General features: G+C 49.3%; 1 protein-coding gene across 4 annotated transcripts; it reads right to left on the reverse strand.

Annotated features, from left to right (window-relative positions):
• Nucleotides 1-1,601: 1,601 nt before the first annotated feature.
• Nucleotides 1,602-60,636, reverse strand: NSD2 (nuclear receptor binding SET domain protein 2). Of its 4 annotated transcripts, none has more exons than XM_044448274.1 (23): nucleotides 60,439-60,636; nucleotides 54,783-55,406; nucleotides 40,129-40,294; nucleotides 38,994-39,160; nucleotides 38,209-38,691; nucleotides 33,210-33,354; nucleotides 32,238-32,315; nucleotides 30,806-30,924; nucleotides 26,730-26,811; nucleotides 25,318-25,433; nucleotides 16,221-16,352; nucleotides 15,545-15,668; nucleotides 13,797-13,997; nucleotides 10,850-11,029; nucleotides 10,089-10,245; nucleotides 9,658-9,863; nucleotides 8,477-8,580; nucleotides 6,655-6,924; nucleotides 5,941-6,057; nucleotides 5,089-5,230; nucleotides 4,217-4,323; nucleotides 3,397-3,601; nucleotides 1,602-2,548 (listed from the first exon to the last, which is right to left on the reverse strand). In XM_044448274.1, exons 2-23 carry the CDS (start codon nucleotides 55,374-55,376, stop codon nucleotides 2,286-2,288), a joined length of 4,158 nt encoding a protein of 1,385 aa, XP_044304209.1. In that variant the 5' UTR covers nucleotides 55,377-55,406; nucleotides 60,439-60,636; the 3' UTR covers nucleotides 1,602-2,285. The 4 variants fall into 4 exon arrangements, with proteins under 4 accessions (XP_044304209.1, XP_044304210.1, XP_044304211.1 ...); XM_044448275.1 differs by lacking the exon at nucleotides 60,439-60,636 and adding an exon at nucleotides 59,239-59,307; XM_044448276.1 differs by lacking the exons at nucleotides 25,318-25,433; nucleotides 26,730-26,811; nucleotides 60,439-60,636 and having other exon boundaries at nucleotides 54,783-55,997.
• Nucleotides 60,637-67,079: the final 6,443 nt, after the last annotated feature.

The following is a 67,079-nucleotide window of genomic DNA, read 5'->3' on the forward strand; positions in this document are numbered from 1 at the left end:
GGAACTCTTGCAAGTCTAAGGGTGGGCGAGACGCAGAAGCAAAAAGTTAGGGCTAAAATGTTGAAAGCAACTTTTCAGTAACTGCCACAGAGAGACAAAAACAGTATTGCAATAACCAGCACAAAGAAATGAGAGAGACCTCTTCCAGAGGAACCAAAAATCCAAGGGAAATCCACACCCAGATTAGGAATACTGAAGGACAAACAGCAGGGCACCCTATCTGAGCTGGAGGACAAGGGGAAGGTGGAATCGGCATACGCAAGAACAGTACAGAGGAGATGAAAGGGTGACAGAACAGGAATCCTGTGAGGAGAAGCCTGCAAGACTGGGGACTGAACGCTGCCCTGAAGCACTCGGAGTGAAAAAGCACCTGGAGTGGCCACGACACAAATGGAACTGCTTGAAGCTGCAGGACGGAATTAGTCCAAATTCTTACAAGAACGTCCCACAGACATTCCAATCTGCGAGAAAGGAGGACAGCACGAGACCTTTGCCCTCATTTCCCATGCAAGCAAAATGATGCTCAAGGTGTTGCAACAAAGAACTTGCCCATTCTGAAGTGGGAAATGCTCAATGTCCAAGCTGGACTCTGAAAGAGACACTGGAGATCTTATCACAAACACGTGTTGGCCACTGAAGCCACCAACGCATGTCAGAAGAGCGGCCTTCGCTTTAGTGGACCACAGCAAACCCTTTAAAGGTGTGGATTATGAGGAACTACGGATGGTCCTGAGAGAAATTAGTGTGGCTTGATCAGAACTGACTTGATTGTCCACCCGCACTGTGGACAAGAAACTACTGTTATGGGACTGAAGCTAAATATGAAGAAAACGAAAATCATTAGCACAGATGAATTCCAGAAGTTGACAGACAACAGTGGAGAAACTGCAATTATGAATGTCTCTGGACGCCTTGGCTAGGTCATCAGTTCAAATGGAGGCTGCAGCCAAGAAATCTGAAGAGTGAGACCTGGGAGGGCAGCATGGAAGGGACCAGAAAAGATTGTCAAGTATGAAGGCATCTCGCTGAAGACCAAGGCCAAGACCACCTGCAAGTGCTGTGCGTTGGCCAATGAAGAAAGCCAAGAGGAAGGACACGCGAGCATTCAAAACACAGCCGTGCAGGAGAGCTCTGCAAAACTCACAGAAAGAAAGTCCTGGGTCAAACCAAGCCGGAACTTTCCCTGGAGACAAAAGAGGAGGAAAACTGAGGCTGTCATGCTCTTGGCACAGCTTGAGAAGGCAAGACTCACAGACCCATGGGCTGGCCGGGTACGCAGCCTCTCTGGAGGGCAGCTTAGTGATGTATCCAAAAGGCTGCCAAGGCTCGTTAAGCCCACTGACATACACCTTTTCCTTTCATTTTGTATTTGGCAGCTTTATGTCCCGCCCTTTTTCTAACCTAAGGAGGTTCCCTTCCTGCAAAAGAACTGCCGCTGACGGGCACACGTGCCGACTCAGCCGCTCAGTGGGGCTTGTTCCCCAGCCAGTGGGCCGTGTTTGCAGACTGCTGGTTCACTGCTTGTTTTCCTGCATCCAGATGCCACAGAGAGAGGTTTCCCTGTGGAAGACATCCATCTTTTTAAAGGACTATCCACGAAATTTTAATTTGTTTTTGAAAGACTTTTATTATGCAAATACAATCTAAAAATTGGGCACAGATTTAGTCATCAATTTAAATGTGGCCTTACAGGAGGCGGGGCTCTTCCGGGGCTCGTGATGGGGCAGCGCGGGGAGTTCTCCTCCTCTCCCGCTCACAGTCCTTGGCAGCAGGAGGGCGCAAGAGAGCAGAGCAGCCCCAAAGCACCCCCAGCCCGGAGGTGCCAGGATCCGTGCCTCGGCAGGGCAGGATGCCCGCCCACCTGGCCCCAGGCCAGCAAGCTCTTCCCACAACGTTCTGCTGTAAAACCTAAGTACTATTTAAACAATGGCTGAGTGGTGACTACTATTTCAAAAGCTATGCATATATACCTTAATTACTGGGCTGGAAATCCAGGATATCTCCAACTAGAAAATACTGCAAAGAACTGTTTCAACCGCAACAGTTCCAGTGTTGCTGTTACTGCCAACGAGTCGAGCGGGTTGTCCGGAAGCGTCTGAACTTGGCACGCCAGCTCATGATCAGTGCAGGTGCGGCAGGGATGCCCTGCCGCATTTGGCTCAGTGGATTAAAAATGATTTTCCCTAAACCCCGTTCTTGCGCAAGGTACGTCGAAGGCGTCCTTCCCTGACCCTATTCACAGCGTATGTACAGGGCAGCACCGGGACGTGAGCCGCAGTCCGCTGCTATTTATGTGCCAGCCGCTTCCATTTGTTCCTTTGCCGCCTCTTGCATGCCAGTGCGGAAAGCTTCCCAGGGGGCCTCCGTGCTCTCCTCCCCGTGAAGTTCGCCCCAACATGGTCCGAGCAGGAGAGCTGCCCACGCCGGTTGGAGCTGAGCGCCGTGTCGCTTCGGTGGTCCTTGCAGAACGAGTTTGGGCAGAAGTGGCAGAAGGAGGCCGAGGGCTTGCCGCAGACGTCGCAGTGGTGCCACGGGCACTCCCACCTCCCTGCCGCGACAAAGAGATACAAGCGGTTTGTTGGAGAAGCACCTGGATGGCGCCAGGTATTACAAAGACATGCCAGGGTTGCCCGTTTAAAGGCAGGCATTTTGCCTTAACGACGGTTTGGGCAATAAGCCAAAGAGACCCTTTCGGGAAGGTGCTCCCCTGCCAGGTAGGACACGAGTTGGTGGACAGGCAGTGCATGGAGAAAAGCCATGACATGCACCGGGTCTGATCCCACAGCAAACGGCAGCTGGAAAGCACATACCAGGGTGGAGCTGGAAAGACGCACGGGTGTCCCGGAGCCTGAGCCCCCCCCCGAGCCTCCACCACAGGCCACCTCCTCCATGGGGACAGGCTGCCTGCAGCTCTGCGTGCATTCACCCCCAGGTCCATTCACGGGTGCTGGCTGTGCACCCGGCTCCCTTCCCGTCGGCAGCCCCGGGAATCGGCCTGCTCCCCGCAGGTGCCCTCGGACGGAGGCAGCCTGCTTGCGCACGCCTGGTGCTGAGCTGGGCCAGCTGGCGGGCTCCTGGGGGAGCTGGTCTGCCGCCACGTGTCCCGAGGGCTGGACTGCGTGGGCCTCTGGTCGGATCCAGCAGGGCTGTTCGTGTGCACTAGTAACAATGCTCTCCCTGGGCGGCTGGAGACTGGATCTTCAAAAACCCTGACGTTCCCCACTCCTCGCCCCCATGAATTCTGGCCTTACAAATTCTTTGCTATGTTCTTCTTTCTTTAAGCCCACGTCCCTGCTAAACTCGGAATCGTTTTAGCAACTGGGTACACCATTACAGACCCTGATTTTCAGTGAAGACTTCTGCAGGCGTAAGAGGCATTGCGGCATGTTTACTCACCAAACGGGCGCTTTACCAAATCCAGGCAAGAGAGATGGTATGCCTTTGTACAAGATTTTCTGTCACATAAAACAAGTTGGCCTCCATCGCCACAACGGAAACAGTAATCCTCCGATTTTTTCCTTCCTTCAGTCTTTGTTTTACGCCTCCTTGCTCTTCTTTTAGTCTTTTTTCCTTTCTCCTCTGAAGCATTAGAAGATGAGTTCTGAAAATACCCCATGATGCAAAATCAGCATTTCTAAAATCACAAGAAATTGCAATCCGCGTAAACCTGCAGCCAGACCTGCGAACAGTGGCAGTTCGATGGCAGCCATGAAGGTGGCTTCCAAGAGAGCCACTACGAGACACTCTCAGCGGCCCTGCGCCATCAGTTATGAGACCCTTCAGAAGCCCAGCCATTTCTCTCACGCATTTTCTATTTCGAGTCAATAGAAAGCGAGCAGAGAGAAAGTTGCCGCAGAGCGCAAGAGGCTGAGGGTGGCTCCGCACGAGGCCAGTGGCCATGGCCGGCGGCCCCTCCAAAGAAGCTTCCCGGGGCCACCAAACTCCCTGCCCAGGCTCAGCGGATGAGTTGTGTGTGAAACAAGACCCTTCTTCTGCGGACACAGACTTCTGATGCTGGCTGGCATGGTTTTTCTCTAATGCAGCTAAAGCACTAGATTTGCTGGGTTGAAACATAAAAGTTATGGGCATGTTGCTAAATGTATTCTGAGCTAATGCTCTGAAGTCGTCTGGTACCCTGAAATACTGGGATGGGTGGGGCAGGACTGCCGCAAGTGAGAGCTGGGGTGGGGTGCTGTTCCTTACGTCCTCTGCTTACCTTTGGTCTGTCTCCAAGAAAACCACTACAGTTTGCAGCACCACACTTACAGGCAGTTTTTTCATTGCCCAGGCAGTCCAGATTGTAATTAAAAGTCAGCTCTGTCCCTAGGAAAGAGAGGCACTGTTGTTGTTATGAGAGGGCAGAAGACCGGCACTTGCTCGCTCTGGACATTCTTGGTTATTTGACGAAGTTAAAACAAGCCCCTCCTCCCTTCCCGTGCCCCTTTGTCTCTCCTTCTGGGCTCACTTGTTGCATAGTTTTAATATTTAAATTGTAAGGTTTTGTGATTTAAATTCATATGCTGATAACAGTTCTGAACTGCTTTGGAGATTGGTCTGAACATTTGTGCAATTTTTAGTTTTGCCTCCTAAATTTAAGAAGATTGCTCTCTTTATTTGTCAGGAAAATCAACCAAGTTTCCTTGAATTTTTACTTGGAAACCTGGAATGCCGAAGCAGTTTAGGGAAGAGCTGTCAAAGACGTGGGCAAAGTGGAGACGCTGCTGGCCCCCTGGGGCAAACGCCAGCTCCGCACAGGCGTCGCTGGCACAGGCGTGAGTGAACGGGGGCCTGCGGTGCACAGCAGTGGCTGCGAACAGGGCAGCCAGTCTTCGCAGGACAAGTCCAAGTACACCGGACATTTGTGGAGAGGCGCGCTGGTCTGGCTAGGTGCAGCAGCTGCCTATAAAAACCTCCTTGGGAGGCCCAAAATTCCCCCCCGAGGGAACAGAAGGCTGTTTGCAGACTTCCTCGCCTTGGCTTGCTCGCCAGAACAGGCCAAGCATGAGGCGAGGTCTGGAAGCTGAACAGCGGCAGACCCCGTGGAGCTTTGCCGCCAGGCAAGCGGCAGTTTTAGGCGTTCATCTGTACCTGCTGGAATGTCGCACACCGCAAACAGCCCGACGCGCGTGTCGCCGTGGACGGTCCACTTCAGAGTCTCGCAATTTGGTTGGCAGCTGTGATTCATAAAGCGGGAGTAGTTTCCTTTGGGCCCGGCATCGATGATGCGGTCCTGCGAGGGAGAAAGGTGACGCGTCTGATTGCCAATCAAAGAAACCTGACGACAGTGCTGCGTTCACCAAAGCAATGGCCACGGAGCCGACCAGGCCGCGCACCCTTCGTGTGGCTTGCGGCTCCACACCTCAGCACAAAGTGGCCCCGTGCGGAAACCTGCTTGCTAGCTCAGCATTCTAGTTGCCCAAGGAGACCCCACAGAGACTCTTGTTTTGATCAGAAAAACTGTGCGGACAGATCCATTTTTCAGGGGCCTGTATTGAAAGGGGAACTTTATCTGGGAAAAATACAGGATTCATCACGGTAATCACGGAATTCACTCCCCAAAGAGGTCCGCCTGGCACCGTCGTTACTGGTTTTTCGGCGCCAGGTAAAGACCTTTTTATTTAAACATCATTTTAATTGTTAAAATATATGATCTGGCCAGGGCAACTTCTTCTTCCTTTTCTTTTCTCCTCCTATATTATTTATTTACTTATTTTATACTGATAATTTTAATTTTATATTATTATGTTTGTAACTCAATGTATTTTTTGTATTTTTGTATTTAATGGTAATTTATTATGTGCTATTGTATTTCAATGTATTTTATTGTGTTGTAAGCCGCCCCGAGGCTTCGGCAAGGGGCGGCATAGAAATGTTATAATAATAATAATAATAATAATAATAATAATAATAATAATAATAATAATAATAATAATACCACACCTTATCAATGGTAAGCATGTAAAAGTGTGTGATGTCATTTTCATGCGCGTATTTGATTCTTGCCATACATTCCTCTTCATCAATTAACTCGCCGACATATTCATTCACAAATTCACCCTGAAAAACAGAGACGCATTGCTGCCAAAAGGACACAAAGCACTCGGCTGTTGGCTCTGTGTGCCTTTTTCACTCAACCAGCCAATCTTCCCGGCACGTTTACTGTGACTGCTACATCCCCCCCCCCCCCCCCCCCCCGCTCCTGGGATAGGGAACCTGAAGTGGCTTAGATGGCCTCGTTTTATCCCCACAACAAGACTGGGCTGAGGATCTGCGACTGGCCCGAAGCCACGTGGTGCTCAGGTGGGACACACGGGTGATGCCAAGACCCTGCAGAGGACCCCAGCTCTCCCAGCCCTTGGTCCAGCGCCGGGACCATCGTGCCGGACGCTTCTCTTCAGCGGAACTGAACTGACGCCAGATGCACGTCCACACATTCCCACTGAAGAACGCTGCACCGTGCACGGGTCTGGCAAACTCCCACAGACAGGATGAGCCACAGGGTGCTGCTTGCTCAGGCCACCCAGCACAAGTGCATCCTTCCCAAAGCGGTGCCAGGCTTGAGCAGAGCATCCCAGACACTCTGCGCACAGCAGGCGCGTGAGGAGCGGGGCACAGCGCCCGGGAGGTGGCCGCCTCTCGCCTGGCGTGGCGTACCTTTCTGATGTCCCTCTTGGCCACCAGGCCCCACCCCTTGCCGTCGGTCTTGATGATCTTGGTCTCGGGGTACTGGCGCTTGGTGAAGCACTGGTTCTGGCAGCGCTCCCCGGCTGGACACACTTGCGGGTGGCACTCGTACATCAGCATCCGGTTTAGACACTCGGAATCGGACCCACACGGGTTTTCATCAGATGGCTTGCAGTTACACTTGGGGATTTCAGAAATGTCAGCGGTATAAATCTGAACCCTTCCAAAGGGCTTGTTCACCTGAACGGAACAAGAAATGGGGTAAGCATCCAAATGCCCTGGATTGCAAGATTCCTTGCCCTTCCCCCACCACGCACGCTCATTTTGCTGGAGACAAGCCTCCCCCCGCCCACCCGCCGGTTGCCAAAAACGCTCCTTCCCCAGCATCTAAACCCTGCAACCTTCCAGGCTGCCTCCCACCTATGGAACCAGCCAGAAAGCGCTCTGCTCTGCAGGTCTGAGCCTGGCGATGGCCAATGCGGCCGTTGGCTTGCAGGCCAGGCCGCCGTGCGCTTCCAGCACAGGCGAACAGGAAGCGCTTCTCCCCACACCTGGCCCAGCCGCCGCGACAGCAAGGGGACCGACTCGCCATCCACGCAGAACCACTGAGCTTACCCCCCACCATCTCTCCCTAGAACCCGGATCTCGCAGTCCCCAGGCCAGCCCTGTGGCCCCACACCCCACCAGCTCTGGTTACAGCTCTGAGTGCGCAGAAATGTTTCCGGGGTAATTTATCGCACAAGCCTCCTGTTAAACTCAAACAGGTTAACTCTTGGAACGCTGAAGGAATGGCAGGATACAAATATAATGCAGTAATAGCAACAATCATTTAAAGATTTCATTACACCAACTATCACACCCACTACAGACTTAAAAGGCATTCCTGGTTCTCCAGAAGGTTTAATAGGCTAGAAAACATGTCCTTATAGAATCATCATTATGTACATACAGGTACGTATGTTTTCAAACGCCACTCCTCTGCCCTGTCAGGTTAGACCAATGCACAGTGCAGCACACGCTCCCGAGATCCTTCTCACACCTGCAGTTGCCTCACAGGGTGATTTCAACCACTTTTGTGTGGTTTCTAGCTATATAAATTGTGCGGTTATGCTGCAGATGAAAACATCCAAAAGCCACCCTTAATGATAAGGATTTTAAGGAAGCAGACCCACATAAACCAGTATCTTGTTCTCTTTGACACATACCAAAAGGAAAAATCAAACAGTTCTTTTTAGAGACTAATGGCATGCAATATTGCATCTATACAGCTATTTTTACTCTGAACACAATTTATTCACCCATAAATTTGCTTTCTTCATGGTGGTTAGTTTTTAATCTGTCACATAAAATCCTCTGGGAGTTTTTTGTGCCTTAGTCATGTTAGGGTTGGGTTAATTCACGTTAACATTCCGACATATTTTTGCCATCAAATGAATGCAGATACATTCCCTATAAAGACCTGGAGCGAGATTTGGTAAATCAGGATGCAGAGGTAACGAAAGCTGTTTCTCTCTGAGGCCACGATCCTATGCATGCTCAGAGAGAGAGGCGAGTCCTGTGACTCCCGGTAGGTGCTTAACCCCACGCCTGGCTCCTGCCTCCAGGTGCGTCCTGGGCAGCTGCCGTTCCTTCAGGTTCAGGATCCGCGCAAGGCCCCTCAAAGTCCCGCCCGTGGGCCAGCAGTGACGGGGGCCTTGGCAGTTCCTTCCCCAGTGGCACCAGGGGGCCTTTCTGGCTGCCCCCCTGGGGAGACCCTCCCTGCGCAGCAGACTGACACGATGGACCCTCTTACCTTGATGTGCTTGTAAGGAGGCGGTTTGCGCTCGTTCTCTTGCGTTTCTTTGGCTTCCCGCAGACACTTTATTTCTCGAAAGCGTGCTTCAGCATCTTGCAAAGCTTTGAAAAGAAGCTTTTGGTATAAACTGCATGAACTGTTTTTTCACCCATGCGAGCCCACCGCACCTCTACCCATAACCCGCCATGCTCCGACTCTGCCCTGACGCGTGTGCACGCACGCCAATCGTGCGGGGAAGGGGACGCGGTGGGCAGCGCTTGCAGAGCTGTGCCTTTACTTTGCAACCCTGCAGTGCAATATTCCTGGACTGCCTGGCCCAAGGTGGACTCAGAGTTTTGTTCTCAGTACGTGTCCAACTTCAAATTACAGACAATTTAGTTTGTGCATTTTAGGAAGTGGATACAAGTGAACTCTGAGCACTCTGACGTATGTTTCTTACATGGTGAATAAAATACAGAGGGTAGACTCTGGTTCACCGAAACGCAGCAAAAAGAAGCAAATTTATTTTTATGTATTGTATAAATATATTTGCTTGCTTTCCTGCTTCCTTTCTCAGGTCACCTGTCTTCAGGGCCTGTCACCATGGGCTGCACTCTTCAGTTCTGGCCCTCCACGCCTGGCTTCCCTACTTGTCCCTTGCCTGGGGCAGGGCAGTGGGGCCCCCTTGACCTGACCCGTTCCAGAAACGTGCTCTTCCGCTAGGTTTCCATCACCCCATTACTGCAAAACCCTTGACCTACAACTGGTGGGCGAGGTCCTGGCAGGGCAAAGAACCCCATCAGCAGAAGCTCAGGGGCCCCAGGGACTCTGGCCCCCAGCCTGTGCCGGGGCAGCCCAGATCAAAATTGTCAGCACCAGGCGATGCCATTCAGTAAATGAGCCCTGCACAACGAGCAGCTGAAAGCAAGACTGTTCAGGGGTCCAAAATCAACCCCTTTCTGGTTGGAAGTGGAATGAAACTGGAAGGGGGGAAATTTCCGACCTCTTTGGGCAAAATGCAAATTAAAAAGTGGAGGAATAAATAAGCATGTCTTAAAAGCAATAAAGCATTCTGAAAATATTCAAATTCAAGCTCACTGAAACTATCTCAGTGCATGTGGAAACCTGAAGTTCTACTGCTCGTCCCATATATTACAGTCAAAGTTTTTGTTTTAAGCACAGTCATTAAATATGTGTACCGTTCTTAAAAACTTTCCCGATTCCTTTAATTCCCTGGTATCTGCTTCCCCGGTCTCCTTCCATATAGGGAAACACACGGGCTTGATGCGTCCAATAATAGTCTTTAGAGCCGAAGAAAAACACAGGAAACTCTCCGACTTCGTGCTTCATTTTCTGAATGTTTGGGGGAACATGCTTTGGATGACAGACTTCTGCAGGCCACCACCTACCAGGGAAGAATTCACAAGGAGGAGGAAGGGTCAGAGGACCCCGTGTCTCCCGCACGGGTCAGCAACAGTGGCTGAGTTGGGCAGCTAAGTCTGCCTGCCTGCGCATGCGTGCCCACCCATGGGAGCCCCCACGCCCTGGGTACCACAAGGGCAGGGCAGGGCAGGAAACAGACAAATAATAATATCCTCTTCAAATATCCATTTTATTTTTAAGTCCAAACCTGTAATTTCCCAGTTTGACCCAAATAATATCCTGAAAATGAATTTTCTTTCCTGCTTTACAGTCGTTGCAGTACCAGCTTCCATCTGGCATTTCAATGTTTAAACAATCTGGGTGAAATGCCGCTGGACATGACTCGCAACATAAAAGACTTCCACCTGCAAAGAGAGAAGCAAAACGGACCACATCTAAATGAAGAGAAAAAAGATGAAACTTGCCAAACCGTTAAGCCCGCCCAGGAAGGTGTTGGCTCGGTGTCGCTGGTGCCAGCAGCACGGACTGCTGTCAGGGGGAGCCAGGGGACCGAGTCCGGCCCTGGCGTGCAGGGCGATGGCCCTGGCACCACCTTCCTCGTCCGTGCGAGAGACGGCAGCTGTGTTGTCAGAAACACTCTGGACTGGGCAGGTTTCTTGTGGCTGTCGGTCTTGGCCGGTCCAAGCCTGGGTACAAACCGATACCTACTGTTTTACTTTGCATGAAGCAAGATCATTTCAGCAGCAAAAAGGCTTCTCAGATGCCTGAGACAGCAGCTTGCTTCTCTTCGTTTCAGGTGCCGCGCACAACCACGCTGCCAAGTATGCAAGCGCGCTCATTCCAAACACACTGCTTGCTACCTGCCCTGCTAGCAACACACACTTGTTGGCGTAACCGGCCAGGATTTTAGGGTAAGAAGAGACACTGCTACAGCAACAGCCTCAACACAGAAAGTTAAACCGAATGCCCGCCACTGTCACAGCCAGCGAGCGAACGATCTTCACTCACCCTTTGAGCACACAAAGCACCAGCTGACGTTGACATGCGCATGGTGGCTCTTCCCCTTCGTGGCTGTGAAGTGGCTGGTGCACACGATGCTGCTGGACGTGAGCACCGCGCACCCGGCGGCCACACAGCCGTCCCCGGCATGATACGCGACGGGGCAGCGGACGCAGCGCACCATCTTGCCTGGCACAAAGAAAGAGACTTGCATGGAGAGGCGCGCATTTCAAGGACGGCCATCGAAAGGGCTGGGGGCCTCGGCGAGGCTGCCGTTCTTTGGGACACTCTGAAGGCACGCCGCATCTTTGCCCTAAACATTAACGATTCCACCTCACTCACTCGGATGTTTACTGACACCGCCTGCTGCTCCTGCCCCGAGTCCCAGCCACACCGTCGCAAGTGTCAGGAATACGTGCATAAGCTGAGCGGCACCGCGACGAGGGCGCTGCTCCTCCACTCGGAGGTGCGCGTGCCATTTGCTGCAGTGCCCAAAGACGTGGTGCAGCTGAGCCACGGCTGATGCACAACCGTTCCTCAACAGAAGCACACTGGCCACAGGCAGCAGTGTGCTGCACGCCACTGGCCGCAAGTTAAAACCAGACTTTTGTATCGCACAGCAAGCTGATCTGCAAAGAAAAACCCCGCCTCCAAGTGCAGTGCTAATTTTACAATCCCTCCATTAATCAAGTGAACGCAAACAGCCAGGAGCCTTCAAACAATGAGAAAGGAAGGCATAACGGAGCATGTCTGAAGAAGCAGGCAACGCTTGCTCTGAGTGCTCCTCGTTACGTTCGTCAGTAAATTAAATGAGCATCCATCTAAAGTGGAGAAGGGACCTAGCGGCCCCGAGAAGCAGGTAGCTTCAACATCCAGACAGCAGAGAAGCAGAAATCCGCCTTCTGCCGTCCCTTCTGAAGGATGGCGAGGAAGACCTGGAGCGCAGCAAGAAGGCTTAAACCCACAGAAGCTCATTGGCAGCAGAGCACGGGAGGCTCCGGGAACCCTAGGCACAGCCGGACCCTCGGCAGGCGCTTCCCCATGGGATGGCCGTGCGTGAAACCCGCACGGAGCCACCACTGGTGGCTGCAGTGCCCCCCATGCCGGCTCGCGGGTAAGGTGTGGGGCAGCCAGGCAGGTCCTGCTGCATCATCGCAGAAGGGAAAGGAGCCCTCAGTCCTTAATATTGGCATGGTTTGAGTAGAATGATGATTAGATTAACCTAATAGATCAGAACATTGCAGGACTCCAGAACTGGCAAGCAGAGCTTGGTGCTGGGGGCTGCCGCTGCGGCCGACAGGGTGGCCACATGTGCTGGCTTTCCGGGGGTGGGTGGCCTGCATGTGGCCTTGTTCCGAGGACTACGCAGAGCCAGGCAGGTGGGCCAGCCCCTTCCCTGAGGAGGCCGATTCTGCAGCACAGCCAGCCACCTTCCCCGGAAGGCCTCTTGTGAGGAAAGGCCCCCCAGGCAGGACCCAGGGAGGCCTGCGGAAGCCGCTCTCTGCTGCCGGGGACAAGGCAGGCGAGGAGGAGGGTGCTGGCAGCTGGCAGGGGGAGGGGAGGAGGGGGCACGCCTGCCTGTGAGGTGCCGGAATGCCCCCTTGCCTAGAGCAGCAAAAGAGCTCCGGGGCGAGGCGGAAGCACGTGTGTGTGGAGGGCTCCGAAGCCTCACGCGGCTGCTTCCACGGGGCCACAGCACCTCACATGGTGCCTCCGGGTGTCCCCACACTCGCCTGCAGAGTTGACGTTCCCATAACAGGGAGGGACAGGCATGCGCTCTGTCTCAGAACTGAAGTTTTCCTGTAGGAAGTGGCAAATTACTTTTCTTTCAGCTGGCCTTGTGCTGTCAGTCTGCAGAAGACTGAAGGAAAGCACACCCTTCCAATTCACACGCTAAACGCTCCCTCTGGGCCCAGTGTGGCCGGCGAGCACCGTGCGCTTAACAACGCAAGACAAACACGGCCCTAAAGGCCCCAAATTATGATCTACGCTGCTTCAGCATTTTCAGTGTCCACCAGAAGAGGAAAGAGAAAAGGGCAGCGGGTAATTCTTCTGACTCAGTACCTTTTGCCAATGTTTCACTCTGCCTGAGCACTGTTTACTGGCGCTTTAGGCTGGACTCTGTTAAAAAAAAGATAATATGCAATCTTTCAATTTGTCCAGCTGATTTGACACTTTGCTAGTCCAGTTATCTTAAGGAAAGGTTGGGTGGGGAAAGCGCTGATGAACTTGGGGCATTTTCCACTGTTCTGCACTGCCCTGGCAAACTCCAGGCACACAGGCCCAACACCACCTGATGCCGGCGCAGCGCTGCCAGTCAGCGTAGGCACAGGCCCCACCAGCGCTCGACCTGTTCCCTCAGGAAGGAAGGGGGCCTCGGAGAACCTTCCGGCCTTGGGAAGGTGCTTCTGGCTCCAGGGCTCCTCAGAAGTTGTTCCCACTGGGTTCCACACATGGTGCCTAGGATTGCAGCTGCACTTGGGCCTTTGCTGAGCTTCTGTGGGGTTAAGCAAGTGGTGCCCCCCCCCCCGCCCGCTTGCACACAAGCTCCTTGCGGCTTCTGACCTGCCAGGCCCCCACGACAGCCCTTTGTGACCCACCACGTTCTCCCGGGGAGACGCGTTTGGCTGTGCCCACAGCTGTCCCCAGAATCCTCAAAGCACTCACAGATCTGAAACAGCTGGGGAGCTCGGCCACTTCTCTGCCAGAAACAGCAGGGGGCCCTCACCTCCTCTCGTGCCAAGCCACCGAAGAGGCACCCGGGACCCTCCACTGCGCGGGATTTACTGAGCGGGCCCCATCCATGAGAAGAATGGAAACGGACGAGGAGAGCCTCGCCTTCCCTCTCCTCGCAGAGAAGAGAAGAGATAGTCAGCACCCCGGAGGGTCTGCACAACCCACCTCCGAGCTCGGCTGCCGCTCACAGCAGGTAAGAGAAAACACACTGAAAAGGTACCTTTGGACACTTTGGGGTTTGAAGGGTTAGAGACGTGGCAGCTCACACAGCTGTGGAGAGGACACCGGAAGCCCCTGTTCTCAAACACCGTCATGCGGAACTTCTTCACGCAAGCTTCGTGGTAGAATTTCCCACAGTGGGATACTATACAGCGCTTGACTTCTGACTTGCTCTCTTTGCACACAAAACATGAATGAACACCTAACAAAGAAAATGAAAAACGGCACTGAGTATTTTTCAAGATTAGGGCAAACCAAGATTCATCTCTGGCTACAGGTAATTTTCAAACATCAGAAATTCATTGTGTTGCTGAGCTGGAAACAACTCCACTGCCTGTACCGACACAACCCGATTCTTCACACGGGTTCTCTCTTTTCACCCTTAAATGCATCTGCTGGCAGAGTTTGTGCCTTTCAATAGTGGTAAATCGCAAGGAGCCATCAGCTACCCGATACCAAAAGGGCTTCCAGCATTTCCCCTTACTCCCCGTGCATGAATGCAAAGCTGCATTCTTGTGCCCCTCAGGTGCGTGAGCCACCTCCCGGAGGATCCACACCATCCATGACCACCACATCCGGGCCGGACCCCTCTCCGGCTCTCAGGGAACAACCCAAGCAGCAAAGCAAGGGGTGCCTCAGCTGTCCAGCAAAGCAGAGGGACTGTGTCCGGGGTCCGGGGGGAGGGCTTACTGCACAATTCAGTCTTAGGAGCCGTGCTAAAGGGTGTCTTTGACGCCACCACAGTCGATGGGGAAGGCAGAGAGTGGAGAAGAGCCTCCTAGGAGGAAGCGAAAGATCAGAGAATGCAGGTAGGAAAATCATGTATACGCACATGCGGATTTTACAGGGAAAGAGTGAAAATAGAGTTCATGGAGAGAAGGGTTAAAGAAAAAGCTGAGTAGGGAGCTGAGGAGGACGAGTGGTAGAGAGAAGAATACAGAGCGCTGAAAAAATACTCACACTGAGCACAGCAGCTCCTCCTGATCGAGGCAGCGAGGCAGTCAAAAAGGAAATGAGGGGTGGGCAGGGCTGGGGGTGGGAGGGGGGCTGCCCAGGCTGATGCTTAGGTGTGGAGACTCCCCAACAGTGGGAGAAAAATGTGTGTGATGTGCAGAGGCCGCGAAGAACCGCCTCTGGGTTACCGGGAGATGAGCAGCCCGGCATTTCAGCCCAAATACCAACAGAGCTACAAGAGGGAGCAGCAACCATGAAGGGGACAGCCACAGCCTCCGGGTTACCTGTGAATGAGGCCTGTGAATGCTGCGCACTTCTTATGATTAGTGCAACAGCAAAGACTGATCCCACCTAAAACAAATTTTGGTCTTTGCCGGGTTTGAAACGTGCTGATCACGTACAGCAGCTACCCAGTAAAGGCTTTCTAATACTGGAGGTAGAGATTAAAACACCCAGCGAGGCCCACACTCAGGGTACAGCTCTTCCAGGTAACTGCAGGGACCAGACGTGATCATCTGAATGCATAAGATGTTCAAGGAGTTTCAACTCCCCCCCCCCCCCCACCCCATCGGAAAAGACAGAGGAAAAGAAAGGTCACAGACAGACAGGAGGGAACACAGCTCTGACCCCCTTCCTCAATCCTCCTGCACCTTTATCTGTATCTTAGTTCTCCATTTCAAGTTCTAATTCACCTCTAATTCTGTGTTAACTCTGAACTTGATTAGAGGCACTGTATTCTCCAGCTGAGCGTGTTCTCAAGATAGCAACATTCCTGGCATGCACAAGGGGACTTGCCTGAAGAACATTCACTACACACAAAGTGTCCGGAGGGATTTCGAGCGATTCCAGTGCAGCTTGCATGAAAAGCACCAAAACACCGTCCTTCACAAAGAAGCAAGTCCCCGGGCTTTTCACAGAGCTTTGAAAAGAGGAAAATTTGAAAAATAATAATGCTAGCACATGTTTCCTTTCCTTTTCAGCTGCATTTCCTCTCTTACTTTTATCACTGATCGAAGACCACCCTCCTATTTCAAATTAGCTGCCAGAGTCTGGTGAGCCTCGCTTTCAACCCCTTCGGTTTACAGAAAGAGGTGGGAAAGCTCCCTTCTGCACTTACGAACTATTCTCTGGATCACAGGATGTGGACACTTTTTATGCGACCCTAACCATAACTGTACTGCAAGTGACGCGATACTGGAGGCAGCCACGGGGTCCAACGGGGAAGAACTGCAGCAAAGACTCCCTCTACCTCCAGCCATTCCACGCGCGGAAGAAAGGGAGTTCCGCGCCCACCTGTGGCTGGCCGAGTGCCCAACAGCCCAACTAGCCTGCCAGCAGCGTGTGGCAGGGAAGGAACTGATTCAGATGACAACTTCAAAAAGCCCCTCTCATGCGCCGGATGCCTTTCAACGGCTCGTATTTCCCCGTAACTCTCTGGGTGAAGAGGGACCTGCTTCAACTTCTCTCTCACCTGACACACACATTCCTTCTTTGCAGCCGCTCCTCGCTCAGACTTTTTAGATGAACGCAATGCTTCTGTCAGAGCTTCATCTGCGCTTTCATAGGGAGACTCGGACCGCTCATCTCCCGGACCGTCTGAAATCTAGAGAGAAGAAGAATGGATCAAAACAAAGGCACTGGGGCTTAATGTGATCAGATTGCTATTACCTGACAGGCCCTGTGGCAGGTCTTCTCCGACAAACAGTGACCCTCCAGAATGTGTGTCCTTCGCAGTCCCGCTCAACTCTTGTAAATGCAAGACTGCGATTTCCTGCACTTTTGGCTCCACTGCAGTCTAACAGAAACCTGCCTCCACAAGGGTTCTAATGTGCATTTTCTGTTTCTGTCAGACGCACAATCCGTGATGTGCTGCTTATTCAGACCTGCGTGCCTCCTAGCAGAGAGGCAGTTGAAAATTCAGGAACCCTCTTGGATTCAGCTCAGTGTAAACTGACAGCCAGCTCCCAGTTTCTGGTCTGCTCAAGCACAGGGCTGCACGCTCCGCGTTCCTGCAGAGGAGGTGACCCTTGCGGACTTTGTAACCCCCCAGTCTAAGCGAAGCAAGTCAACAGCACCCACTGAAATGTCAGGACTAGCTGCCTTGGCAGAATCCCAGTGAGAAGTGCGTGTCTGTACACGGTTAAAGAGGCACAGCACCATTCATGGGGGAAACGGCTGGATAGTTAAGACTTGGATCCATCAGTGAGTCATGCCCAAACCAGGACTGCCTTATTCTGGAACATACCCGAAGTAGGACACTGAGGAGGCAATCTTCCAATTAGCTCTACGCACATGGAAATTAGCTCTGTGCGTGTTAGTTCACATGTCTGTCGTATGTGTTCTGCAACTGTGATAAGCAGTTATAAACACGGATGCTGAGTGTGGAATTCAGCATCCAGAAAACATCCCCTTTCACTGGATAATTTTTCTTAAACCAAGTTATTGGAAGGCTCACAGTCTCACAGCAAAGGAGAAGCAGCAGTCCAGAGGCCCTCCCGTCACACAAAGGGTTTTTAAAGACTTGCTCTTTGCTTCGCCACCAGGAGCAGCCCAGATACAGACTGGCACGCGAACAAAGTGTGCACAGCCGGCCTGTGAGAGCCCCTGTGGCGCAGGGGCAAAGAGCACAGCTCTGGGACTCAGGCAATCTGGGTTCGAATCCCCACTCAGCCATGCATGGAGCCGCTGAAGGATTCTGGGCCACTCACCAACTCTCAGGTGGTTCTTGTGGGGGTGGAACCGAGAGGAGGAGGAGGAGGAGAACTGTGTAGCCACCTTCAGTTCTTAGGAAGGAAGGAAGGAAGGAAGGACGCAAGGAAGGAAGGATATAAACATAATACATAAATAAAACGAACTCACACCCCTGCATAAAAGGCACATCCCAGCAATTCAATATGGATTGGAGAAGTATTGATCGGTATGCAAACGTGCACTGAGGAGGGGGTGCAAAAGCATAAACCTGCCTCCACGTATGGATTCTCCTTGTTGGATGCGGACTGAGAGGAGAGGTGCGGGACGAGGGGAAGTGCCGAGTGCCCGGGCTCCCCCACCCCCCGAAGCAGTGGCACACGGGGGCAGGAGGGGGTGGCATCACCCTGGCATAAACGGTGGAACTGAAGAGGCTTCGCCAAGCAACGGGGTCCTTTCTGCCAGGACACTAGACAATACCGACATTTGCGGTGTGGGAATTAGAGAACGGAAAGCGAAGAACGCGGCCCTGGCCTTCCTTGAGAAAGGGAGGAATAAATATGTAATAAACAACAGAAATGATGCAGGAAAAAATCAGTAGACCCGACGGCCAAGTTGGTCGGCTGCTTCATTTCACGATATAGGAGAATACAACAGAAAAGGCTGTTGAAGTCTACAGCCTTTAATTGCATGCATTATTAAAATGTACCTGGCATAAATATAAATTTTGTTGCCAACGGAAGAATACCGGCCAAGTGGCTTGAAGAGCATTTCTGAACACGCTGCAGAGATGAATTGCCAAAGCCTCGTATGTGGATCAGCTACTCAGGAAAGGATGTATGAAAAACAAAAATGTTCTAAGTCAGGCTGAATTAAGCAGAATGCAGGGAGAGCGCGTGAGGGCGGCTGCTGGAGCCACTCTGCTCGAGGAAGGGGGTCGAGGCAGGAGAGGAGGCGGCAGTCGGACGTCTGCACCGCTCTGCCGTGCCGGCCCCGCGAGGCAGAACATCCAGACGGCCCTCCCGGAGCGTGACGCCCGCGACAGCCCGGCTGCAGCCCTACGCAGGGGCCGTGCTGCACAGGACTTCGACAGGCGAGCGGCTCGCTTGCGGCGGGCTCAGGCTGTGCAGGGAGGGGGCAGGCGGCTCAGACATGCCCCCGCCCGGGCCAACCTTCGGAGGAAAGTGCGCCCGAAAAGCAGCCACGGCTACTGCCGGCTCTGTGTATGGAAGCCCAGCCCAGAAGCCCTTTCCTCGTCATCACAGGCCTTTCCATTTCCACAAAATCCATCTTGCTGATAACCGTCTTCCACCGCTGCAATCTCTCTGCCAGGCACACGGCCTCTGATTCATGGGCTGCAGCATCTGAGTCACTGTGCCGCCACGGCCTTCGGCAAGACGGCGGCAGCACTCCTGTCTGCTCTTGCTGCACTCCCCCCCACCCCAGGCAGGAGAAACTCTGCAGGAAGAGGGAGCAGGTGGCATGCGTGGCCCGGCAGGTTCTGCCTGGAAGGCCCCCGACGTCCTGCCCTGCTCCCGTCTCAGCAGCTCATCGCTCGGGCGCAAAACTAGCAGCTCCGGAATCGCTGGGACCCCATCACCCAGCAGGGAAGGAGCAAAAGAAGGCAGGGCTCCAGGGGAAAAGTGGCCGCACCCGCACTTCTGCTTGTGGTGGGGAAAGCAAGCAACAGACGAGCGGAGCGGCTTCACCGCATGCAGAGTGCAAACCACATGCAAGAGCCACAGATTCACCAGCGGCGCTCCCTTGCAATGCCTCCTCCTTGCACCTACCCAGCGCTGAGTCAAAATTGGGCTGGCGCTTTGCATTTTCACGATTTTTTTTTTAGCCCTGACAGCTGATCTCCCTGATCGCAAGCTGCAGAATTCAGTCTTCTGTGCACTGAACCAAATAAAAAGCAAGCAAGCTACTCGGGCTTCTTAGATTGCATTTCCACATAACTGTCAAGGTTTTCTTTCTTTTAAGCAGAGGCACCCCCCCTAAAAAGGCAGGTCCCGGCACACCGGCCACAGACCAAGTATTACTTTCCTTGTGCTCCTGCAGCCCTGCATGGGACCTCAGGGGAGTCCGGCCACCCACCCCAGCTGCCCCCTCCCTACCCCATCGACCGACGGCTCCCACCAGCACCGGTCAGCCCAGGCAGCCACTGCTAAGGAGTGAAGGGCTTCCCGACCGAGGCGCGGGGGCAGTCAGGGGTGGGGGCCTCCAGCCAGAGGACTGCTCAGCTGGGGGCCTTCCCAGGGCAGGCCGCGTGCAGGTGCGCGGGCGCAGAGCGCACGAAGGAGCAGGCAGCGCTGCGCATCCCACACAGCAAGGGGGCTGGCGGGAAGGCTGGGGGCAAGTCCCGGGCAACCGAAATGAGGCTGCCAAATGGGCTGCCAACGCGGCGCAGAAGGCGGGCGCCTTCGCCGACACCCCCCTTTGTGCACAAGCAAAACCACACGCGCCTTTCTTTTTGTCTTACACTAAACGTTCTTTCTAATCCTTAAAGTATGTTTCCTTCTGAAAAGGAAAATTGCTGAATTACGGGAGCTCCCCCAGGGCAAAATTCAAGTTCACAACGGCGTGACAATTTTTAGCATGTACACAGCACTTTTGACGCATCATCAGCCCTGCTGGGAGCCGCCTGGAGACCATCTGTGGTGTGTTCAGCAACACGAGCCGTGTGCGTGGCGCTCCCACCTGCTCTGGGGGCAGGGGCAGGGCTGGCCCACCGCCGGCCTGGAAGGCGACCACTGCCAGTCGAGTCCGCGAGCCAAGCGAGGCAGGGAGGTGGGCTCAGAAAGGCGTTCCCGCTTCCTCCAGGGCCAAGAGGGCAGAATTCGCCTGTTCTCTGTCCATTTCTCTGCGAGGCTGCGGCTCCAGGTGACACCCGAGGGGCTCTGGCCCGGCTACCAGGTACCCGTCTGTCCATCTGTCTGTCTGTGTGATAACCCATGGTCCCTCCTTTTGCCTTAGAAGTCAATGAGTGCCAGCCATTTGCTTCAGGAAGCTGCTGCCCTTGGGCTTTTCTGCCGCTCCCCTTTTGAAGTTAGTTCCTGAGCTGCTGCGCCAGGAATCTGTGGTCATCGCAAATGCAGGTAAGATCCCACTACTGGAGGCAGCTTGAAACAGACCAGAATACTAAAACCCCAGGGCTCAGGTAGTCAAGATATCTGAAAGCTCAAGCAAAGGGGTCTCTGCAGGAATCTTGATTTTCCACCCCCCCCCCCCAGAACGGGCCCACCACAGTGGATGCCGCATACCAGGAACACCCAGTTCCATGGCAGCCAACTCTGCATCAGCTGGGAAGCAGTTCCACGCTGTGCAGGGCATCCTTTTTCTCTAAACGGCTCGACTCACACTCTCATTAATACCAGTGAAGGCAACTCGAAGGAGGAGGATCGCAATGGCCAGGCCAAGCCCCGTGCCCCGTGCGTGAGATGGCTGCGGGATGCTGAAGTGTGGTGCCCGGGACACGACGCTGGGCGCCCTCGGTGAGCAGGGGCCCTGCTGGAAAGAGCACTTCCGCAACTGCACGTGGTTTTGGGCATCCACTGCTGCTCCCCAGCACAAAGTTCAGGTGAGGGAGAGAAGAACGGAGCGCTGAAAGGGAAACGGAAGGCACAACCGGGGCGCTCAACGCAGAGGTGAGGACGGGGCCTCGCCATTCGTCCCCGCCTGGCTCCAAGTCCAAGATGGCCAAGGGTTGGCTAGAGGTCCAGGGAAAAGGTGCTGAGAAGAAGGACGGCCTCGGACAAGGTTCTCTGTGGCTCTTCATTCCAGTGAAGTGTTCTGTTTTACACTCCAGAGGCGCTCTGGGAATACCAGGGGATTGGAAGGCTGCCCTGTATTCTCAAAATACGGGGGAAGAGTTCCAATTCTAATTTCATAGCAACAGCCTAGAAAATCCGTCAGTGTGAACAGAGTTCCTGAGGTCCGAAGAACTGCTGCGGACAAGGGAAGGCTGCACTGTGACTTCAGAGCCACCCATGACCTGCTTTCTCGGCGCGTCTTTGGCTAGCCATCCCTTCTAAGGCAATGGCGAAAGGTCCTGATCCACTGTCCCCTGCCGAATCAGGGCCAGTGATGTCTAGATGAGGGGTCACAGCTGCTGTGAAAACAATAATAGGGAAAGTAATATCCTCATCTAGGAATTACTGTGACCTCGTGTATATCATCTACAGCTTCTCCTCCTAGACCAGGGGTCGGCAACCCGCGGCTCCGGAGCCACAGGTGGCTCTTGAACTCCTCTGCTGCAGCTCCGTCACTCAAAACGCGCGCCGGCACAGCCGCCGATCCGCTCGAAGCTCCACTCAGGAAGGCAGCGCTAGCTAGTTAAGTAAATGAGCTAGTTAAGCAAATCGCTACATTCCTCTGCTAAACAAGCTTCCTGCGGGCTCTCATGTTACACGAAACCTGCTGAAAGGATTCTCTTTGTCCCAGTGTCATCTCCTTCATCTGAATGTTAAAAGCTGCGCTTGGGACCTGTCACAGTTCACAGCACTTGACTGTTTATCTGCGAATCAGTCACTAAACACACCTGTATCTCCTGCATCCGATTAACTGAGCTCCAACCCACCCCCCGCCCTGTAGGCCAACCATGGATAAATCGAAGAAAAGTTTCTGAAGAAAACCAAACGTTTAATGGTATGTGGGTAGATTCATTTGCTTTTACTGCTGACAAACTTATGGGGTTTGCTGTTTGATGCATGCAGCCCTTTAGCACTGACTCTGACTGTTCAGGAAGCTGTTCTCCTATTCAAAATATATGAAAGGAGTCCTACTAGTTTATAATGCAAGATGAAAAATAACAGTTTTTAGTGACTGAACAAGAGCTGCAGCTAAATCATAATGAAGATATACATAGCATTAAGGTAAAAAATGATATATGCAGTGTGATCTCCATTTCAGATGTCAAAAGGGTTTTGCGGCTCCGGTGTTTTCTTTTGTGTGGGAAAGGGGTCCAAATGGCTCTTTGAGTGTTAAAGGTTGCCGACCCCTGGCCTAGATGCTCAGTGAGATCAGCTGTATCTCCCAAAATAACCTGAACCCCTGGAAAAGGTAGGGTTCCTCCAGGACGGAAAAAGGACCTAAATGAAGGTGCACCAAAAAATCATGCCCAGGTGCAGTGCACCAAGAGAGAGAAAAAGCCAAAGCCGTTCACCTCCCAAGACTCGTGCACCCGCTCTGGGGGAATGCAGATTCAGACTAGTTACCGTGGAAACGCAACTGCTTCCCCAACAGCTTCCCCATCCAACCTGGATCTAGATATTATGGGGTAGGAAAGCAGCTGTCATGATTCTAGATCCTGGCTGGGAAGGATGGCTAAAGTTGCACTGCCAAATCTAATTTGCACCGTGTTGAATATTCAATTCAGTATATTAAAATAATTGCCTAAAACAATAGCAAAGATCTCAGATTATCTTAAAAGATATTCACGGAAGGCAGGTTTCCTGTTTTCCCCCCAACAGCCCCTTGTGGCTTATCCATGAGGTTCAGGATGGCCCCCGTCCCTGAGAGGGAGGGGATGGGAAGCCACAACCTACCCAAATTTTCGGGGGACCATGCCAGCGTGTTTATGCTGCTGCAGTAACGATGACGCGGCATCTGCGCTTACAACGTGTTATCTGACAAAGGGAACTCATGCAAGTGGCATCATTGCATGATTTAAGAAATAGCCTCTAGGTTTACCTGAATTAAATGGCAACCTTGGAATAGTCCATGCTTAACTTTATATACGAATGATTAAATGTAAGTGCATTAGATAGGTATTCCGCAACTGTTCACATGCAACACCAAGCAACACTATGATGTTAGCTTTCTTACCTTGCTTCATGAGTAGTTCCATGCGCCACCACATTCCCTCCATGTGGCCACAAATATCCCATCAGTCCCTGTGGCTGGGAATCCCAGGGTACACCGCTCCCGCCCATCCCGCCCGCCTCTCCCCCCGGCAAGCTCTCAGCCGGCTGCCTTTTCTGGCTTGGCTTTCTCCTGCCGCTCTAAGGAGCAACTGCCTGCTCGCCTGCCTGCTCATGAGGAGCCCGCGAACACTCCCTGCTGCCGCCTGCTCTCGCACACTCATGTGCAGACCGCACGCCCTGCCGGGGGCTGCCCCCTCCTGTGCCCAGGAGCACAGAGGCACCTCCATGGGAACGTGCGCCAGGAGGGCTGGAGCCCCTGTGCAAACTGTTGCCCACGGGAGCATACGTCGGCCTCCGCCGGAAACGTTTTCTGGCTGGCCGGGAGGGACCCACTAGTCACGACGTGTGAACGCAGCCACTGTCTTAGCTGCCTTAGTTATCTGCATCCATTCCACACTGCACACTGATCTAAACGCAGGGCTTCTACAGCTGTATGTGATATTCTTTCACATGGAACGATGGGATACTCTAACAGAACAAGTTACAAGCTATTCCTCCTCCTCAGGAAGAATAGTAGTTTGGCTTATTTTACCCAGCAACACGTCTATTATGAGGATGTAAAATAAGCTCATGGAAATGTTACTGTCAAATGTAATGTTAACTTATTAACATTACTGCCAAATGTAACGCTAACTTGTTTGAAGCAGCGAACATCTTCAATTGTACACCCACTGAAAATACTGACCTGAACCATGAAAAATGGTTTGATTAATCTTTTACCTTATTTTACAAGTACCTTTGACCTTGATCATTTTAAAAGATAAGGAATCTGATACAGGAGAAAGTGAAGCAAGAAAGGTGTCATGAATGTGGGAGGAACTGCATTTCTCAGAATGCTGTTTCGGGTGACTTTGCGTGCCTCTTCCTGAGTATTTGGTATGAGGAATGCTTTCGAGGCGACGGTTTGGAAGCAAGCTGCCTGCTGAGCGGGACAGTTTTCTCTGAAGCACCTCAGCCAAGCATTGCTATTCTAACACTGAACTTCCCTGTTTCACAAACTCGAGGCTCAGAGAGCAGAAAGGAACAGAAGCATCGTTCGCCCAGCCCTGTCACCACCTGGCTCATTCACCAGAGTCCTCCCCCCGCACAGACTGGCCTAACAGAGCTTGGATTTGCACTGCGCGGCAGCGGCCACAGTCAGCTGATGGGTGAATGGGGAATGCTTTCTAGGGGGACCTGCTTTTCCCTGAAAGCCGTCCTGCCGGCTCCTGGCTGTTTAGGTGCTGCACCCAGGATGGGTGCTTGATGCACGCAAACTCTGGCAAGTGATCCCCCTTGCAGGTTGAGTGAAGCACCGAGAGGGTCACTTGGCAAGACAACCCCGCCCCTGGCGACACAGGCCATCCTCAGTGGGGACCCTCTGGGGCAACCTGGGCCGTGCTCAGCTCAGCTGCAACCCCTTTTGCTCTGGCTCTGCTTGCTTGCAGAAGGGGGGCAGTTTCCAAAGACCAAAACTATTTACCCTAAAAAAGTTAAGGAAAGCACACACACGCTTTGCATACGCTTGTGGAACAAAGAGGGGGTGCAGAACAGGCACTTTGGGGGAGCTCTTAAGGGTTTGGAGACTGGCTATCACTTCGGAGAGTGTGAAAAGTAGACTCCGAGAGTAAGGGGGGGGGTCCCACCTCACAAAAGGAGCTGTGATCGGAGTGGGAAGGAGAGGTGGTACCGGTTCCAGAGCATGGGCACCTGGTGCAGGAGCAAGAACCGAGGGGGGAGAGCCAGCCCACGGGGGGCCCAAGCGCCCATCAGATCTGCGGGGCGGCTGCTGCGCTATGCGGGCGAGCCCGCTCCCTGCGGCACAAGCCAAGGGGGCAGCGCTTGGAGCACCGCCCGACCACGCTGCATGTGTTGTGCTTGATCGGCTTTCTAGAATATGCCCTTTTTCAAAAAAGTCACACCTAGAGTTTATTTATGCTGGTTTATCTGAATGCTACTATTCATTGCTATTTTTACCTCATTCTCAGTTAAGGAAGCTGTAGGAGACGAGCTTTTGCTATAGGCAAGCTGTGAAGATTCGGCTGCGGAAGCCCGATTTCGCTTCTTCAGTGGCTTACATGCATCTGACAGACCTGTCGTTGTGGTAAAATAATTTTTGTTTACAAAGTGAACTTGGAATTCTAATATATTTCCTTGAAGTCAGTAGAAAACATTCTCTCATATGTGTAGGGTTGATTTACATTGGCCTTTTAGACTCCCACAGTATTGAACTGCAAAACAAACATCGGAGCACGGTGTTTTTAACAATTTAGAAATATTCCAGGTAAATAACTTTGCAATTGAGCTCATGTATTTATGACATTTGTACCTCACTCTTCTATGGAGGTTGGAGTAGCACAAGGAAGATTTTCTCCGTTTTGCCAAAAGGTGAAACGGAAATTTCAAAGAGCATTTCTTTTATTTCGCTGTTTTAAACGGGTTGGGACAAGACCCTCCACTGGCGGAACATGCCGCACGCGACCCCTGTGCTCCTACTTGGCTCACAGCAAGTTCCACTGAACGTTACGAAGCCCAGACTGCACCAATCGCACCTAAGCATGTGATGCACAGCTGGGAGAGGGCCCCTTCCCCACATCTGACTCCCCCTTCGTTCTCTTCCTGAGCACTTGAAAACGCAAACCCTGAATGAGTGGCAGCAGCCTGGAGAACGGACACGCCCCGTCTTCTCCTCCCCTCTGTGCTCCCTCAGGAGCTGTACCTGAGCCAGGGGACCCTCTCGCTGGGTGGGAGCCTGCAGCTGTGGGATCTGGCAGAGGAACGGTCTGATCAAAGACTGCATGTCACATTTTCTCCAAGTAAAAAAGCCACGCAAGGGTTAACCTATTTATGTCGCAGAAGGGGAATTCCTGTTCCAAAGTCTACAGCATCAGGACCGCATGAAGCTGACTTCAGCCTGCGGATCCTCGTGCCACGGTGTAACTGCAAATCCGATCAGATGCGTCCCTAGCTAAAGGTGCCTAAGATCAGACTGTGCATCTCTACTATGTCAGGTATCAGAGAGTTGAGCTCTTTCCTTTTTGACTAATCCTCCTTTCCTGCAATCTGTCTGTAAAGCGGTCGAGGTCCGCAGTGTGGTAAAGGACAGCAAAACATTTACTTGCTCTTACCACTATGCTCTGCTCCCTTTCCGTTGGGCTTGCCTCGCACTATTAAATGGTGCTTTTGTTCACCAGCTGCTGCCTTCAAACTAGCAATATGAGGAGGAGATAGTGACCAACAACGGCAATACAGGAAAAATCCAACTCATACCGGCATTCCAGACACGGCCACAGCGTTTCATCAAAAATTTAGCTGGCCACCTTCAGCAAGGAGAATTTATCATGGCTTAATTTAAAATGATACATCAAAACTTATTCTAACCACATTACCTGACTGGTTCTTTTGTGAAGAAGTGGTTTCTGTGACCTTAGCAGAGTTTGTTTTTGCTGTTTTGTCATTGCTTGTCTCCCTCTGTTACGAAAAAAACAAAAGCAAAAACGAAAAAATAAAAAATCCTCCTAATTGGATAAATGTGGAAATTATTCCAGGGCTACTATTACCAGACAAAGGATTTTGCTTCATTCATATTGCTTTTTAAGCACAAAATCAAAGCAAATGCAATGGCAGGAGAAAAAGCCCCCCACTCAGATGGACTCTCTCAGTAAAATGCACTATCTTTTAAAACAATTATTTATTTTAAAACAATCCATGTAAAAGTCTTTCAGTTTGCAGTCAGAATGGTGTCACACTGATCTCGTTTGGCCATAAAACTCAAGTGGAAATCACACAAGGTTTCAAGAGCAGAGGGTCATCTGGCAAGCACTGCACTTGGGTCACACACACCATTCCTCCAGTAATGCAGGGAGCTAAAATTTTCATTTCCAATTGCCGCAGGCCACATAAACTACGTTTCCTAAAACATGAGGGTCAGCTTGACTCTGCATGCATTTTAAAGACCAGACCATTATGGAAACAAAACTAGTTTTACCGAAAGGGCACAAAAAACATGCAGCAGCACCTTATCCCCGGAACAGAATTGAGTTGCTTTGTACTGCCAGATGTGTTCCTAGAATGACGGCTTCTCCTCCCAGCCACAGTTCATACAGTGATTTAGACCCGAACGTGCGCTGGGCTGGCTGAATAAAGGCTACATGCATTGTGTGGGCCCGGACAAGATCGTGCTAGCACCACCCCATGGCTGCTGCCCCGGCAGCGCAACCGACCGCGCCCCGCCTGCTTCCCGAGGCCGATTCCGGGACGGAGGCCACCCCAAGACTGAACGGAGAGGAGACGCGTGTCCAGACTCGTCCGAGCAGCCGCCTGTGCTTGGAGGAGCGCGATGCACCGCCTGGGGCGGCACCATGCCTTGCACGTGGCTTGTGCTGCTCGACGCACAGGGCAATGCTGGGGCTCCCCATCCTCCCGGACCCTTGGGCGCGCTGGGGAATTTAAGAAATCCCTGCGGGCACCACCGCAAAATGGCTGCCACAGAAGACAAGGCTGGCCACGCAGGGGCTGCTGCCACTCACCTGCCGTGTCAGTGGCAATTCGTTTCAGGAGGGCTGCAAAAGGGCGCCCTGCAGGTCCTGTCCCCCCAGGCATGCCCAGACGTGTGGGCACTACTCTCCCCAGCCTGAACAGACTGCAGGATGTCCCCCCGCCTCAGCCCTGGGCTCAGCACTCTGCTCCCTGCAACGGCTAGAAAAAAGGGCAAGGCGGAGAGCAAGAGCAAGGCTACGGACTGGGAGGAAGACCAGCAGCGACTAGAAAGAGGGAGAGCAGAAGACCAAAGAGGCTGGGCAAAGAAGCCGTGGGCTGGAGGTTGGGAGAGCAGGAGGACCAGAGCAGCAGAGGCCTGTCTGGGCAGAGGGCAGGGCAGGGCAGGGCCGGAGAGGAAGAGGTCCTTGCCTTTTTCACGGTTTGTGTCAAACACCCGTTTTCGAAGGGGCCAAGGAGTAGTGAGCTTTGCTGCTGCTGCTGGAGGCCCCTGTGCTCAGGGAAACCTCAGAGGACCTCGACGAAGGCCCATGTGGGAGGCAACTGCCTCCTCCCACCCACAGTCCTGAAGGACTCTTGCTCCCCACTCCCCAAAGCCAGAAGCCAGCCTGCTGGCTCATCTAATGACTTTCCTTGCAATTCCAGGAAGAAGGCGAGAGACTACCAAACGGATGGCAACAGCTCATGCAGGGATCGGGGCTGGAGTCCGCTCATGGCATTCAACTCTTGAGATGGCCAAGATTCCTTAAGAGCTGAAACGGGCAGCTTCCGAGTTAATGCTAGCAGGGGACTCCACTGCCACCACCCGGCTAAGATTCCTTCTGCCCCGGTTGGGGAGGACTCCCCCAGGTTCTGGGCAGGCAGAAGCACTCGCTTCCCTCACAAGAAGCAGCCGCACTAGGAAGCCTTTGCTTCGGATCACAGAGAATCCCCAGGGCTGTCTTCATAACCTGCTAGGCCTTTGGAGGGAATTCCCACAGGCTGGGCTCAAGGCGCTCCCCTTGCACACCAGAACCCTCTTGGGCTTATCGCAAAGCGGAGGAGGGGAAGGGGCCAGAGGAACATGGCTTACCATGCAGAGAAAGGTCATCTGCAGCTGGCAGAAATGGACTTCTTTAGGGAAACAGTGGCAAGTGCCCAGAGGAACGGGCGGAGGAGCACCATCAAGTGAGAGGATTCGGCTGATCCCTGCCCGAGGCGTCTTGCCCTGTCGGTGGCTCAGCTCCCCGGATTCGGGCAAGTGGTGGGCTTGCTTGTCCAGTGATCAGTGGGATGGAGCGAGTCCTAGGCCAGGGCACAACTTGCTCTGCCCCGGGCCTGGCCTAGACCTGGTTCCAGTCTGCCCTCTGAAGTGACCCACGGCGGCTCGATTCACCCACGGGATGGGCATGCTGTGCCAGACACCAAGCAGCCCCTTCCTCAGAGGCCCTGCTTGCTGTGGCTTGTTCTGCAAACCCAGGCAGCAGTGGGTACCCACAAACAGGCTATGTTGGGTTTTAGGGTTTGCACAGTAGAACGAGGCAGAGCAAGCCGGGCACCTGCTGTGACGCAACAGGTAAGTAAATTAAGCCGAGGTATTCTGTTGCCCTGTGTGAACAAGGCCAGAGAGTAATTAGCAGAGAGATCCCAAATGGGGTCTTCACCTGACGTGAAGTTTTGCTCAAGCAAAGGGCAGCCAAGCGAGTCATTCTCCTGATTCTGCACTGCCTTGAGCGAGAGCGCAGGGCATGTATTTACACTGAAACCATGCCAGGTCTCTGAGTCGCCAACAAGAGCAGTGAAAAAACCCACCGCAGTCCTAAGAGCAAAGAACAGAAAGATGCCAAGAGACACTGTGGACCAGTCCCGACTATGGACCTGCCAGCCCGTCGCTCATCGCCCACGCAGGCAGGCCGACGCAAGCTGCATCCATCTGATGGTGAGCAGATCAGCCCTCGCTTTACTAAAAGCCACTGGTGTTTATAAGAAAGGAATAAGCACGTATGTTTTCCCAAGCAGATGTAACTCAACATACTTTACAGATGATCCTATATTGTTCCCACGTGCGCTAAAGCTCTAGGAACCTCAGCATCAAGCAAACAATTCGGGGCCCTGCTCCTGAATATTAAATCAAGTTGGTCCTCCCCACCAGGAGGAATTGATAAAAATCTGTTCGAAGGCCAAGCAAACATCTGCATACATTGTCACTTCACTTTGGCCAACTTGCTTTAAAGGCCAGTATGCTAGACAAAAGTATCTGACTGGATCCAGGCTTCAGCTGGACCAACTCTACTCAGATGCGGGCTTCCTCATCCCCTCCTTTCCACAGCAGCCCCGCTGCACCCTGAAAATACCAGACAAGAATCAGGGGAGCCTGCTGAATTCACTTGGAGCTTGGTGTGAGAGACAGGGGGTCCCTAAAAATATGTCAGACAGCTGCCAAACGAGCAAATGTGCACAGCATAGCGGAGTCAGCTTTTTCTGAATTTTCCATGCCTGCAAAAATTCTTGCTTGTAGGCCTGTTAATCGCTGCATTTCTGTGCCTACCCCAGTTCGATGAGTGTGGATTACTCGATAAGGAGACAAGAGGAGGATCAATGCAAAGATTACTGCCCCCCTGGAAGCACTGCACATCCATGGCTCTCTAAGGCAGGGCAGAGAAACTGTTCCGGGGGCACTTATGGCATTCTTCACCAGCCCAAGACATCCAACACCCCACACTTCATCTATTGTCGCTCTCGCAGCTTTCTGAGAGCTAATATCCTGTGTAGCAGAGAGGTTCAGAAAAAGATAGATTCACGGATGCATACAAAGCAAATGCTTGCACTTGACTATCAAATGCCAGAGTTGGGTTTTCAGAAGAATCTCAAGACCATTTGCTGCACTGGCTAGAGGAAAGCAAAAGATTACAGAAATTCTGACAAACAGAACAGGATAGCCAAATCGGGTGCTCTATAACATACCTGAACAAGACAACAACATAGTTACCTTCCGATAATTCTTTTTATCCATCCTGAGCCTTTTCCTAGGTGCTTCCTGAACTTCAAAATCTTCTGTGGGTTTCTTTGTCCTCTTTATTGGTTTCCTTTTAATTCCATGTAAGTTACCTTGGAGCAGGGGATGGGGGAAACTTACATGAAAAAGATCTAAAGCTCACTCAGAAATTATCTTGAACTGTTCTAGGAACATTAATGCTCTAATAAATGTTAACAATCCTTAACAACCTGTGGATCACAGCTTTAATTATTAAAACTACTTTTACAGTACACACTTCTCATGACTAAGCTTAAGTGCAAATCAATGCACTGTTATTCTGCAAGTTAACATTATTATCTGGTTTCAAACCATTTACCAATGAATCCATACTTTGAAGTCTGATTCTTGCCTTGGAGTCATTTCTTTTACGAGTAAAGCTTAAGTTGTCACACAATGAGGAGGTATTAACTCTGTCTGTAAGATCACTATGGTGACAGAACATTCCTCTTACATTTCACGAGTAACATAGCAGTACATGTAGCATGTGAATTTATTTCGTGCAAGCCCCATTTTAAATGTTTTGTGACAAAGCCTGAAAAAAATAAAGCCCATGAAGAAATGTTTTTAACACTCCCCATATTTACAAGGTGGCGGGGGAATCAATTTAAAGCCAACAAATCCCACGTTACAGGGCTCCAAGACACAAGATCGGCTGCCCACTTATGCAGCCTATTCCAACAGTTCTGCTCTGGAACATCAAGAGTCTGTGTCAAAAAGGCCAGCTTCTCAGCAGCCTGGACTGAGAGGGAAAAAGGAATCGTAGAACCTTCCGCCTCCCAGTCTCCCATGCTGAACTGCGGTATTTAGCTGAGGAGGCCAGACGGCAGGTCTAAAATGGAGCCAGAGAGTAGGATTCGACTGCTTTGCGAATTGGCTGCTTCGTGGGCAGTTAAGGAATTCAAGCTGCAGGATAAATTTCATTACCCTGTAACCAACTCCAATAAAACTGTTTCTAATTACAGGAAAATGCTACGGGTATTTGTTTGGTCATGTATGGTATCAACTAGGAGGCTTAAAAATACAGCAGCCATCTTGTTATAAATGCCAATATTTTCTGAACGTACCTTGACATAATCTATACTGGCACAGAAGTTATTTTGCAGACTGCTCAAGATATTCCCAAATATGAAAGACATCTTGTATAGATTGTATCGATATGGAATAAGCAATATTCTTTTTAATTATTTTGTAGGATGAATCTATCATAAGGTTCAACAAAAGTCAGCACTACAGCACTCAGGTATTTAATTCAGGATCCATAAAATTTCTAAAGCCGAAGAGCACAACATCTGAGAAGAATGATGATTCGTAAGCAATTACATGAAAGGCACACTTAAAGATTACTTATAACGAATCAATATTACACAGCACAGATTTTAATTACTTCGGGATCTCGATCTCCTTTTAGGCGATTCTTGAAACACTTTGCGTTTCGCCTCTCCCATACTCTTCTGTGACGAACCTTGAGAGATACAGAATGTTGTGTAGTGTTGTTTGCGTTTTTTAAAAACTGACATCCAAATATTTTACACATTGAGACAACGCTGTTAACTTTCCCACAAGATGTTATTTAACACACAGATAACAAAACTGACTGCACTTTTTATACATTTTTCCAAAACTGACAAACCTGTCAAACACATCCTCATTCCTTTCATTGCCCAAAGCAGCAACCCATGGGCTTCCCATTTCTGCAGTAATCTAACCAAATTATGGTCCTAAATATACACTGTATTACTGCTCTGAAGACTACTACTGATAACGATCATAAATATTATCCCTCCAGTTTTCTTCAGACATACTGACTCTTCCAAATAATTTTATTGCCATATATCAGGATAATTAAGCAAAATAGTTATCTAGATACCTAAGTATTTATCTGGCCAAACAAATTCCTTGTAGATGCTTCAGGAAGACAGGAACAACTTAATTACTCATTTATAATTTGGAAACATGTGCTAATAAAGCTATGCCAACAGCTATGCCAACAAAGGGAAACAGGAGTACAAACTACACTATGATTTTAAAATCACCTCGAATGAGAATATGTAAATTTAAACCCTAGGTGTGCTTCTCCTAATGGTAGCTGCTTATAGACAGGAAGGGAATGAGAAACCAGCAATACCTAAACAGCAGGTTTACACAGAGCAACTTTGCAGAACAATGATCAAGAAATGCAGACGCCACTGACTTTATTGTAAAGGCTGCATTCGCTGCAATCAGCACAACACACCAAAATTAGACGTGTGGAACAGCAAAGGCTGCCCTCCCTACAAGTCTCAAACGGGGTGCTTAGTTTAACGCCACTACATATATTAAACTGAGTTAGAGCAAACTAGCACAGTTTTACGTTTACCAGTGTCTTCTTCAGGTTTGGGAGAGGTCACTATGGCAAATTTTGTGTTATAGCGCGCTTTCTGTTTTTCACTAAGCATGTTCCACTGTGATTCCAGCAGCTCTTCGATTTCATCGCTTGCCGCGTCTGGATGTTCAGCAATCACCTGAGCAAACGTAACACTTGTTCAAATATTAGAGCGTAGATTTAGTTAAGACGAATGTTTTATTTCTACACGTTGTCAAGTAAGAGGTAATGGTTTTGTTGCTATCCTAGGGGAGTCGTAAGACAAAATACTTGCTAGTTGGTAACCACACGGGAAGAAGCAATATCCTTCAGCAGTGTGAAGTGTTTTTACTCTGATTTGGCCAGTTTTATCCCACCTTAGGCGGTTTTTGTAAGCTAGTCAAGTTTCTTGTATAAACAAAACTGGGGCACAAACCTTTAAATAAATACAGATATATCATCTTAAATTTTGCTAAAAACAAAACCCAAGCCCAAGCTCAATCCTCTGAGCTGCTACAAACAGACTGAGTTAAGAATCAGAAAAACCATGTTCTGTTATGTATCTAGGAGGCAGACTCAGGCAAAATTTTCATCTCTACCCATCTGCAAGAGGTGCAATTTGAAGGAGGACCATGAAGCACTTTTGGGTAGACTAAGCAGGGCTTAGTCGGGCTGGTTACCTGATGGGAAAAACAAAGTGGGACCCTACGAGCACGGAGCTCAATTGCAGAAAGAAGATGGGTTAAATAATCTCGTATTTACAGTATATTATTGTGATAAAGACTGTGATTTATATACACAGAACACCTTTGAAACTTGGGAAGTGTCCTAAAGGACAAAAATGAAAAGTATCCTAAAGGTTTTCAGTAAATGGGCCTCAATTTCCAGCTTCAGAAATGAAAGGAAGTGCAGCCTTTTAACCCTCAGCAAAACAGTTTTATCCAGTTAGAAGAAGAGGAGCGCTAGGGACACGGTGAGGAACAGCCAGGCTGCTTACCTGGCACGGCTGTTCCTTGAGGGGTCGGGCTCTGCACCCCCATGCTACCCTGCTGTCAGGGCGATCCTATGGCTCAGTGCTGGAGCGGGCGCCCCCCCCCCCCGTTGCAGGCTTACATGGGAGGGGCTCCCGCCCATTCCCACAAATCCCACAACCGAGGGGGGAGTCCTGCACGGCCCGGCACGGCCCAGGTGTGCTTGGAGGGGTGCTGTGCTGCCCAGGCCCAGGCGCAGGCTTGCTCATGGTCTCTGTGCACCACTCAAAAGGGCAGCTAGCAAACGTCCCTCAAGAAGGGTGCAGAAGGGACAGCCAGCCCCTGCATGGACATCCGGCCCGCAGTGCTTGACAACCGCTGAGTGCGTGACCGTGTGGCAGCTCTGCAAAGCTCCAGCAGGTCCATGCCCAGGAGGGCTGTGGGTGCCGCGGGTCCTTGGGTGGGCCGAGGGCTGTGTGCTGACCAGCTGGTGGGCTGGGGAGGTGGCGCTCGCGCCCAGGCTGCTAGGCCTTGGGTGGACAGAGGGGGCTACAGCCCGCTTTGAGGATGAGCGCAGCCCTCGAGTCCCGTGGGATCGGCAGGTCCCGTCCCAACAGGGGCGACTGGTCGTGGTGCCTCTGGCTCCAGCAGTGGCATCTTTCCCTGCGAGAAACAGGCTGATGAGATGGGCCAATGCACTGCCTCGATATGGAAGCTTCCCAAGGTGGTCCGGCTGGGGGTGGGGGGGGGGTGAACTGTCTTTTCTCCTCTTGGTGCCCATCTTGCCAGGCCTGGGTCTTTGTTCAGTACCAGGCACTCAGGCCGCTCTGGGGGCAGATCCGAGCACTCTGGCAGGACCAACTGGGCCGTGATCTTGTCCTATAAGAACAAGGGCTGATGGGGCCACGGTGGCCTGATAGGTGGAGACCTGGAGAGCGCATGCCAAAGCTGCACAGAGCCGCCATGTCACCCCAGCCAGGAGATGGCCTTCCTGGGACTGAGTCTTCCTTCTGGGATCCACCCTGCGTGGCCGTGATGATGGCCCTGCTGGACTGGGGATGCTGGAAGAAGGTTGGCGGCACCCTGTTCAGGGATGCCTTCAGGGGTGGAGGAGCCTTCCACGTCTGCCGTACTGTCTTCAGCACTGCCACCAAGCCCTTGTATTTGGCATGAGAGACATCAAAGACCGTGTCTGACGGGGATGCAGGGTCCTGTGAGCCAATGGTGGTGGCAGTGAAGAGGCTGTCGGGACCGGCTATGTTACCAACTCAGAATCAGGCACAAAGTCCTCTGGGCTCAGGGATGGGGAGGGTGTCCTCGTTCTTGAGCAGCTCAGCACCATGGCTGTTGGGGTCACACCTGGCTCACTCTGTGGCCTTGCACTAGTGCTGGTGGGAATGCTGCCATAACGATGTCAACTAGCTGTGCCCCGAAGTCTGGAGACCCCTTGGTGGCGAGGATCCTGGTTGTCTGCGTGGGATGGTCAGGAGCCCCCAGAGACCACTGCGGAGATGGCAACCAGTCCGAGGCTCCGTCCCAGTTGCTAAGTGCCCCTCTGCTTCTAAGAGCAGTGCTGGTCTTGGTGAGGCAGGGTAGGTCGCTTCGGCATCAAGCCGGTCTCTGAAGGTGCTGGTGTCCACTCCTGTCAGCACCAATGCCTGGGACAGTGGCTGGAATGAAGACTTTGGAGAGCTGTTCCCTAGTTCTCCCTCAGATGCCAACACGCCACAGGTGAGTCCTCCCTCTGCACCGAGAACTGCAAATGCTCCGCAGGTGGAAGTGAGCGATCTCTCAGCATCGAGGTCAATGGGGGCTCTCGCAGAGCCTTCACTTTTCCCTGGGGGCAGCAGACTTCTTTTTGATTCACTCGGAGACCTTCCTGGCCACACAGGTGTAGAACGATTGGCCTGATGTTGGGAGTGGCAGCTTGGCCGGGGCTCCAGCTGCAGCCAGCGCGGGCCTGGGTGATGCTGCCACGGCCTGGGCAAAAGGTCGTCACCCCTTTCGCCTCGTGGAACTGCCAGGCTGCAAGGTCTTCTTCCATCGTTCCACCTTGAATCCACCTGCCCTATGGCTGCAGGTGTTTTGTGAAGGCAGTCCTTGACAACGCGTTCGTTGCCCGGGCAGAGAAGGCAAAGGCAACGCCTATCCATGGGGGAGGCTGCTATCACAGTGTACACATTTTCAAAATGTCGTCATTGAGGCCACCATGGTGGATGGGGAAGGAGCAAGAAATACAGATAGAGTGGTTTGAGAAGGAATACAATGAGTAAAGAGAAAAGTGGAGAGAAATGTATACTTCTATAGAGATTATTTTAAGGGAAAGACTGAAAAGGGCAGGTTCTTGATGGGAAACAGGTATGCAGGTGGTTAAGTATGTAGAGGTAAGAAAAAGTGGTAAGGTCAAAGATCAGGTTTGAGGACAGAAGCACTCCCAATCCAGGTACAGTGGTGGCTGAAAAGGAACTGAGGGAATGGGCGAGCGCCCTTCCTGCATAAACGCAGGACAGGAAGGAGCGTGGCTCCTGCCCAACTGAACGCTAGGCTGTAGAATCTTCCCGACAGCAAGCTCCATCCACGCCAGCACAATGCCCATGTGTGTGATGCACAGAGACCACAAATAATAAAAATTATTTTCCTCCAGGCCCTGAATACTCATGATTTAAATTGCAAGACCATCCATGAAACAGCAAGACTCCTCAGTGGACAGATAATAGTGATGGTGGGAAACATTCAGACACTGTAGCTTGGTTTCAAAGGTAAACTTCATTTTCGTGATCATTTCATTTGTGCTCTAGACAAAATGACCTTGATGGATGTGCCATTTCGTGATTAAAGGTTGCTGGACTGGAGCTAAGATTTTGGATTCCAGTCTTCCCTGAGTTGTGAGGAAGAGGAGCCCCAGTGACAAAGCGTCAGCCCAAAAGCAAGGTAAGCAACTGAGTTTGGAGAAAGTACATGCTATGTACAGATCTCCTCGTATAGTTATTATCTATGCTGATTACCCAATGTACTCATTCCAAAGTCTCACATTTCTCACTGAAGCCAGGACAAAGGCACAGCCAGAGTGCAAATCCCAGGAAGGAACTGAATTCCAGAGAGGAACCCTAGCAAGAAACCAGAGGCCCTGCAGCCTTGCCCAAGCACAGAGCCGTACGTAAACAAAGCTAGTTAAATTGAACCAGGCTTAGAAAGGAAAAGGAAAAGCACCACTGTGCAGGCACAGCTGATGGAAGAGACTGCTTGCAAGCATACAGTGAGGGCTGACCACTGCAGTCTCAGGTTTTTAGGGCTACAGAGAAGCTCACAGACTAGAGGTCAGAGTGGAGCAGTCCCCGGTTTGAGAGGCCAACACTCCGCTTTCGATCACTCACACAGGAACTCGGCTTTCCAGACTGTATCCCTTCACATAATTGGCTACTCTTTGTCTTTTATCCCTGCAATGACCCCATCACCCCTATGTTCTCCCGTGAACAGAACATTTCCACCGGGGGACGGGGTGGGGGGGACCATTAACCAACATGCATTCTTAAGAACATAAGAAAAGCCACTTGGATCAGACCCTTTCCAAACGGTGCTTTGAGCACAGCAGGAGGGGTGGAAGTGTCATGAAACGTCTGGCCAGGCACATGGTGCAGCTCTTGGGAGCAAGATTCAGGGTTGGGATATTAGGACATTAGGATTCAGGATGGAGTGGTGACTTCAAATCCCGTAAAGCCAGGGCAAGTCACTCCTCCTCTGCTCAGACAACCCCAGATTTACTGCCAGGGCAATGCAAGATAATCTGGTATGTGATGTCTGAGGCCCATGGAAGGAAAAGTGGCACAGGTGTGCACGCAGGCACAGGTGAGTACTTGAGTGCAAGTGCACATGCAGGAGAAGGGCAGGCACTCGGGAGAATATGTGGCATATTTTGGGCACTACCAGAAGAAAGACAGATTGATACAACAAATAGAGCCATTCTGGCTGAGGGCGGGATAGAAATCTAACAAATAAACAACAAGGGAATTGAACTTTGTAATATAAATTCTGAAGGCACAAACCTCATCTCTGTGCTTCTGACAAAAGACCAAGAACTGGGAAACGGCGTCTCCCTTTCGGTTTCGTGGCGTGTGTGCAACAGCCCTTTTCCTACCGACAGGAGAGACTGTGCCTCTTTTGGTCTCCCTGTCTTCAAGGACTTTTTCGGGGGTGGTATTCTTAACAGGCTGGATGCTTTCTGGAGATTCTTCTGTTGCAAGCAATTTTGTTCTCCTCCTCCTTTTGGCAGGAATATCATATTCTTTCCTTGATTTCAAAGTCTGAGAAATGTCTTCATCCGTGTAAATTTTATCCATTTCCTCCAAAGATTTAACAACAAGACCTGCTTCCTTTGCCACTTGAGGGTTAAGAAGAGGCCTGCCCCGAACATAAATGAAGGTATATTTGGCTTTCCGTTCTTCTCCTCTCAAGGAAAACGCATCCTTTGCTTGCTTGACACCCATTTCCCACTGGGGGCGTAGTTTTCCTGAAACAGGTTTTAACATCTGTGGAGAAACAACATGAAATAGTTAAGTAAGACCAGGAAGGGGAAGGAAAATCTTATATATTCTAAAGATCAGCAGCCCCCTCTATTCATGTATTCCAATGAATATAGAAAAATAAATGTGTGGGAAAATGCTATTAGCAAAGAATGTTAATTTGGGCAGGGAACAATGATTTGCAAGGAAATGTGGCACAGTTAATGCAGTAATTGATGACATTCCTAAGTCCTGAACAATCTATAGTGCATCCTGGGAATATTCAGGCAGGTATTGTGGAAACAAAGATACATTGGAACAATTCTTACCTTTATTTTCTCCGCTTTGGTAAGGGAATTCTTTGCACTTTCTTGGCATAATTGCTCAAACTGTTCTTCCCCTTTGAATGGTACAAGACTCTTCTCAAACACCCAAGCGCGCTCGGGGGCATCTCCAAAGAACTGAACATGATACTGCCGAAAACTCTTCTTTTGGCCTGAAAATTACAGAAGGCACATTTTCATAATTTATGGCTTACCCAGAGATAGCAACATGCACCTACACAGAAGCAGATTCAATAATATGTCCAAGAATCATGCCTGACACCTCCCAGCCATTGCTTTTCCAAGCTATAATTTGATACAGTATTGTTTTTTTTAATAAAGATTTTATTAAGATTTTAAACTAAAAACACCAATCATCAAATACATCAGACGTACTGGGTCAGCCCCTACTACATATCTTTTTAACATTCTATAGTCATATTCAAATCAATTTATAAAAATTTAAAAACATCTTTAACTCTAAGCCAAGTCCCGTTTCTCCAACCAATCATAAAAAAGGTCCCAAGTTCGATAGAAGTGATACAGTATTGTTTTAATATTGTATCTTTTATCCCTAATATGAAGATTTAACACTGACAGAAGGGCAGAAAGAGATACACGTTTAACAGATGGGAAGTAAACAACAAACTTTTGGACAAACCTGGCTGAAAATTAAATGGAAGGGAAATGTATCTATTTGCCAGGGAACCACAGCAGGAGGCGCTCCAAAGAGAAGCTGCAAAAAGAGGTGGGGGGGCAACAGGACTTCCCCTTTCTAGAGCAGGTAGAGATGCAGAGCAACATAGAGGAGAGGAGGGGCAGCATCACGAACTATCAGTTCAGCACTCAAAATCAAGGGGGTTGCATTGCATTGCTGAGTGGGTCATTTTGTTCCTCTGCTCTATGGGGCGCCTCTTTTCACAACTGTTTTCTTCTTTACCCGCATTTTTCAGTTTTAGCTAGAAAACTGCGTCCTGGCAGCTGTGAACAAGGCAACCTTTATCCAGGCTCACCAGATCAATTTCCATGTATGTTATCTACTCCACCTCCTTGCTCCCTTCAGCAGACAAGGAAATTAAGCTATTCTCTGGGTCCAATAAAGCAGTAACTGCAAATGTGAAAGTATGGAAAAGGAGCGTACCGTTCAATTTTGTGAAGCTATGAAGAAGAGGGTCAGTCGAAATCATGCAGGGCCACCATGGATAGCCGGACACTTTGGACCAAACCAAGTCTCCTAGGTTGTACTTCAATACATGAACTTTCTCATCTTTTCCAGTAAGTAAAGAAGAATCTTCTTTACCAGGAATCTTTAAAAAAGAAGATAAAAGACAGACATTTACAAACTCTGGCAATTTAAATAACCATTATTTTTACCTTAGAACAAATGTGGTAAACTATTTATTGGATTTATCTCCCACCCTTTTTCTTACAAAGAACACAGAGTGGCTTACATACTACTCTTCCTCCTGCTCTCAATCTTATCTCCCGCAGCAACAACCCTGTGAGGTAGGCTGGGCTGAGAGTCTGTGACTGGCCCAAAGTCACCCAGCGGCCTCCATGGCTGAGCGGGGACCAGAAACCAGGTTGCCGGAGTCGCACACTCTTCACCACCACCACACTCTCTGCCTGGTTCACTGCAATTCTGACTTTTCTGCTCACATAAAGTCTTTAGTGCGCTACTGATGAGCAGTATGGAGACATGACTAATCTGGCCAATGGACTGATTAAACACACAGTGCTGAAACTATACCAAGAAGCGAATGGCATTTCAATGCACATAAACAGAGTCCCGTGCTGGCATGCCTATAAATACGTGCATGACTCGAGACTGCATTCTTTTGCAAAAGCAGGTTCCTAGCTCTTATGGAACCGAGGACAGATGCCCTGAGAGAAGAACGAAACAGCTGGACTCGTTCCTACAGAGAGGCCAAGAGCATACATTGTGTGTGACTGACACCTCCTGAGTATGCACTGGTTTGAGCAATATTCCAGAGGAAGCTAGGAAAGAAGGGGGGCGGCTTCCACCTCCTCCATGAAGGCCTTCCTGGGTCCCTGGGAAGAGTCCTACAGCTCCAGTACAGCAAGAGCTTACAAACTGCCCTTCCTAAAGCTTTTGGCTAGCAACAGACCGGCAAATATAACTGCATACATCTGGGTATTATTCCCTTGGTGTTTGCAACATTCAGCCTGCGAGCTCCAGTGGGAGTTCAGAGCAGGCCCAGAACCCTCCCCGCCATATGGTTACTGATCTAGATCTCCAGTCATGGGAGTCGTCCCACCAAGTTTCAGCAATACCTATAAAGTCATGTTGGCTTTAGATAGCAAGAGTTCGATCTCATCCTGTTTGTTTCCCATACTCTGGGTATTAGTGCATGTGCAGCCACTGAAGCCCGGTTTCTTTCCACCTTTACTGAGAGGACTGTTCTGGGTGTGAGTAGGGCTCATCTGTGCCTTGCTGCGTAAGCCTTCATCCACTGTTGCCTACAAATCCGTATCCTCCTCCTGGATAAGGCTCAGCTTAAATAAGCCCGCCTGACGGAATTCTTCACGCTGTGGCTAAATACATTCTTCCCAGCTATGGTGAGGTGCAGCCTTCCCATCACCAGCAATCCGTCTTCCAAAGAGTGTAGTTTGTGGTCCCAGAATCCAAATCTCTCACCTTTGTAGTCAGTTTCTGATACATGAAGGCTTTGAGGGCTCTCAGTACAAACTGAAAGCCACAAATTGGATGGCTTTCAACTCTAACCAGCCGATGGGTTTGGGTTTCCTTTCTAGAATATAGGCACTACCTTCAGAGGCTTTTTTTTTTTTGGACACTTATGGGCTATGCTGATGAATACTAGATCTGTTTGGTACTTTTCAGAGTTCTGAGAACATGGAGAGATCCAGTTATCGATCCTTGTGATGATCCCTGAGTTGCAAGGCATACCCAGTCTGTAGGTTGCTGCTAGTGTGTCTAACAAAATTTAGCCTACAGCCAACTGCCTCCCCCCCATGACGGCTGATAGCGCTGTGGTACTGGAAGCTTACAAGGAAAAGACTCTGTGGCTATTTTCTTCTGCTGAGCCTTCTCCTTTTTTGGTACAGAAGTCAAAAACTTGTTTTCAACCAGTCACAAGTACCCAAATGGTGTTATTCCTTTGAAAGGAATAATCAAGACAGAGAGCCTTCGGTGGAAGTGCTTAGAGCAGGTTAGTACTTCAGCGATCAAGGTTCTTGCGCACAAAATGGAAGACCCTGCAATTAATTAAGGGATTAATCATCCAGATGTTTGATGTTTTAACATCAAATCTGCTTGTGATCACCGCAGCCAGTGAAGGACTCCCTGTTTGCTCTGGGCATTCCAAACTTTGATGAAAAAGCTACCATGGAGGTCATGCGCTCTGCCACTAACTTCAGCCATTTTCTTTCCCCGTATTTACTTGAACCATGGAAAGAACTTTGTTTTGTGATTATTTGTTACCAATTGCCTGGCTTTCATATGTGTAGTAGTGTGGTTATACTTTTCTTTAATATTCATTATATATTAATATGCACTAACCCTAACCTTTTTTGGAAAAGGAGAAAGAATTCTTTTTTGCTCTGAGCTTTTTTTTTGGCTGGGGAGCAAATATGCTCTGCCTGCAGATATACTTTTTTTAATTGCAATGATACACACACAGAGAAAGCCTGTTACGAAATGTGCAGAGAAAAATCAGACTCATGTCCAGTATAAAACTATTGCTATATAGACTTAAAACAAACAAGTGATTCTAACCACAAAAGCAGGTTGCTTACCTGTAACTGATGTTCTTCGAGTGGCCATCTGTGCAGTCACACATATGGGTTCTGCGCCTGCGCAGTGCCTTTGGCCGGAAGATTAACAGCTAACGGTTTTTTGGCGGGGACTCTGCTCCCCCTCCCCCCTAGCAGTATATAAGGAGCAGAGTGCCCGCCATTTTCAGTCTTTGAAAGACCGACGTTCGGTTCCTTATAACATTGCACATTAGTACAAGAAGGGTAAAAATAGCGGTACGAGCTACAGGAGAGATTATAATATTTAAGTAAAAATAATCGAACCACCCATGACACCAAGAGGGGTCGGAGGGTGGGTTGTGTGACTGCACAGATGGCCACTCGAAGAACCAATCAGTTACAGGTAAGCAACCTGCTTTTCTTCGTCGTGGCCTCTGTGCATCACACATATGGGTAGAATAACAAGCTTACCCCAACCGGAGGAGGGAGGTGTCATCATCGAAGGACAGATGAAAGTACAGCTCTGCCAAAAGAGCAATCCTGTCTGGCACGGACATCTAGCCGATAGTGTTTGGCAAAGGTGCACGGGGTAGCCCAAATGGCCGCCTTGCACACGTCCTCTATCGGAACTCCCGATGCAAAGGCTGAAGAGGCAGCGACAGCTCTTGTGGAGTGGCCTGTTGGAGTAGACGGTAAATCCAACTTGGCGAGCTGATAAGCTAGGACAATTGTATTAACTATCCATTTCGAAAGGCGCTGAGAGGTAACTGGAGAACCCCTGTCGCGCTCCGAATACTTCACAAAGAGTCTACTTGAATGCCGAAAGGATTCAGTCCTGGATCTATAGAAGGCTAAGCAGCGGCGGACGTCCAGCATATGTAAAGATCTTTCTATTGGATTCGATGGGACCGGAAAAAACGCCGGTAACACAATTTCCTGTTGCATATGGAAAGAGGTAGCAACCTTCGGCAGGAAAGACGGATCCATGCGAAGAACCACCTTTTCCTTGTGAAAATTTAGAAAAGGGGGATCCACTCGAAGAGCGCATAGTTCAGAGGATCTACGTGCTGAAGTCACTGCCACGAGGAAGGCTGTCTTCCAAGAAACGAGGCGTAAATCAATTGTCGCCATGGGCTCGAACGGTGATCGAGTTAATGCATGTAGAACCACCGAGAGACTCCATGTAGGCATTAGGGATTTTACAGTGGGATTCAGATTATTTAAGCCTCTCAAAAATCTTTTTATTAGAGGTTGAGTAAAAAGGGAGAAACCATGTATAGCTCCTCTGTAGTGGGAGAGCGCTGCTATGTAAACCTTTATAGATGAAGGTTTAAGTCCAGACTGATGCAGTTCAAAAAGGAACTGAAGTATCTGTGAGACGGAGGCTGAGGAGGCTGGAAAAGAGTGTACATTGGCGAAGTTAGAAAATCTTTTCCATTTTGCTGCGTACGACTTCCTGGTAGATGGTCGTAGAGCAGATTCAAGAATATACTGCAGATCCGGGTGCAGGCTCTGCTGGGCATGCGTAGTCGGAATAGTAGGCGGTGCCGATACCGATGCATCGCCCCGGGTCACCGTATCCGCCATGCGGTCAGTTTCAGGGATTGCAAGTCTGGGTGACGAACTGTGCCTTCCTTCTGGGTGATTAGATACGGGAGAAGAGGGAGTTGAAGAAAATCCTCCCTGGAACTTGAAGGAGAGTTGGGAACCACGGCTGTCGTGGCCACCATGGAGTGATTAGTATTCCTGTAGCTCCTTCGTGAATAATCTTTGCAAGCACTCTCATGATAAGTGGGATCGGGGGAAAAGCGTAAAAAATCACTCCTGTCCATGGAATCATGAAAGCGTCGCCCAGGGAGTCCTGACCCACTCCCGCTCTGGAGCAATAGGTCCTGCACACTCTGTTCCCTTGAGTGGCAAACAGGTCGATGTCTGGTCGACCCCATCGGTGAAATAACCTGTTTCGAACCCGACGGTCTAACTCCCATTCGTGGGAGCGTGACATGTGTCTGCTCAGAAGATCGGCTTCTGTGTTGTCGGTGCCCGCAAGGTGAACTGCTAGAATAGTGATACCTCTGGGTATACACCAGTCCCAAATCTGCATGGCGAGACATGCTAGCTTCCGGGATCGGGTTCCTCCTTGTTTGTTTAAATAAAAGACCGTCGCCACATTGTCGGAGGTCACCTGAACGATCTGATGGAGGAGCAGATCCTCGAAAGCTTGCAGTGCTTTGAAAACGGCAAGGAGTTCCAGAAAGTTGATATGATTCCTGCCGTCCCGATGGCTCCATCTCCCTTGGGTACTTAGACTGGAGCAGGTGGCCCCCCATCCCAGCAGTGACGCATCGGTACCTAGGGTTACTGTGGGGTACCGAGGTTGAAATGGAACGCCGACGGTTAAATTGGCTGAGTCCGTCCACCATAGCAGGGAGTGGAGAACTGAAGCCGATAGTCGGATTCGTTTGGTAGGAGGGTCTATTTGTGGTCGAAACAGTTTGTTGAATAACAGTTGAAGGGGATGTAGCCGTAGTTTGGCATGAGGGACCACAGCGATGGCAGCAGACATGTGCCCCAAAAGGCTTTGAATAGATCGGGCGGAAACTGTTCTTGCTTGCCGAATTCGGGCAATGCGATGAACGATCGCATATCGTCTGTCTCGAGGAAGGAAGGCTCTTGCCGACCTCGAATCCAGTCGAGCTCCGATAAAATCGATCACCTGCGTAGGGACAAGGGAAGATTTCCGTCGGTTAATGCAAAGTCCAAGGTCGTGCAACAGAGCGCATGTAAGTTCAATAGCAGACGCCAGTGCAGCTTCCGTATCGGCAACAAGCAACCAATCGTCAAGGTACGGGTAAATTCGAATCCCGCACAGCCAGAGGTGTGCACACACAGGGGCCATACACTTCGTGAAAACCCTTGGTGCCGTGGCCAATCCAAATGGTAGAACGTTGAATTCATAAACTTTCTGGTCTACCGCAAAGCGTAGGAAACGCCTATAACTTGGGTGTATTGAAATATGGAAATAAGCGTCCTTTAGATCTAATGAAGCGAACCAATCCCCTCTCCCCAGCAGCGGAAGAATACTTTGAAGCGTGGTCATTCGAAACTTCTTTGGTGTAATGAATTTATTAAGAGCTCTCAAGTCCAGTATTGGTCTAAGACCTCCATCACGTTTCGGAACCGTAAAGTATCTAGAATAGAATCCATGGAGTCCTTCTGATAACGAGAGGCGACGAATAGCTCCCTTAACGAGAAGTTGTTGAATCTCGTGTAAAAGCACCAAAGAAGGCGTAGTATATCGAATAGGACTCGGAGATGGCACAACATCGAATTCGATTCCATATCCGTGCTGGATGATAGATAATACCCATCCATCAGATGTGATTGACTCCCAAATGGAGAGTCGACTCTTCAGTCGATCCCCAAATGAGAGGGGGAAGAGTAAAGATGGGAGGAGAGGAACGGTTCGCTCATAATGCCAACGCTGTCGCCTGTCCGTATCGAATCTACGGCGGCCCTGTTGGAAGCACTGGGGTGGTTGCTGCCTGCGGCGCTGGTGACGTTGTTGCTGTTGTTGTTGCCGAAGCGGAAATTGCGAACGGTATTGCAGGCGTGACCATGACCACTCACGTCTAGGTAAAGATTTTAGCTCCATACGACGAGCGGTCATGCGGGACTCGTGACTCTTCTTCAGTTTACTGTCCGTTCTTGCGTGGAAGAGACCGGATCCGTCGAACGGCATTTCTTCAATTCTCCGCTTCATTTCTTCAGGGAAGTTGCAATTACGCAACCAGGCGTGTCTGCGGAGGGAAATGGCCCCGACCAGCGACCTCGAATCCGAGTCTACGTGGTGCCTTGCAGTGGAAAGCTGTTGCACAGCGACTTGCATCGCTTCTTTAACAAAGGTCTTTGCAAGTTCACCTTGGTTTCCTGGCATCGTATCTATGATGGCATCTAGGCGTTGCATCAAAAAATACTGGTAACACGCCAGGGTGGCCTCATAATTAGAGATCCTTAATCCTAGGCCCGATGCTGCGTAGACTCGACGGGCAAGGGAATCAACCTTTCTGCCCTCCTTATCTCTAGGCGAGGTATATCCACGGGCCTCCCGACCCTGCGATGATTCCACCACAACCGAATTTGGTTTTGGGTGGCGGAGGAGAAACGGGATGTCTTCCTCTCGCACCCGATACATGGACTCATATTTCCGTGAAGTCGGTTGCGGCTGAGCTGGGTGGTCCCATGGTTGGGTCATTGCCTGTCTTAAAGTTGTAATAAGCGGCAAGGCAATGGATGTGGATCGCTCGCCTCTAACAACATCATGAAAGCGGGCCGTGCTCGGTCCCGGCTGCTGGTGGGTTTGTATATCAAGCGATCTCACTAATCTGGCCATGAGATCGTTGAATGACATATAGGGTTCATCAGGTGATCCCGGTCCCTGTGACGTAACTGCCGCATCCGGTGAGGTTGAATCAGCCTCAGACTCTTCAGATTCCATCCAGTAAGGGGGGGACACATTGGAGGAAGATTCAGCCGATGCCCCCGATCTGCCACGTTCTCTAGATGGGGCATTCGGGGCATCTCTGGGAGTCGAATGGAAACGCTCCCGGTGGGCTGGTGACGAGGATCGTTCCCTGGTCGGGAAACAGCCTGCAGAGTCGTACTCTGCTCGTCTCGGAGCGGAGGAGTATCTGGATTGATACCAATCGTCAGATCTCGCATCCGAGGAACGGCTCCTACGGCTTTTTGGAGGGGAGATGGCAATATCAGTATCCATCTGTACCAACGGCATTGGGGTTGTTGATCGAGCTCTAGGTGGAGAGTCTCTTATTTCCCCATCAGAGATGGAGCCCCTCCTCGATTCCATGACGGGTTCGACAGCCAGCCGGCGTGGTGAAGCCGGTGGGGTGACCCTCATAGCCTCCTGGATGTTCGGTACCGAGGGAGTCGGTTCCGAGACCGGTATCGGGATCAAAGACGAGACTGAGTCTGAATGGCGTTGTTTTGCCTGCTCAGGGTTCCTCGGCTTTTTAGCCGGTTTGCTCGTCTTGTCCTTCTTGGCCCTCTTAAGCACAGGGTGTTTATCTGAATCACCGTGCTTTCTTTTCTCCTTTTGTTTCCTCGGCAGGGAAACAGGCTGGTTGGCCATAGCATGTGCGCCTTCCTGAGAGGAGCGTAAAGGCGAAGCAATGGAGGAGGCCGGGCATTGCAGCAACTCAGCCAAAGTTGGACGGCCTTCGGGTGGGGCCACAACAGTGGACTTAGCCACCAGGCGGTCAGATTGGAGAAGGGCCTGATCCCATAGGAGTGTTCGAAGGCGGTTCTCTCTATTTTTCCTCGCCTGTTTTGAGAAGGCCAAACAATGGCTGCACTTATCGGTTCTGTGCCCCTCCCCTAAACAAAGGAGGCACAGATCATGCGGATCTGCTGCAGGCATTTTCGAGCCGCATTTTCCGCATTTGCGGAACGCCGCCCTTTGCGCCATTGTAGAAATTTGAAGAGAAGAAGATAGTAAAGCGGGAAAGTAATTTTTTTTAATTTTTTTTTTTTTTTAGGAACGATAAGAAGAAGAAAAAATAGTGCACGTTAAGAAATATAAGTGAAGTAGTAACAAGAGCAAGGAATACAACTTGTAAGAGAAAGGGCAAGATTTTCGAACAAGGAACGAGATAAGTGATAAATCTTAGCGAGAGCGAAGCGGCACGAGGCACAGCGAACGGCGGTCGCAAAGACTGAAAATGGCGGGCACTCTGCTCCTTATATACTGCTAGGGGGGAGGGGGAGCAGAGTCCCCGCCAAAAAACCGTTAGCTGTTAATCTTCCGGCCAAAGGCACTGCGCAGGCGCAGAATCCATATGTGTGATGCACAGAGACCACGACGAAGAACAGAACAGAATGCTTTCTAAAGCCATTTATTGGATTTAAATTAGAGATTTAAATAATTTCTAGACAAATAACTATCCTCAGCCTAGTATAAAATGAAATCTAGATATCAAAGCAGAGCCAACACTTATGTACCTGTAAAATTTAAATACCACCTAACACATTGGTTATGCAACAGACAAAGATGCAAAGGATGTTTCCAAAGACACAGAGAGCTATGCTGGAACAATCCAAAGGCCTGTCTAATTGAGTGTTCTCTTTTTCATTTCATTTCAGAAAATCCACAGGAAATGAAGGAAACAGCACCTTCCTGCTTCTGTTCCCTAGAAACTGGTCTTCGAAGGCATTCTGCAGAGGCAACGTATGGCCACCATGCCTAGTCTCTGCTGCCTTCCATAAATCTCTCCAACCCTCTTTTAGAACCACCAACTTGGGCACAGCTTGCAGTTACACTTCCCACCGTTCAGCCATGAACTAGATGAAGCACTTTTTTGAATCTGGACTGAACCTCCTATCTATCACTCAGCTCCAGATGACCCATGGTTCTAGTATTACGAGAGGGAGAGAAAATTTCTCAATACCTTGAATAATTTTACATACTTCTGTCACATATCCCTTCTTTTTCTTCTGACCTGAAGAGTTCTAAATGCAGCAACCTTTCCCCATGGGACAATTGTTCTAGTCTCATGATTATTTGGTTATACCTCTTTTCTGTACCTCTTCCAGCTTGCAATGTTATCTTTGAGATACAGACACAGTATTGCAAGTGCATTTGTATAAAGGTGCTATTTATGGACAGGAGCTTTTCCCCCCAGCACAGAGTATGCATAATTTCATATCTCATGCTGGCCCATTTGTTGATGCCAGCAGAAACCCTGCCAAACCCAGGAGGCCAGCCCAGAATACGTGAAAAAATGGAAACCGCCAGGGGAAAAAAATCAGGCCATCTAACCAATGTGTCCAAACAGTGCGAAGCGCCAACTTGTTCCAAATCACAAGCTGCCTTAGGCAGAAACCGCCCAGAGCACCTATAACAAGTGAAATTTAAGAAATCCATGAGCTAATATGGCCCAAGTTTCATGAAACATTTATCTTGCTCACAGCCTGAGAAGAACTTTTCTCATGTCAAAATGGCAAACTATGGCGGTGCCTCAGCTCATGAACTTAATCCATTCCAGGACTCCGGTCGTGGCCCAAATTGGTCGTGAGTCAAGTTAAATTTCCCCATAAGATTCAGTGTAAAGAAGGATAATCCATTCTGTAACTATTTTTTAATCAGAAAAAATGTGAAGCAAAGTGGCAAAGAACTACAAAGATGGCGGCCGTCTCCCCGCCCCCCCCAGCATCCCTGCACGTGCGCGTCATCCCAGCGCGCTGGGGGGGGGGGTGGGAGATGGATGCAAACGTGGGCGCACTCGGGGGGGAGAGAAACGGGCACAATCGTGCTGGGGGGAGATGGCAGAGATCACGGTTGTGCTTGTGCAGGAAAGATGGGTGCGATCTGGCCATCTCCCCCCCACCCCCAGCACGATCATGGCCATCTCCCCACTTGGGGGTGTGCGGGGGAGATGGCCGCGACTGCAGTTGCCACCCAATGCAGAATTCGCCACCCGAGTCAAATTTTTTGTGAAATTTTTGTTCATGACCCAATTTGGTCATGAACTGAGGTGTTCATGAGCCAAGGTGCCACTGTCCAACAGAAGCATGCAAATTCACCTAAATTGCATAAGCTTAATCTAAAGCATTTGCTAAATTCCATATTTAAGCTTTTACAAAATCTGGATGCTCTTGGTATAGGACAGCTATGAGAGAAAGCATGGCATCCAGATTCTGAATAATGTAATTCAGCAACACCAAATGCCAGGTTTGATTGTGGCCAAGTGTCAATTATAAATCCAAAAGGGGCAGAATTGGTTCTCGGGTCTGCATTGTGTTCAAAGGGACAGAATATATACTTGCAAATCTTCAAAACTGTGGCCTCCGACAGAGAGAAATAAAAACACCCCACTCAGTAAGTTCTAACCCTGATGATGTTTCCTGTCAATGGAAGTCCTGCTTCTTTAAGGGAGACTTCCCAAGTGTCCAGGCACACGTGGTGCTCCCATGAGACACTTCCTACCTTTAATAGTGATGGGAACTTGGTGATTCCAACCAAAGTGGGCAGATACAATGCCTGCTTGGATTGGGGAGGGGGGGAGAAATGAAATCCCCCTTCAAACATGAAGGTCATTAAGTGGACTTTGCCAAGGGTGGCATAATCTTCCCAGCAGGGCTCCTGGTGGAGGTGCAGTAGAATAATTGCACACATGCTGTCCCAAGATACATGAGTGGAAGGCACGCTATAAACATGAAAAATCCAAACAGGCACGTATGCGAAATCACTGGAGATGCACTGGATTTTACACACAACTGAATAAGACAATCCTCGTCAATCAAAATAATCTACAAGAAGCTCAACCCCACATGGTAGCACACACACACACATACGGACAGTGCTTCATGGGGCAAAGCCATCCAAGCCACCTCTCCCAAAATGAACTACACTGGCTAACCACTCCAAAGCTGATTAAGTAATTCTGTTGTGCGGCTTGCACTTGTCCTCATTTAAGACACCCGTGTGAAATCTGTGCCCCCCCCCCCGCCAAGCTGTTAAACTTCAACTCCCACCAGTCCTAACCAGCAGAGACCATGGCACTGGATGCTGAGAGCTGCACCCCAACATCTGCGGCCACTCTGAAGGGCAAGAGGTTGCTACATCCTCATCTGGATAGCCCCAGTGTGCTAGCAGGAGAAGCCCAGGCGGGCGCCGCCGCGCTTGTCCATGCCATCTGGACAGCCTTTGCCTGCCCTGCTAACTGCACTTCCTCCTCCAGCATCCGCGGTGCTTCGAGGCAGACCCACAACCGCTGTGGTGAGCACACCTGACCCTCCACAGGCAAGGTCCTGCCCTGGATTCCCACCCATCTGAAAACAGCCCCAGACAGCACAGTCGAGAAGCACAAAGCTCCTAGGGAAGGGTGAATTTCAAGAGAAGGGGAAGGAAAAGCTTTTCTTTCACATCCTGAAATGCCACTCATCCTATTACGAAATATTAACGAATAAAGATGCTGGGCTGGCTGCCAGGCCCAGGCCAAAATTGGCAGATGGCTCAGCACAGCCGGAACAAGTAAAGATGCCACCAGGAAAAAGGAAATTGGAATCAGAAGGCAGAAGCCCCGTTCACAAATAATGGGAGCCGATCATGCATCGATTAACCTAGCAGATGTGGTGGCGTGGGCCAGGCGCTTTCGGTCACTACTTGGCATATTCAACTCCAGGTCAAGCCAATTTGGGGCTGCCATGTGACATCCCAACCCAGGCACAATAAATTAATCCTGGTTAAACAACTCCCAGTAGCTAACCTTGACTCTCAAAGAAATACAACTTTATTTATTACATCCTGGACTCGGTCTCTCCTTTCCATTGGTGTCCAAACAGATTTAAAAATTGACAAATGTTAAAAGATGAATAGTCAACCAATAATTTCAGCCTGACAGTTTACAAATATTGCTAAATATTTGCTAGAGTGCTAAAAAGCACTAGAGGTTAAATATCCTTTGTAAAATGGGCTGACTAAATGCAGCCCATTAAATGCTACTTTCAGTCTAAGCCTAGGTCAAGTCTCCACTAAGTTAGCTGAGATGCAGTGCTGGCAAATTACGGGTTAAGCAATCCACAATTTACTAGGATGCGCCCTTTGCACAAACCGCTTCCGTTTCCTGAAAACAAGTTGATTCACGCAATCAGAGGCTGAGAATATAATGTGCAAACCTCTACTGCTGGATTGTCCAGGGCAGGCACCCCCAGTGTGAGCACCCAACATTCTTAAGAATGATTCCCTTTTTGTAACAGACATACTTGGGTTTGTATGAAATGCAAGCAACCTGTAGCTGTTATGAATAGGCTTCAACAACAAAACCATACCAAACAGCCCAACAGATATCCATGTGAAGGCGCAACCCTTTCAGTTACTGAAAGGTCCTCCTGCCATGCACTGTAGGAGATGGTATTACTCCAATATACGACAGCACATTACAATTACAGACCTTTAGCTGTCCAGGGAAGATTCAGAGAACCCATACATGCCAACTATTTGTAAATGTTAATTAAGAAGATAAATAATTTACAAGAGCATGTATCACAGTGCAACATTTATCTGTGTAATAATCTCCACCCAGCTACTAGGAGGGAAAACAACTACTGGCCACTGTGAAGACACAGGTTTCAAAATAGTGTTTGATGCACTGTAGCATAGCTATCAGCTGAATTAGGCAATCAGACACAGTGGTGTTCAACCCGCACAAAACAGAAGATTTTGTTTAGCGAGGGGACACCTAAGATCCATATCAAAGTGATGACTGGCTGATTAGGCATTTTGTCATGGTGCCCCCAAGGGGTTTCGTCAATTCACAAATGTTCTCATGGGTACAAAAGGCCTGGCAGCCACTCATTTAGAGACTAGACATCTGAACAGTCAACCCACATTTGGTTAACTCAGCAGTCAACCTCTGAATGACCCCAAGTTGTCTGGATCCACACTTCAGGCTCACTACCTATGAGTGCACCAGCTGGACTTGCAACAAATACAAAACAAACTAAAAATATATATGTAACAAGAGTTTGTTAAGAACTGCTGAGATTGTATGTGTTTTGGTCTTCCACCACAAATTTCAGGGAAAATACTAAACTTGCACTGAATCAAGTCCAGTTCAGTATATACGGAAGACAATCACTTGAACATTACTCAAATGACTACCGCATTCCAGTATCTCTGTTGGTCTCATACTGGCTTCTGACCTCAGCTGGTGGCACCATCCACCAAACTGTGCGAACACACAACAGTGTAAGAAACTGTGCTATAGAAATACATTCATTTAAAAATATGGAGTGCAAACAGTGCCCTATACTGCTGTTGGACCTCCACTTGTTCTTCTGCGCTCACAGAAATGACTGCAGGCACAGGAAGGACTCGTGCAAGCAAGAGGAAATGGGGCAGTGGCACTCCTTGGGGGGGTGCCCCCCAATCTGCCCTGCTTCGGCATTTCAGGAGCCCTGCTTCCCGATGCGGAAGCAGTCCATTCCCTGACCGTGGGCACCGTGCACGGTTTTGCCCTTGCTGAGAACTGCAATAATTTCAGAAACATGCCGAATGCATTTTGGCTGTTTTTTAAACTTCCAGCTCTCAACTGAACTGTTTCTAGAGACCCAGAACTGTTATCAAGCTGGCATGGTAGCAACAAATGCATCCAGAAAGAGGAAGAAAGGGAAGGAACTTGAAAGGAGCTTCAGCAGAGCTCACTACAATCGATTGCAATTACACTGACAGCCGTGATTTCAAACAAAACGTGGATTCTCCCGCTGTTGTGTGTTTGCAGCTTAGGCAGGCTGCTGCAACATGGCTCCACAATGCATCACTTAACCTAAGTTAGTTTGCTGAAGTGAAGAACGTGAGGTAACCAGGAGGGAGTTTTGCATGACAGGACAGCAAACTCAATTCAAATTTGATTACTGAAGACGAATTCCTAGGCTTGGAATGAGCTCAGGCAGAGTCAGCAGTAAAGAACCAGGTGCAGGTTCTTCGCATCTGGCTCACTGGGACATTGCGGCTCGTGTCATACTTTTCGCACTGTATGGAATGTCACTTTTTCCCACTCCAAGAACTTTTGTAAGCCATGTAGGTAACTTTGGTTAGTAAGCAGCATAAAACGTATTGAGGATCAATGAGCAATGCCCAAACAAAAAGTAACATCGGTATGACAGAACAGTGTAAAACTACTGGTTTCTCCTATGGCTGACTCCCTGGGAAAGGCATGGCAGCAGCAGGGAGGTGGCATGCAAAGCAGTGGGAAATCTGTCAGAGGAAAGCAGTCCTGGGGTGGGAACAAACAGGTTAGGGCAGGAGGCAGGGAACTTACGAGAAGGGAAAGGAGAAAGTGACTGAAGCGAGGCACGGATGCCCACCCTCTTCAGCATTAATTGCTAGGCTTATTAACAGGTTAAGAAACTGAGAATTGTTAGGAGCTGCCATCTGATCAAAGGATGGTGTCTGAAAGAACATGCTGAAATATATTAAAATATAGTATCAGCCAGTGTAACATATAATCACCCAAAAGGAAACTTAACAAAGAAACTCAGTACCTTCTCATTAGAGGTGCTAGAGGTATTTGATACTAACGCAGCTTCAACAAAACCCTGCTCAAGTAAGGAGTCATATTTGATGCTTCTTTTTCTGTTTCTCTTCTCCTTATTTGCTGGTTTTTCTTCGCTGTCCTCTGCTGGAGATACAGCTATTCCATTATCACCACAAATGGAGGATTCAAAGAGAGGCTTTCCATTCATGTAAGTTTTAGTGATTTTCAGTTTAATCTCCGGAGAGCCATTCTTCGCAGGAGTGGTGTTGGGTGGTGTTTCAGCTTCCTTTATATCCTGAGATTCAAAACGCAGCTTGGCATCTTGTGTTCCAGATTCTCCATTGAACACACGAGAAGTGAGATCTTTCAGCTTCTCCGCTGGAATATATGGGAGAGCGTCATGGCCGTTATATTTTGGCATGACCTCCTCCTGTAGTGTGGCAGAAAGATGTGTTTTGGATAGGTAGACAGAACACTCTCGATTCAGTTCACAGTTCTGTGCTTTCCCTGCAGGACTTCCAAGAATCTCTGGCACTTGCTTCATTTTGAGGTGGGTGACACTTTTTTTGGTTAACAGCAGAGGGTTACTTTTCAAATCCATTCAGCCAAATAGAGTTCCACTTTTATGCTGCTGCATTAAAACAAAAGAAAGAAACATAAGCATTAATACTCAAAGATCTATTTTGACTAGTGCTTGTGTTTATATTGCTCCCATTATATCAACTCTTGTAGAACACATGGCCGTAAATTTACCCAGGCCGAATCCCTACCTTCTGAGTAATAAAATTTGATGCTGAGCTGGCAGATCTATGCACAGTATCGCAACTAAGAACCAAACATTTCCTGAAGTTAAAATAATTAGCTTGGGATTTCCCAAGGGCTGTTTTAAGAGCTAGAGAGGAAGGGAGAAGGGAAACCATAACAACAAAGATCAGTAGAACACTTTAAATAGGAAGAGAAGGGAGAAAAGGAACAAAAAGGACCATTTCATAGGAAACCCAGAGTATTTTGGGTGGTGGGGAAACAAGAAAGCCAAGTTTACTTAGCAGAAGAGCTTTTTATCTTGATTCTTGGCCAGCTATGAGACACAGCAGCAAGCAAGACCCCCACTGAGCAGGCATGACACCTGAAACCAGAGAAAAGTTGACAAGCACCTGAAGGAAACTGCTCCTCTAAGTGAGTAAGTGGACATATAGTTTTTCTTTCACATTTATGTGCATACTCACACCTTTGTTTTTGTACAGCTAGATTTGTCACGCCCTGCTGATAAGACACTAACAAGCCAGCTAGCATTAGAAAGGACGGTTTACATGACACAACAGAACAGCTCCCCGTGAGACATAATGCATCCCTGGGATAAAATCCACACTGAAAACTTACAGAGCGAGCATCATTTACAACTAAGAAATTTAAGCACCCCGAAATATCCTACCCTGGCCAGGTGATACCCTGGAACAGAAACCCTGCTGGAAGCACATGGCTGCCCCCCTTTCCTGAAATGTCACCATCTTGACAATCAAACATGCAACTGGCCCATTCCTTCTCTACTCACAAAATATTTACGAACTCTGCAAAACTGCACAGGACCCCCATATCGACATCTGTGTGTGTGTGAGGCTTGTAAGGAGAAATGCCCGCATGTCCTCTTTGCCCAGCCTCGAGGCCCGCCAACCACATCACAGTGAATTGGGGAATGATGCAGTCTAGCAAGCCCCACGCAGGGTCTCCCCCTCAGCTGAGCACGCACACAGATGCCCTCTGAGGGAGGCCCCCCCACAGCATGGGCCCCAAACACAGCTGGAGCTGTGGGCACACTTGGGGCTTGAGCAGGTGTGCCGGACACCACCACAGAACGCTCCATCGGTGGACTGCCGCTTGAGCATCCACTCCTCACGCCCCGTGTCCTTGCAGGCGAAGCACAGCCTGTGTCGTTCCTGCAGTGACCTAGTAGGGAGCTGAACACCCAAACTGCTGCTTTCCTACCTCGGCCATTAGAGAGGATGGAGGCAAGCGGTCTACTGCTGCTCCGGCGTGCCTGTTTTGCACTGAAGCGGTGTGGGAAACTCTCCCAAAAGACCAGAATCCAACAAGGTGCTCCTGCCTTGCTCGATTTTCTTCTGCCTCAAGAGTGCTAGAGTGCTAGTGAGCGTGTCTCTCGCACAACAGCAATTTAGTTCTTCCAGGGAAGAAATAATGGCTTAAGGAGGCCGCCTGAACAAGGGAGCTCCCTTGGGTTAAGAGGAGAGTGCAGCTTGCACAGCAAAATTGGGGGAACCCCTCTTAAGGAGAATCACTGGGATGGAAAAGGAATGGCAGGGACTTGTGTGCTCCAGTTTCCCATACCATTAGTTCATTAGCAGCAATGAATGGATACCAAATGAAAATACCGGACAAACCTGACAGTTTCAGGGTCACATATCACAACAACCTACAGTATTTACTGAGGCAGTCACAGGAAAAACTTTAATGCATTGCAATGATGATGAAGAAGAAGAAGCAGGAATAAGCAAAACTGCCAGTTCTTGCTGCCCCTCCCAAGTGGTACAAAAGACTTCTCTGTGCTCTCTGAGGTCAGGAAAATGAGCACTGGGAGGAAGCGAGATCAGCTGGGGAGATCAGAGCAGCCAAGGCACAAGGCGCCCTGATGCCAGCCTCCCCAGCCCTTCCAAGACACTCTCGCTAGGAGGAAACGCAGCCTCCCTAGCCAAAGCACAGGCGATCTTGCGGAAGAGTTTTTGATTTACCCTCTTGAGAAGCAATGGTTGTGCTGCAGGTGTGAGGGCTTGCAGGAGAGGACTGTGTCCCGAGCCCCAAGTTCAGCTCTGAGCCACCCCTCTCCCAGTCACCCACAGTGCCCAGTTCACTCATGAAGGACATCCACTGCCTGTGACTGGGCATCTCTGGAGCATTTAGCTCCACAGGAAAAACGGCTGAGCAGCTGCCACTGCTGTCCTCACGCCTACCTGCTTTGTTCACGACAACCCACAGACCAAGGGAACAGGTGCGCCAGATCTCAGCATTATAATTTATCTTTTTTTCAGGTACCTGTCCCTAGGAAGTACGTGGGAGAATACATGTAGGTCACTGAAATACTTGTATGTCCAGATGCGGAATGGAAGAATTAGTGACAGCAAAATTGAGGGTGCCCCAACAAGCTGTGTGGTGTGCACAGTTCTTCAGGCTGGAAAACTTAATTCATGTGTCAACAGCTTTCCGTTTCTTGGTTCTCTTCTCAGCATGAGGCTGGGGGGAGAGCAACATCAAACTGTGTAACCCAGTAGACAAATCTTTGCTACAAGTGGCAAGCATTATTTTTTAAAAAACTGTCTTAAGTGCCCATTTTGAGTTGGGTTCATACACCCGTGAAAACATCACAAAATGGCAGCCTTATTTGTCCACGTACTACCATTAGATCTGCTGTCACGAACACTGAAGTATAATAAAGGGGATGTCCAGATACAGAGCATAGAAAGGTAGCAATTTACCATCTTCCAGAAAATATTTTATATAAATTTTGTTTTTTCTTACTAGATATGAAAAGCTCTGTGTGAACAGTGGATGATCATGGAGCCAGCAAAGAAACATGAAGGAAGAACCAGCTGGTTTAATAGGTGGCACTGAAGGCCAGAAAAGGGAATATTTTAAAGAACTACTTCTGGGCTTCACAAATTAATGGAGTTTCGTGAAAAACATTAAGCTTCTGCTTTCTGTTGACAAAGAATTTAGCAACAAATAAATTGAAACATCTGGCACAAACATTTCTGCAGTGTAATGCAGATTATCTATAAATATTTTGGCATAAAATGTTACGGTTAATTTATACAGAAAGGCCACATTGAAAGGTTAACTGAAACAGAAAAAAATCATGTAAAACCCTGGAATGTCCAACTGTTAGAGTTATTGCAAACGCCGAATCCAAATGTCTACTATGATTCTCAGTTCCCAAAGTGAACTGCGATCTTTTGTAAGAAGACACATAAAACAAGAAAATTCACTCAAATGTCATTCAGTCAGCTCATACAATTCAAAAATAGTGCAAGCAAATTAGATTTTACAACGTTGCACTGATGCGGAATATATAGTTGCTACAGAGGCACAGAATCATACCATGTGTCAGAGAAATGAAGAGTAGCAGTTTGCTGCTTTGGTAGGAAACTCGTGCCAAGCCAGTCCACAAAATTCTTTCCTTTGCACATTGAAGCCTTCACTCAGTTAACAGATGGGATTTCCTAGGACAATGTTTACAGTATCAAATATATTGCTAGCCAATATAATGAATTCATTCAGGGGAAAATGGGAAAAAGCTAATACCACCCACGGAGTATATAAAAGACTCTTTGGTCCATTTTGCAGCCGGCACTAATGGCATTTTAGAAGAAACACCCAATGGTAAGAAAATGTTCACAATGCAAATTGTTAGGAGGGTAAATCAAAAACGCTTCCTTCCATCAGATTAAATTCACCTTTTGGAAGATGGAGAGTTGAACAAACTTCTTGCATTAGACATTATCTGCACCAACATCCCACGGCACAGCAATGGGCAGATTTCTCTGGGGGTACTTGGTATAGCTTTCTTTTTCCTGCTCTCAGAGGCCTTATTACAGCTGACAGCAAGGAAATGTAAAAAAAAAAAAACTATGAGGAAAGATAATTCTATCTTGTACTATGTTCAGTCAGTAAATCAGTTAAAGGATGCTGCTGAATTATTCCTTCTCCTGCTCACAAGTATGAGAAATTGTGGACAAATGGTTGTTTGCCACCTTCAGCGAAAGTACAGCAGAAGAATGTCGTTGAAGCACCGTACTCCAAAGCCAAGCAGCTACTGAGGCTTCAACTGGAGGGAACCCGAAGTGTTCTAGTCACACCGGAACATGCCACAGAACAGGGGGGTTCTCACGAGCCCGAGAGAAGCGCACGGCACTGAGCGCACAGTGGACCAGTCTCAGAAATGATGGCTGCTGCCATTACACAAGGAAAGCCCTCTAACTCTCTAGTATTGAAGTATTATCGTTGCTTCTTTGTGGTGTGTTCTAATGACGAGTTTTAAAATGTGGTTTCCAAGTGGTAACAACTCTGAGAACATCAAAAAGTTACCAGAAGATACTTGTGACAGAAACAAAAGGTTTCAGTCAGGCTAGTAGGAGAACACAGTGTCTCTGGGGAAAATCACAGCAGGGCTTCCAGAATTCATTGATGAAAAAACACATATAACTCCACATGTAAGGTACTGGGTGTATTTGGGCCTTGTGAATGCTCTCGTGAACTCAGTGGGGCGGAAAGTGAAAGCAATTAGGGGACACATCTGGAGTAATTTCAGGAAATGTTAAAGCTCACTGACTTCCATGACCATGTCAACTTGCACGCCGAGGGGTTCACTGCACTTATTAACGTGGGAACCCCATGCTGCAGAGGATAAACACCTGTGTTTATTTATTGTTCTTTCCCAACTTGAATTACTTTAATTATTACATCATTTCAGGGTACCTGAAAGACCATATCCTCCCAAATGAGCTCCAAGACCTTCTCATGGATCCACCACCCTCACAGGTGGAGTGAGGACATGGGTGGGAGCCTTCTTGGTGGCTGCCTCCAGGCTCTGGAAGGCTGTGTTGACACCTTCCCTGTAAGGTTTCCAAAAGCAGGCAATACCCCACATAACTAACCTTTTTAATTGCGTTAGTTTTCTTCACCCTCTGCCACTTCTTACTCATCCAGGTTTAGAGGTTTTGTGAACTATGGATAAGCAATTCTATCCAAGAGACAGACACTTCAGAGCTAACATAGAACGGTTTACAAAGGTCTCAAGGTATCCCCATAAAGAATTCTCCAGAATATGCCTAATATAGAAGGTGGATTTCCTCAAGAAAAACGGTGGAAGCTAGCATTCATAGCATTTCAGGGATCGAGAGAAAAACGACATCCTTTTCAGGCAAATGGGCATTGTTTCTCTTGTACAGATAATGCAACTACTAGGTCGAATCTTGGAAGCAGGATACAGATGCCAGAGAAGCAAGGAATCAGCAGGATTAATCCTGCTCAGTCTACCAGAAGGCACCAAGGCCTTGCAACCAACAAACGAATGCATCCCACCACAGTGCCACTACCACTGGCCGGACTATCAGGTTCTTCAGACCAGGTGGGAGTACAGTAACTCCAGAAGCACAGTATGGGGCAGCATGCAACTAAACCAAGTCCAACAGAATTTTTAGGTACCTGCAATCCATGCATGCAGAGCCAGAGACCACCTCCAGCTGCTTAAGCAGTTCACTCTGAAATCTTGGTGCTAGTTAATACTGAGTCGCAGTCAAGGAGACCACCCACTCCTCTGCGGCCCACCAGTGATTCAGAATGGTTCGTCCTGAACTACTGCTTCCGCAGCATGAGCTGCTGGAGAAGGGCCAACGCACCATCAAGCTGATCAACACCACTAACAATTTCTCCACTGTTCGTCTGGAGCCCTGGCTGACTGGGTTCCCATGTCACGTTAAGCCACTGAGAATTTGTATCAAGGGCAGCTGCGGAGAGAACTGTGTCCTCTCGTGGTTACCTCTGCTCAATCAAATCACACGGAGAATCTGTGGCTTGTGGGACTTGTTGAGGAGGTTCGGAACGATCCTTGCAGGACAGTCATTCTTTTGGTTGTTGCAAATGTAGGGAGTCAGCTGGCAAAAGCAACAAACTCCCTTCCACTCCTCACAATGGTGCTGCTGTTACCGTCATTTCTTTCTCAGACTCAAGATAGCTTTTTATTTTTTATTGTTTATACTTTGGGGAGTGCAGGAATATTGACGAAAGCACAAGAGAGAATGTCCCATACACATTTGTAAGTTCCCACCCACTTCTGCACAAGCATGCTGGAATGAATGAAGAATGCTAAGATTTTTTTAATCATTTCCCCTCAATGAATTTTGCTTATTTTTTCACCACTATGAATTCTTTGTGTACCTGACAACCAGCAATGGAGACCGGCGGAGGAGAAATGACGAAAGCTACAGCAGGAGTGACAAGCTGCTTTGGGGGCACAGGTGGGCCCACATTCCAGCTTTTAAAAGTAAAAGGTGTTCACTGGGAAGAGAAGTTTGCCGGGGTTGCCAGAAAAGGAAACACTTTTCTGTGCCTTTACAATGTGGGAACAGGGACTTCATGAAGCAGCCCTTAAACATACAGGATGTTCCCTAGCAAAGGAAGCGCAGACCTGGAAGCACTCTAGAACTTGGTGTGCCTCTACCCAAAGGAGCACTGCTTGCACCAACCAAACATACACAAGTGGGAGGAGTCCTACGGAAAACTGGAGGTGCAGGCATCAAAGCATGGACTCATCCTCACCTTGGCCACATCAGGACTCAGCTTGCAACATGGGGGGAACTTCCTCACTCAAACTGCAATGGCAGGAGATACAATGAGCACTAAGACAAGAGTTGAATCAAACAAGAGTTGTTTTTGGGAAGTGTCTCGACAACAGGACAAAATAACAAAAAGCCAAGCCCACTCGGCACCTTCTACTTTATCACTTGCCTCAGCGCAACTGGTAACCAGGAATGTTATTCCGGTGAGCAGAGCTTATAGTGCAAAGAAGAGCTTCATGGGGCACAAACATGCGGACTGCCTGCTATGCTACAGTGTCTTTCCAGCTCAAGAGAAGGCTGAGAGGAGAAAGCAGCAGGTCAACAAACCATGATTTGTCTTCTTGCAGGCCTAACCACACGCAACTCATGTTTCATTAGCAAGAATGGTAGGATTCTTGCAAGGATGTGTTACAAGCAGCCTAGTTGCTGTTTGCAGCTCCTGCTGCTTTGCAGATACTGAGAGGAGAAAGCCAAGCAGAAACACAAGAGACTGCAGATCATTTAAGAAAAATATGCAACATATCCTAGGATCAGGATCTGTAACAGAATACTGGAGAATGGCCAATGCAACACTAATTTTTCAGAAGGGATCCAGGAAATTACAGGCTGACTTGTTTAACATCTGTACTGGGCAAAGCATTCTTAAGAAACAAGATAGTTTGTGCAGAAATAAGGAATGTCTCAGCAACCTTCTAAAGTTCTTGAAGAACCTCAGTAGCACATGGACAGGGATGTGGCAGAGCCTGCTGGCAGAGACCTCCAACAGTCCTTCACCAAGGATTCCTGAGAAAACATAGAAGTCATGGAATAAAAAGGAGAGGCCCTCTTTTAGAACAGCAACTGTGTAAAGAACAGAGAGTGGGAACAGCGGTAAATACTGCCAAAGGAGGGATGAAAACAGCAGGATTCCAGCGGGACCTTTATTTGGCACAATGCTTCTCAACTTGTTTAAAAATTACCTGGAATTAACAATCAGCAATAAAATAGCCACTTTGGTTGGTGAAACCAAATTATTCATGGCTGCTAATCCAAAAAGGGATTGTGAAGAGCTGCCAATGGTTGGCTCCAAACTGGGAGGCAGATGCCAAAATGATAAGTGCAGTTCAACGTAAGCAAGGACTGAATGATGCAGGTGGGGGCAAAAAGGCCCAACTTCACATCGATGCTGATGGGATCCGTGCTAATGGTGACTGACCAAGAAAGAGAGCTTGGGGTCGTGGTGGACAGTTCAATACAGCATACAATAGCGGTGAAAAAGGTGAATTCCATGTCAGGCATACTTAGGCAGGGCATCAAGAACCTGCCAGTATTTCATGCCTTACACAAACCAATTGTGTAACTACGCCTGGAATACTGTTTGCCATTTGGCCACACCTAAAAACGGACACTGAAGAACTGGAAACAGTTCAGAAAAGGTCAACAAAACTGATCTGGGGCACAGATTAACTCTTCTATGAGAAAACATTGCAACATTTGTGACTTTTCATCTTAGAAAAGGCAAGTAAGGGAAGACATGGCAGAGGTGTACAAAATTAAGCACGAGGTGGAAATGATAAGACAGGGAGATATTTTCCCCTCACAATAACGTGAGGTATAAAATTATCCAAAACAGAAAATCTTCCAGAAAATTTCATCAACACATTCTTAAAAATGTATTTGCTAAAATGTCACCAAGGCACCCCTCCTCTGAAAGGCCGCTTGGGTTCAATGCTGGGTATGAAGAACTGATAGAGCATTTTTGTGCCACCGCCTCATTCGTGCACCTGCAAGTAATTTTTTGTCACAGGTCTACAGGCTACGGTTTAAACACAAGTCCGTATTTGAGTGCAACATGGCATACCTGTAGTCTCTAAACTTGGGTCAGATTATCTGTTAGACAATCCTTGAGGAATTTACCAGAGCAGGGATGGGAACAAACAATTAAATGAATTCAAGACAAAAAGTGTTGCTATTTTGCTTGGCTTTAGGTTATTTTGGACAAATTGATTGATTGGATCAATTTCAACCGAGTGTGTCCATTTGGAAACAAAAACAGTGTTTTGACTGGATTGGTGGATAATCTTTGCTGAAAATGGGGCAGTAGGGCCAAACAGGAGTTGATTTTCCTGGACCACGTGCCAGATTTTGTACCACTGACTACAAAACCCTCCTCCAGTGGTTCCAGGCACGGCACTGAGGTGGCCGCACCCATAACTAATAAGTAACTAGCAAATTACATTTTTGGTAGACAATACTTCATCCCATGGGGTTAATCCAGGAGGCACTGCAGGAGTCCACATTGCCTCCCATGCTGGAAGAGGTCATCCAAGGATTTGGAGTAATTATCATTGGTTTGCGGCACACAGCCGACTCTTGCCTCTTTCTAGAGACTTGCTGGGTAGCCACACCCAATGCAATATTTAGCAGTGGCAGGGAGGCCTTAAGAACAAAGAAGGGATTCAATGTGAATAACAAACACGCTGAAATAAACCATGTATGTGTTCACAGGTGCCAAAAGAATTATCAGAAAAGGAGAACAAAACAAGTATTTTCAGCTCAGCCCTGAGTAATTACTGCTTTCCCCAAGATTTCCTGGTATTAAGAGAATGAAAAGAAATATAAACCTATTAGAAGGTGGACCTATATTTCATTAAGTCCCAGGAAAGTCAACGGGGCTTAATATTTTGGCAGGCCTGCATTTGGTTGCACTGGTGGCAAAGGGTTACTGAAGCGTTCTGAAACGTGATAGCAGCTCTGCAGGGACTATGGCAATGAAGAGCCTCAACTGAACCACATTTCAGCTTCCCTGTTTCTTGGGGTGGCAGGCTAGACTGCAACTCCGGGAATCTCGGGTACAGATAACTGCATCAGAGCTCCTCACCAGTAGCCTGAGTACAGGTGGAAGACCACCAGATCCAACCCATGATCCTTCTTAGAGACTCCCTTTGAATGCTTTTTAAGTGACACTGCTTACCAATACCCAAATATAAAGCACTCCTATCAAATATGCTTTCCAGAAGCACATAGCAGCATGTATCACTGCTTTCCTTCATGAAAGGGTCAGTTTCCTATATGCATCTGTTTAAAGCCCCCCCCCCAAAAAAAAACCAACTGAAGCATGATGCAAATACCAAAATATAAAGTCAAAACCTAAGCAGCAGCTTCCAGCTGCACAGATAACTAAGAAAGAAAAAAAGACAGGCTGCATGAGTCAAGATCTGATACAATGAAAGACCAGCAGAGAGGAAGAGATGACACAACCCCAGTTGACCTGCAGGTACCTGCAAGCACTAGCATCATAAGCAAAGAGCATGACTGTCCAGTCAACGGAATTCCAATTCCACATGCAGTCATGTTTTTCCACACACACAAAATTCCATTGAAAACAGGGGAGCAGGCAAAGGGAGTAAACAAACAAGGCAGGCAATTGTTCTGCATGAAACACAAGAGTTTGCACAGCAATTTATTACTCTGTACAAGCACAATCAAAAAATGTAACTGCGACTTAGCTAATTAATCCATGGTGACGTATGTACTGATCAAAACAATTACAATCTGGAAAGAATGTTGACCTGGAATCAACTAAAACAGTTTGTAGTCAACCTGCTCACCCTGATTGCAAATGGATGGAACTTGCTAAGTAAGTATGTTCAGGATCAGCCTTTTAATAATGAAACTGGAATTCTCATTTTCAACAACTTCAAAGCCCCAGGACCTGGGCAAAGCAGCACTTGATGCTGTGTGCTTAGATTTTTGGTATTTTCAAAGTGGTCCAGAAGGAAGGGTTCCGTTCACCTTTAGTGTCTCCCATAGTACATTGGCATGTCCATTACACACATACAGGCAAACTTAATTCACTGTTTTCAAAGAGAAAAACTGCAGCCTTGTAAAAAACCCTTGTATATATATTTTTTGTGCTGGCTGCCTTAAGTTCTAAACAAGATGCCCTCCAGATGCTTTGGCCTACAACTCCCACAGGTCCTCACCAGCATAGCTGAGAATGAGGGATGATAGCAGTGGAAAGGCAGGAGGGCTGCAAGCTGCCAGTCCCTGAAAGGCAAACCTGTTGGTAGTTACTGAGAAGGCAAGTCCCACTGGGCAGAACTGCCTGCAATCCTGATATTCGCTTGGGGGAAGGCGCCATCTAACAGTCTGGCTGTTCTGAGTAAATAGGCACTGGAATCTGCAGATACTTTAATTCCACTCTGCAGAAGATGAAAGCAGCTCAAAGGCAGCTTTCCTTTGAATAATGTTTCTGTGACTTCAACATGCACAGCACAATTGTGTAAAATAACAAAAATGCTGCTAAAGCATTACAGTGCATGCTTTCTATGCAATAATTAAGCAGACACACCACAGGCCACACTGCAATTGCTTTTGGGGATCCTTACATGGCATTTATTTACCACTAACTTAAGAAGTGCACCCTTTCCAAATAAATGCATCACATAAAACGTGCTTTAAGATACCAAATTAGCTATTAAAAGTCACAGTGGCTAACAGAAACAAGGAACTAGACAAACCAAACCAGCTCTCCCAAGTCCAAGAAGGAACCAACGCGAGGTGGCGGGGTAAATCCTCCGGATTCCAGCACGCCGGCTCCCAGCGCCAGCAGCGGAAGGGCTGCGAGCGCGAGGAGCCCCCGCACTCGCCGGGCTCCCCTCTCCCCGGCCGCGGGGGCGCGATGCGCCGGAGGGGCGCTCCGCAGCCGCTTCCCAAGTTTGCCGCTCCCGCGCGGCTGCGGGGCCCCGCGGCGCGAGGTCCGCGCCGACACAAAGCCCGCCGCCCCGGCCGGCACTGCGGCCGCCCGCGAGCCCGGCCCGGGCGCATCCCGGACTGCGGCGCGCCGCATGCGATGCGATGCGATGCGATGCGGAGCGGCCGGGCTGCACGCGCACGCCGCCCGCGGGGAAGGGCCGGCCAGGCGCCCCTTCCCGGCGAGGCAGCCATGGCGGCCCGCGGAGGGCGGCCGCGCCGCG

Source organism: Varanus komodoensis, unplaced genomic scaffold (genome assembly GCF_004798865.1).
Source record: "Varanus komodoensis strain SLA01 unplaced genomic scaffold, ASM479886v1 scaffold54, whole genome shotgun sequence".
In the NCBI taxonomy this organism is placed as follows: Eukaryota; Metazoa; Chordata; class Lepidosauria; order Squamata; family Varanidae; genus Varanus; species Varanus komodoensis.

What these genes read in the sequence shown, in the direction of transcription:
- NSD2 (XM_044448274.1), bottom strand. Translation starts at nt 55,376, where the DNA reads ATGGATTTGAAAAGTAACCCTCTGCTGTTAACCAAAAAAAGTGTCACC. An exon ending in CAAACCTGAAGAAGACACTG is followed by an intron (nt 32,316 to 33,209) that starts GTAAACGTAAAA and finishes GTATCTCTCAAG; the next exon opens with GTTCGTCACAGAAGAGTATG. An exon ending in AAACCCCAAAGTGTCCAAAG is followed by an intron (nt 11,030 to 13,796) that starts GTACCTTTTCAG and finishes TCTTTGTGCCAG; the next exon opens with GCAAGATGGTGCGCTGCGTC.